General features: G+C 38.9%; 3 non-coding genes across 3 annotated transcripts; 2 read left to right on the top strand and 1 right to left on the bottom strand.

Moving 5' to 3' along the window:
• Positions 1-2,966: 2,966 nt before the first annotated feature.
• On the bottom strand, positions 2,967-3,070 carry LOC112793302 (small nucleolar RNA R71). The gene has a single exon (XR_003198000.1). It is a non-coding gene; the product is annotated as a small nucleolar RNA R71 (small nucleolar RNA).
• A 19,759-nt stretch (positions 3,071-22,829) lies between these two features.
• Positions 22,830-22,937, top strand: LOC112793138 (small nucleolar RNA R71). Its single transcript, XR_003197846.1, has one exon. It is a non-coding gene; the product is annotated as a small nucleolar RNA R71 (small nucleolar RNA).
• A 4,935-nt stretch (positions 22,938-27,872) lies between these two features.
• On the top strand, positions 27,873-27,976 carry LOC112793363 (small nucleolar RNA R71). The gene has a single exon (XR_003198059.1). It is a non-coding gene; the product is annotated as a small nucleolar RNA R71 (small nucleolar RNA).
• Positions 27,977-72,089: the final 44,113 nt, after the last annotated feature.

Genomic DNA, 72,089 nt, shown 5'->3' with positions numbered 1-72,089 from the left:
GTAAAAATACACTTACATCTTGATTCAAGAAAACATTGAGAACTTTACATGATTTCATGAGAATTATGCATGAATTGAATGATAAAATGGACGATGCATGATCTCATGACTTGGAACAGAGCTTTGATGCACCCTGTTTGTTTGATTTCAGGACAAAGGAAGCAAAGAAGAGCCACGTTAGCCGCCACGTTAGTCTCACTAACGTGACCACTAACGTGGAATGGGAGCAAGCTTGCAGCGTTAGTGGAAACGTTATCATCAATAACGCCTTCAAAAGCCATCATAACCCACGTTAGTTGCCACGTTAGTTACATTAACGTGGGAAGTAACATGGAAGGAAAGGGAAGCTCCAACGTTAGTGGTAAAAGTAAACACCACTAACGTTCCAAAAGGCCACACAAAGCCACGTTAAGAGTCACGTTAATTCAATTAACGTGAACTCTAACTTGGAATAAAGAAGAGATCGCCAACGTTAGTGACACTCACCTTTGTCACTAACACTAGATCAGGCCAAGATTGCCTACGTTAGTCGTCATGTTAAGACCACTAACGTTAATGGTAACGTGGAGCAATGAATGATGGGCCAACGTTAGTGACACTAACCTTTGTCACTAACATTGGAGATGGCAAGCACAACCACGTTAGTGGTCACATTAATGCCATTAACATGAGGCACTAACGTGTAAAGAAGGGGCGTTTTGAAGCGTTAGTGACAAAGGTGAGTGTCACTAACGCCCTCGAGCTTGGGCATGCCCACGTTAAGGGCCATGTTAGTTACACTAACGTGGATCATTAACGTGAGTGCCAATAACGCTTGCGAAGGGCTAAGAGGCTACGTTCGTGGTCACATTAGTACCACTAACGTTGAATGTTAACATGGATCAACTGGTTTGGAACATTAGTGACAAAGTTATCGTCCTTAACGCTTTCGAACCCAAGTTTACACCTAACGTTAACGCCACTAACGTCCTAACTAACGTCCTACCATGCCTGACTCACATTCTTTCTACAAGCAAAGTTAAGCCCACTGAAGACTGTAACTGCTTCAACTAAAGATCAAGGGTCCATATCCAAGACTTGAAGAGCTAATTAGAAGATCAGAATAGTAGTATATATAGGAAGTAGTTTTGAACTAGAGAGAAGGCTGGGCATTATTGGGAACTACATTCTATATATTTACTTTTCCTGTAAATTCTAGTTTACTTTTGAGAATGCACTCTTCTCTATCATCTTCCATTTTCAGAGCAATGAACAACTAAACCCCTTTTCATTGGGTTAGGGAGCTCTGTTGTAATTTGATGGATCAATTATATTTTTCATTCTTCTTCCGCTTTCTTTTCTCTCGATTTACTAGAAAGCTTTCGATCTTAAATCAATTGGTTAGTTGTCTTGGAAAAGAAACTCTCCATAATTGGATCTCCTCTGAGCCTTGGAAAAGGGATGAGGAGATCATGCTAGAATTGCTTTCTCATGTTGGACCAAATTGGGGTTTTGATGGATATAGTGACATATAATCCTATCAACGCTTTGATTTGGAAATACATGTGGTATAATCAGTGACCATACTTCATCTCTTCCCATGAGCAATTAAATCAAGAAATTGGGCAATTGTTCAAGCTTAGAGAGATTAGGTTGCCAAGAAATTGGGATATAATCACTTAAGATTGCCAAGGAGATCAATGAATGCATTAATTGAAGAAGAGATGAGAATGAACTTGATCCGGAGAATGCAACATTGCCTATGCCCAATGAATCCCCCATTTCTGATCTTTCCCTTTTGCCATTTACTTTTATGTTCATCTCCCCAAATCCCCATTTAAGATTCTGCAATTTACTTTCTACAATTTATATTCCGCCATTTATTTCCAGCATTTACATTTTCTATCATTTGCTTTCCCGCCATTTAATTTTCTGCGATTATCAACTCAACTTCTGCTTAGCTCAACTAGAACATTCCTCTAATTAAAGTTGCTTGACAAATCAATCCCTGTGGGATTCGACCTCACTCTGTTGTGAGTTTTTACTTGACGACAATTCGGTATACTTGCTGAAGGGAAATTTGTTGAGAGACAAATTTCCGTGCATCAAGTTTATGGCGCTGTTGCCGGGGATTGATTTTGTATCGTCAATGATTAAGTTGGAGGATAACTAAATTGAGCAATTTTCTTTGTTTTGATTATTTCATCTTAGTCATTTACTTCCAGTTTAGCTATTTTGTTTCCTTTTTCTATCTTCTTCATCTGTTTTCCTTGTTATCTACAATTTATTTCACTAACCCACTAACTGTTTGATACATTGCACCACTCACACTAACAGCCATTCTAACAAGAGTAATTTCTTCATTTATTTTCTTTCTTGCTTTTTGCTTTGTTGGTTGTATGACAGGTAGAAGAAGCGGAGCTTCAACTTCCTTTGATTCTAAACTTGAGAGGACCTTCCTTAGATTAAGGAGGCAAGCAAGAGGGAAGAGAGTCGTTGGTGCTGAGGAAGAGGAGGAGTATTTTGAAACAGACATGGAGGAGAATATGGAGAACCACCATGAAGAAGAAGCTCACAACCATGCCAGAGAAGGCCCAGTGAATCATGCTGGACAAGAGAGAAGAGTTCTAGGCTCTTACATCAACCCAAACCCAGGAAATTGTGGAAGTAGCATTCAAAAGCCAACCATACAGGCCAATAACTTTGAACTAAAGCCCCAGCTCATCATCCTCGTTCAGAACAACTGTGCATTCGGAGGAAGCGCCCAAGAAGACCCCAATCAACATTTAACCACCTTCCTAAGGATATGTGATACTGTGACGTCTAATGGTGTTCATCCTGACACCTATAGACTGCTTTTGTTTCCTTTTTCACTCAGGGATAAAGCATCTAAATGGCTAGAATCTTTTTCGAAAGAGAGTTTAACAACGCGGGAGGATGTGGTAAACAAATTCTTGGCGAGATTCTACCCTCCTCAAAGAATCAATAAGTTGAGAACTGAGGTACAAACCTTCAGGCAACAAGATGGTGAAACTCTCTATGAGGCATGAGAGAGGTTTAAGGACTTAACAAGAAGGTGCCCACCAGACATGTTCAATGAATGGGTGCAATTATACATTTTCTATGAGGGTCTTTCTTATGAATCAAAGAAAGCAGTAGACCACTCATCCGGGGGATCTCTAAATAAGGAAAGACCATTGAAGAAGCTATAAATGTCTTCGATACTGTAGCTGAGAATGACTACTTCTATGCTTCTGAAAGGAGCAACACTCGAGGAGTGATGGAGCTAAACCATATGGATGTACTGCTGGCTCAAAACAAGATGATCACCAAGTAGTTAGCTGACCTTAACAAGAAGATGGAAGAGAACCAAGTTGCAGCAGTCACCACTTCATCATCAGCTTAAGAAGGAGTAAATACAGAGGAAGAGAGTGACTGGGAACAAGCCAACTATGTTGGGAACTCACCTAGGCCGGCCCATGATCCATACTCCAAAATTTATAATCCTGGTTAGAAGAACCGCCCAAACTTTGGGTGGGAAAATCAACAAGATTAAGGCCAAGATTAGAGACGTCACAACCCCAACAACAATGTAACTCACCAACATTCCACATAGAGATCATATCAACACCCACCCAACAGTACCTCTCAACATCCATATCAAAACTAAAGTGGCCCTTCTCACCCCTCCTACCTCAATTCACCATCACCATTCGAAGATAGACTCTCCAAAATTGAGACTCTACTTGAAGATATATGCAAGGAAGTCCAAGACAACAGAGTATTCAAGGATGAAGTGCGAGCTAATATCAAAAACTAGGGAGACACCATCAAGAGGCTGGAGTCTCAAGTGGGATATCTCTCTCAGCAGATTCCCAAGCCTACTGATAGTTTCCCAAGTGACAGAGAAAAACCCGAGAGGTGAAGCAAAGAAGGTAAGATGGGAAGAATGCAAAATGGTCACTATAAGTGATGAGGGAAGTGTGGAAGAACTGAACAAACCATTAGAACACTCTCAAGATATTCCAGTAGAGAAGCAAGAAAAGAGTGACCAAGAAACCAACCCCACACAAAAGAAGGAGCTAAGGGAGAAGGAGATTCTGAACCCATATGCACCTTTTCCCCAAAGACTCAAGGGGGGTGTAAAAAGGAGAGTGTACTCAAAGTTCCTTGACATGTTTGCATCTCTCCATGTAAACATACCATTCATCAAGGCTCTCCAAGAAATTCCCTCATACATTAAGTGTATGAAAGAGCTGCTGACCAAGAAAAATTCACTAAAGGGAAGGCAAACAATAGTGATGAATAAGGAGTGCAGTTCTCTCATTCAAATAGAGTTGCCTACAAAAAGGAAGGACCCAGGGAGTTTTCATATCCCTTGTGCTATAGGAGAAACAAGGATTGATAAGGGACTCTGTGACCTGGGAGCAAGCATCAACTTAATGCCTTTATCCCTTATGAAGAAGCTTCAAATTAATGAGCTAACGCCCATGAATGTGATCATCAAGTTGGCTGACAAAACTCAAAAACAAGCAATAGGAGTGGTTGAAAACGTGTTGGTGAAGGTTAGGAACTACTTCCTTCCCACAGACTTTGTTATCTTGGAGATGGAAGAGAGTCACCTCCATCCAATCATATTGGGAAGACCATTCCTAGCCACAGCTAGAGCACTTATAGATGTGGAGCGAGGAGAGCTAATACTGAAGATACATGATGAACAACTTACCTTCAATGTCTTCAAACCCTCACAAGAAGTAGATCAAGAAAACAAGAAATCAAGGGAGGATCACAATAAGGCATTGGTGGAAGAAACAAGAACAGAAGCACAAACAATACACCTGAGAATCCCTTTGGTTGACAAACAATACAATCAGAAGGCACAACAGCTAAGGGAAACCCAAGAGGAGCTAAACTCACCGGAGTCACATGAGACCAGCAACAAAATTTCCATGGAAAAAAGAGGCCACAAGGAGCAGGGTAGCATTAAAAGAAATAAGGAAGAAGGCACCAAGGGGATGGAGGAACAAGAAGATCTCTACAGAGGATTTCTCTCCAGGAGATGAAGTAATCTCTACTTATTTCCTATCTATCCCACCTCATCTCCCCACCATTCCATCTCAGCTACCTCAAGTGTACACCATCAACAGATTTCTCTCCTTGGAACATGTGAAGATTCTTAATAAACCCAACTGAGATAGATTCACTGCGAGAGGGGAAGATTTGAGACATTACCAACCACCCTGACAAAGGCCAAACGTGAAGCTAATGACGCTAAAGAAGTGCTTCATGGGAGGCAACCCATGTTTTATATCCTTTCCTTTAGACCTTTAATAGTAGTTAATAAAGCAAGGTTCATGAATTCCAAATCAACCTTGACAAACACTTAGATGAACCCTTGTATGCAACATATAGTGAACAAGTTTGGTGTTCAAGGCATATTAAGAGGGCATGAACACAATTGATATCATGTCAATCTTAGAGCCTTAATCCACTCTTTCTACACTACATGCTCACAAACTAAGTTTGATGTCACCAATGTTGCATACATGAACACTCCATCAGTAGGTTGGGTTACATTCATGAATAGCATTTAGTTATTTAAAAACAAAAAAATTTAAAAAGTAGTTATTCCACTCTCTAACTTTTTCCGCCACCATTCAAACTCATTTTTTTCCTTTTATCTTGTAGGAGAAATGAAGGGAAGATTGGATGAAATTGATGGGACAAATGAAGAAGGGGGTTCGGCCACTTCATAAAGGGGGACTATACACACGTCTTCAAAGGGAGTACCTTGGGAAGTGTTGCCATGCAATATTGGGAGAAGGATATCCTTGGAAACTGAACCAATCACTTCATAAAAGTGGTGATCCTTGTGCTCATTTCATGCCAAACCCCAACCGTCCATCCTTAACCCATAAAGATTGATCCATACCTTCCACTTAGTCATTACCCTTCCATAAAAGTGGCCCTCTCATTCCGTACCTCCCCACATTCTAGAACCCTCCCCTCACATTTCTTTCTTTCGGAACACACACTCAAAACTTCTTCCTCCATCAAAAGCTTTCTCACACACTTTCACAGCTACATCTTTTAAGCTGCAATCATCCATACTTCTACATATTCGAAATCAAAGGTCACTCATGGCATCGTCGAGCTCTAAAAGAAGAAAAGGGAAGGAGCCTATGGAACAACGCCCTTTTGATGAGAAGAAATTTAGAACCTTTCACCATGCATTACAATTTGGGTGGATGGCTGATAAAGAGATCATATATGAGCTAGGCTTTCAAGTCAAGAAAAATAAGTGCCCCGAAATCACAGAGAAGGTGGAAAAGAGAATATGGGAGCTCCTCACTGATCCGGTCACAAAAGTAAACGTAACTCTTATAAGAGAGTTTTATGCAAACACAGTCAGGTATGATAGGGCAGATGAATCCTATATAAGCTTCCTAAGAGGGGTAATGGTGGATCCTAGTCCCGTGAACATCATGAGAGTGTTAAAGCTACGAACCATACCATTCGCAGAAGAGAGCTATCAATCCAAAATAGATAGCAGTCCCAATTATGACTAAATTATGGAAGATATATGCATATCAGGAGCGGATTGGGTAAGAGATTCCCATAAGAAGCCCAAATTCATTAAGAGAGGGGATCTCACCCCTGAAGCAAAGGGGTGGTTCGAAATTGTAAGGAGATCCATCCTTCCCACCGGAAACAACTCAGAGGTAAACCTTAAGAGAGCAACAATGGTATAATGTATACTCAAAGGGGGGAGAGATCAAGGTTCACAAACTCATAGCTTAAGGCACTCGGAAGTTAGCTGAGAAAAGTGATTCTAGAGGAAGGTTAGGCTACCCCAGCACCATTTTCCGTCTGTGCGCGAGGGCTGGGGTAGTGTTCGAAGATGGAGACCCTGGTGGACGAAATTGTGATCATCAACAATGGCTCCAAAGACTTGGTGCTCTTAGACATGAATCACACTTTGTCACAACTCTGCACAACTAACCAGCAAGTGTACTGGGTCGTCCAAGTAATACCTTACGTGAGTAAGGGTCGATCCCACAGAGATTATTGGTATGAAGCAAGCTATGGTCATCTTGTAAATCCCAGTCAGGCGGATTCAACTGTATTAAGAAATTATAGTATACGCGAAGGAATAAAATAGGATAGAGTTACTCATGTAAGTCAATGGCGGGAATTTCAGACAAGTGTATGGAGGTGATGTATTCCTTCTGAATCTCTGCTTTCCTACTGCTTTTATCCAATCTTTGTCACTCCTTTCTATGGCAAGCTGTATGTAGGGCATCACTATTGTCAATGGCTATATCCCATCCTCTCAGTGAAAATGGTCCAAATGCTCTGTCACAGCACGGCTAATCATTTGTCGGTTCTCGATCATGTTGGAATAGAATCCCTTTATTCTTTTGCGTTTGTCATCACGCCCAGCAATCGCGAGTTTGAAGCTCGTCACAGTCATTCAATCCCGGAATCCTACTTGGAATACCACAGACAAGGTTAGACTTTTCGGATTCCCATGAATGCCGCCATCAATTCTAGCTTATACCACGAAGATTCTAATTAAGGAATCTAAGAGACATGTGTCCGGTCTAAGGTAGAACGGAAGTGGTTATCAGTCATACGTTCATAGGTGAAAATGATGATGAGTGTCACGGATCATCACATTCATCATGTTGAAGTGCAACGAATATCTTAGAATAAGAATAATTTGAATTGAATAGAAAATAGTAGTACTTGCATTGAAACTCTAGGTACAGCAGAGCTCCACAACCGTAATCTATGATGTGTAGAAACTCCACCGTTGAAAATACATAAGTGATGAAGGTCCAGGCATGGCCAAATGGACAGCCCCCAAAACGTGGTCACAGGATCAAAAATACAATCCAGGATGAAAATACAATAGTAAAATGTCCTATTTATAATAAACTAGCTACTTAGGGTTTACAGAAGTAAGTAATTGATGCAGAAATCCACGTTCGGGCCCACTTGGTGTGTGCTTTGGCTGAGCTTGAATGTTACACGTGCAGAGGCTTTTATTGGAGTTGAACGCCAAGTTGTAACGTGTTTCTGGCATTCAACTCTGGTTCGTGACGTGTTTCTGGCGTTTGACTCCAGAATGCAGCATAGAACTGGCGTTGAGCGCCAATTTACGTCGTCAAATCACGAATAAAGTATGGACTATTATATATTGCTGGAAAGATCTGGATGTCTACTTTCCAACGCCGTTGAGAGCACACCATTTGGAGTTCTTTAGCTCCAAAAAATCATTTTCGAGTGCAGGGAGGTCAGAATCCAACAGCATCAATAGTCCTATGTGAGCCTTTTATCAGAGTTTTGCTCAGGCCCCTCAATTTCAGCCAGAAATTACCTGAAATCATAGAAAAATACGCAAACTCATAGTAAAGTCCAGAAATGTGAATTTAGCATAAAAACTAATGAAAGCATCCCTAAAAACAAAGCCAAAAAGCGTATAAATTATCCGCTCATCACAACACCAAACTTAAATTATTGCTTGTCCCCAAGCAATTGAAAATCAAATAGGATAAAAAGAAGAGAATATACTATAAATTCCAAAAAATCAATGAATATTAATTCTAATTAGATGAGCGGGACTTGTAGCTTTTTGCTTCTGAACAGTTTTGGCATCTCACTTCATCCGTTGAAGTTTATAATGATTGGCTTCTCTTGGAACTCAGAGTTCAGATAGTGTTAATTGATTCTCCTAGTTAAGTATGTTGAGTCTTGAACACAGCTACTTATGAGTCTTGGCCGTGGCCCTAAGCACTTTGTTTTACAGTATTACCACCGGATACATAAATGCCACAGACACAAAACTGGTGAACCTTTTCAGATTGTGACTCAGCTTTATTAGAGTCCCCAGTTAGAGGTGTCCAGAGCTCTTAAGCACACTCTTTTTACTTTGAATCACGACTTTAACCACTCAGTCTCAAGCTTTTCACTTGGACCTTCATGACACAAGCACATGGTTAAGGACAGCTTGATTTAGCCGCTTAGGCCTGGATTTATTTCCTTGGGCCCTCTTATCCATTAATGCTCAAAGCCTTGGATCCTTTTTATCCTTACCTTTTGGTTTTAAGGGCTATTGGCTTTTTCTACTTGCTTTTTCTTTTTCTTTCTATTTTTTTTTGCCACCTTTTTTTTTTCAAGACTTTTGCTTTTTCAATGCTTTTTCTTGCTTCAAGAATCAATTTTATGATTTTTCAAATCATCAATAACATTTCTCTTATTCATCATTCTTTCAAGAGCTAATAATTTTAACATTCATAAACAACAAGATCAAAAATATGCACTGTTCAAGCATTCATTCAGAAAACAAAAAAGTATTGTCACCACATCAATATAATTAAACTAAATTCAAGGATAAATTTGAAATTCATGTACTTCTTGTTCTTTTGAATTAGAAACATTTTTCATTTAAGAGAGGTGAAGAGTTAATGGAATTATTCATAGCTTTAAGACATAGTTACTAACTACTAATGATCATGAAGTAGAGACACAAAACATAGATAAACATATAACATAAAAACCGAAAAGCAGAGTGATAAACCACTATTTTATGGTTTATCTTATGCTCAATTGAGTAGTTTTTATCAACTCTTTACTCACTTATTCATACAATTCGCATGTTTTACATTTTCCTTCCTAATTTTGTGCTATGATTGAAAACATGCTTCTTTGATCTTATATTTGCTTATTATTAATCCTCTCTTATGACCATTAGATGCCTTGATATGTGTGTTAAGTGTTTTCAGATATTATAGGGCAGGAATGGCTTGGAGGATGGAAAGGAAGCATGCAAAAGTGGAAGGAATACAAGAAGTTGGAGAAACTGCAAAACTGTCAGCCTGACCCTCTCGCACTAAAACGATCATAACTTGAGCTACAGAGGTCCAAATGACGCGGTTCCAGTTGCGTTGGAAAGCTAACGTCTGGGGCTTTGATTTGATATATAATATACAATAGTGGCCCTGACGCTAGGTGACGCGACCGCGTGCTCCATGCGGCTGCATCGCAGTGACGAAAAACCAGCGTGGCAGATTTCTTCTCCAACGATTTATGGGTTGTTTTCGACTCAGTTTTCGGCCCAGAAAACTCAGATCAGAGGCTATAAAGTAGAGGGATTGCATCCATTCAAAAGGAGACTTCAGATGCTCTCATAATTCACTTTTCATATTTTTAGATGTAGTTTTTAGTGAGAGAGGTTCTCTCATCTCTCTTTTAGGATTAGGATTTAGGACTTCTCTTAGTTTTAGGAGTGACTCTCAATCCCAGGTTTTTTATTTTTATTTATCCCAATTTAATTTATGAACTCTTCCATATTACAGATTACTCTTTTAAATTAAAGTTATTTGAGATATTTCAGATCTATGATTGCTTTGTTTAATTTATGTTGTTGGTACTTATTCAAATTATTTTCATTCGAGTAGATAGTTTTCCTTTTGGCTTTGGTTAAATAACTGGTGACTCTTGAGTTATCAAACTCATTGTTAATTGAAAATTTGAATTCATCCACTTAACTTACCTTCATAGTTAGAGGTTAAAAAAGTGGGAGAAAAATCTAATTCTCATTACAATTGATAAGGATAACCAGGATAGGACTTCCAGTTCCCATACCTTGCCAAAAGTTTATTTTATAGTTATTTATTTATTTTTCTTATTATTTTTTGTGTAACATACTGCCCCCTTACTTCTAAAACCCCAATTTACAAACTCATAACCAATAATAAGAACATACTTTCCTGCAATTCCTTGAGAAGACGACCCGAGGTTTAAATACTTCGGTTATCAATTTATTTAGGGGTTTTTACTTGTGACAACCAAAACGTTTGTACGAAGGGATTTCTGTCGGTTTAGAGACTATATCTACAACGCGACTGTTTTTATGAAATTCTTTACTGGCAAAAATCCCAACGCCAAAATGGCGCCGTTGCTGGTGGATAGTGAGCAGCACGATTTGATATTGGAACAAGTGGAGGAAGCCGGAATTATTGAAAAAGAAGAAGAGGCAGTGGTTGAACCTCCATGGGAAAGTCAAGTTATAGAGAATCCTTCAAAGACGTTTGAAGCTGATGTTGAGGAGGGTGTACAACCTCCGAAGCATATCATAGTTGAAGACTTTGAAGGAGACGATCAAGAGATGGATTCAATCATTGATGACTTCTTATCTACATTTGAATCCTCTTCCATTGGACTTGACATGGAGTTTAAAGAAGATGAAACACAACATCCCACGCTCTTGGTGAACAATGAAGAAGAGATTAAATTGGAAGAAATTCACCAAAAGGAAGAGGTTGATATTGAAGATTACAAAGAGGTGGAAGATGTCGAAGAAGAGCACAAGGGAGTGGAGCTTGCACGTTCATTAGAAACACCTCCCCCTAAGTTGCCATCATCCTTCACAACATTCAAGTGGGTAAAATTCATATCCCCTAGCTTTCTAATTCCACTTGAATATAGGCTACTGGAGACGGATGGTCAATTTAGAGCTCTCTGTGGCATTAAGAGTAAGAAGAAGATGGTCAGAGATAAGATTTATCCTGCAAGGTTCAACATGGTTGTGTGCTCAACATTTAAACGCAACGGTTGGTGTAGAGCTCACCTGAATGGGTCTAGGAAGTTGTCTGGCTGCTTCAGTGAGAATTCAGACTGTTTACCACCCGGCTGGAATAGTATTGCTCAACAAAAAGACGGGTGCAAAGGCAAGGTCTGGGACCCCGGAATCCATTCTACCAATCACCACTCTTGGGGTCTTGTCACTTGCTTTAACTTGCTTGAAGGCTTTCTGCGCCTAGTTTGGGATCCCGGAGGCTATTGGAAGTACAAACATTGGTGGGGATTCCTGGATCAATACAAGCACAAGTCACCCTAGCAGGTTGCTCATCAAATGTCCAACTTAAGGACTATAACTAAAAGTGCTAGGTGGGAGACAACCCACCATGGTATGATCGTTCATTTTTCATTTTTATTTAGTTTTATTTGCTTGAGTTTTATTTTATTTTATTATATTGAACCTAGAGTTTTGCATAACATCCATATTAGCATTGCATACTGCATACTTGCATATATATATATATATATATATATATATATATATATATATATATATATATATATATATATATATAAAGGGGCCACGCGACTCGACCGCATCAGCGATGCGTCCGCATCGCAAAAAGAGGGGAGAAAATAAAAACGAACAGAGAGTCACGCTGGAGCGTGGCAGGAGGCGTGCCAATGGCATAAATCACCCCACGCAACCGCGTCGCTGATGCGACCTCGTCATATGGGAATAATGGCCTCCCACGCGACCGCGTGACACACGCGGCTGCGTGACCAAGATTTCAACGTAAAAGGGTGAACAACCAATTATTGTGCTAGAGTGGTGCCGGATTGGTGCTGAACGCACAATTCTATCCACGCGGCCGCGTGACCCACGCGACCACGTCACATTCTTCTAGAGCCCACTCACGCGATCGCATGGGTCACTTAAAATTTGGCACTAATAATAATTTGAATAGAGAGTTGTGCGAGCGCGAGGCTGCCCTCGCGCCAGTAGCATGAATTGTGTCACGCGACCGCGTGATCGACGCGATCGCGTCAATCAGTATCAGCGCAAGTCGCGCAACTGCGTGTTCCACGCGTCCGCGTCGCTTGCGCCGCACAGCTTATCCTAATTTGCCAAATATCTTCTCTTTTCTTCCCCAATCCTAATTTCTTCTATCTTTTCTTCTTTCTTCTTTCTTTCTTACTTTACTTCTTTCCCTTCTCATTCTTCTTATCTTCTATTTTATTTTACTTAATTTATTTGCATATCTCATTCATCGCATCTTAATTTTGTGCATATTGTTTTTATTTTTTTTTCTGAATTTTTTTATTTTTCCATTGGTGTTAAAAAAAAACTTTCTTATTCTACTGTTGCATCTTTTCTTAAATTTATTTTGGTAACTTGTTTTACACTGTGGGATGATATTAATTATCTGCCAATGCCAATCTTTTATGATATTTGCACTCCATTTGCATTGGCATGAACTTGTATTGATACTTCCATTACCCACTCTCCTCCCCTATGTTACAAATTTTAGACCACTGGTATGCCATGACTTCTATTGTTTTCTCATGTACATGTTGAAGCTTCCATGTAAATGAGACCCTTATCATTTGGCATTAACCCACCCATACTTTATTTATTTTCTTATCTTTATTTCTGGGTTACTTTTCTTCCCTTTTTCTTTCAGGATGGCCACCAAGAAAGGTAAAGAGAAAGCTACTCCCATACCACTGGCAAGGAAAGGAACATAAAGAGCACGAGCTGCGGAGCCACCCATCCACCTGTACATCTTAGCATGCACCGAGGACGGTGCAACCTTTAAGTGTGGGGAGGTCAATACCGATCTTCATGGGTTAGTACTTCCTTGTCTCAACACCAATGTTTAAATTTTCTTTGTAGATTAGTTGTTGCATTTGCATGTGTTGATTGCATGTTTGTTTTTTTTTTTGTGCATATTTTACCACTTGGTTAAAGTAATGTTTTCTTTTTCAAGAAATTTCTATAGTATTTCACTAATTTGAATAAACTTTTTGAAAAACTTGTTTGAAGAAATATTATTTTGGAACATAGTTTAGAGCCCGAACACACAAAACCAGTGAGATTTTGAGCCTATTTGATTGGTTGCATTTTATCAACCAATATTTTATTTTTTGGTGTTTTTTTTCTCTCTCTAAAATTGTGATCTTTGTCTTGCTTAATTCTATATTTCCATTGTTTAATGTATGCATGCACTGATATGATTGAGGCCTTTGTTTCACTAAGCTTACATACCCATATGGCCTTACCCTTTCATTATCCTTTGCAAACCAATTTGAGCCTAATATACCTATTTGTTCTTTACTTTAGCTCATTACTAACACTAAGCGGAAAATAATAATGTCCGTAATTTGAATCCTTGGTTAGCTTAGACTAGTAAAAGTGCTCATGATTTAAGTGTGGGGAAGTTGGGTTTGAAATTATTTGGTTTGAATAATTGGGTGTTGTATATTTTAGTGAAAATGTGCAAAATAATAGTAGAGCACATATTATTGCATTCAATACTTTAATCATATGCATTGAGAAAAATAAAAAAAAAAGAAAAAAGAAAAGAGCAATTAATAAAAGGGGACAAAATGCCCCAAAGTAAGTGTTGGTATTAATGCATATGTACTAAACTCAATGTTAGGATGCATGAACATGTGGAAAGCACAGCTAATGGGAAGTTAGATTTTGCATTTTAATTAAATGGATTGTCTTAAGTTAGGTGGAAAGTTTATGTTAATTAAGGATTCAAATTTTAGTCCACTTGGCCAAATACGATCCTACCTTGACCCTAACCCCATTACAACCCTTAAAAGACCTCTTGATTTGTGTATTGGTGCATTAAATTTTTGTTGATTGATAGATGAAAAACAAGCCTTAGAAAGCAAGGTTAGTAGAGAATTGAGAGAATCAAACCTTAAACACTTGAGTGATTAGAGTGTATACACTACCAGTGAGGGTTCGATGCTCAATCCCTTGTTCTCGGCTTTCATGAGCTATTTTCTCCTTGCAAGTCTATTTGTACTTCATTTTTATGATTTGAATTAGTGAAATCCAGTTCATATATGTTCTTAAAAGAATTGTTTACTTTTAACCAAGTAGGTAGAAGCATGTTGCATTTAGTTGCATTCATAGGTTGCATCTCATATATTCTATCATTCCTCTTCATCTCTTTATAGTTTCTCTTGAGCTTAGCACATAGAAAATAAGAACAAGGAATGAGTCCACCTTAGTGAGGGTGGCGCCTTCTTGAAGGACCAATGGTGCTCTTTGAGCTCCTTTATGTTTCTTCCTTGCTTCTGTTGCATGATCCCTATTGATTTTGGTGCTCTTATCCTTAGTTGCTTCCAATAATTGTGTGGAGGAAAATTTATCCCCTGAGGTATCTCAGGGATCTATTGATTTTCAGTCAAATGTTCTACCACTGAGCTATAGACCCTTTAGATGAATCTCTCCATCTCCTATGACTTAGAGGTGAAAGCTTTTGTCTTTCCTTTTCTCTTTCTTGAGGTTTCTCTAGCCTTAGGTGCCATCAATGGTTATGGAAAAACAAAAAGCTATGCTTTTACCACACCAAACTTAAAATGTTGCTCGCCCTCGAGCAAAAGAAGAAAGAATGGAAAAAGATATGGAGGAGAGGGAGAGATGTGTATGTTTCGGCCATATGGGTGGGATTGGGTGGGGAAGAGATGGATGGATGTGAGTGGTGAAGGGGTGATGGGGAAGAGAGATTGAGGTGATTGGTGAAGAAGAGAGAAGGTGAGTTGAGGTTGGTGGAGATCTTGTGGGATCCACAAATCCTGAGGTGATCCTGTGGGGTCCACAGATCCTGGGGTGTCAAGGATTTACATCCCTGCACCCATTAGGCATGTATAATGCCTTAGCATACAATTCTGGCGTTTAAACGCTGAAGTTATGCTCATTTTGGGCGTTCAACGCCCAATTGCAGCATGTTTCTGGCGTTGAATGCCAGTTCCATGCTTCTTCCTGGCGTTTAGCGCCAGCTTTCCTCAGGGCATATTCCTAGCGTTCAAACGCCAGGATGTTGCTTGTTTCTGGCGTTCAATGCCAGATCCATGCTCTGTTCTGGCGTTGAACGCCAGCCAGATGCTCCTTACTGGCGTTTAAATGCCAGTAAGTCTTTCCTCCAGGGTGTGATTTTTCTTCTGCTATTTTTGATTCTATTTTTAATTTTTGTATTTTTTTCGTGACTCCACATGATCATGAACCTAATAAAACATAAATAACAGTAAAATAAAAAAATAAAATTAGATAAATAAAAATTGGGTTGCCTCCCAACAAGCGCTTCTTTAATGTCACTAGCTTGACAATGGCTCTCATGGTGCCTCAGATGTTTAGAGCATGATGAGGGCCTCCCAACACTAAACTTAGAGTTTGAATGTGGGGGCTTCTCAACACCAAACTTAGAGTTTGGTTGTGGCCTCCCAACACCAAACTTAGAGTTTGATTGTGGGGCTTTGTTTGACTCTGTATTGAGAGAAGCTTACTGTGCCTCTTTTCCATATTTACAGAAGAACACCCTTGGGTCTTAAACACAAGGTAGTCCCCATTCAATTGAAGGACTAGCTCTCCTCTCTCAACATCAATCACAGCTCCTGCTGTGGCTAGGAAAAGTCTTCCAAGGATGATGCATTCATCCTCCTCCTTCCTAATGTCTAATATTATGAAATCAGCAGGGATGTAAAGGCCTTCAACCTACACTAACACGTCCTCTACCAATCCATAAGCTTGTCTTACTGACTTGTCTGCCATTTTTAATGAGAATATGGCAGGCTGTACCTCAATGATCCCTAGTTTCTCCATTACAGAGAGTGGCATAAGATTTATGCTTGACCCTAGGTCACATAGAGCCTTGTTAAAGGTCGTGGTGCCTATGGTACAAGGTATTAAGAATTTGCCAGGATCTTGTCTCTTTTGAGGTAATGTTTGTGGTGGACGAAATTGTGATCAATACTTTTCACAACTCAAATAATCCCCGGTGATGAACCCAAAGAATTGGTGTTCAATACCATGGCATAAACAGAACTTCGCACAACTAACCAGCAAGTGTACTGGGTCGTCCAAGTAATAAACCTTACGCGAGTAAGGGTCGATCCCACAGAGATTGTTGGTATGAAGCAAGCTATGGTCACCTTGTAAATCTTAGTCAGGCAAACTCAAATGGTTATGGATGATGAATAAAACATAAAGATAAAGATAGAGATACTTATGCAATTCATTGGTGGGAATTTCAGATAAGCGTATGGAGATGCTGTGTTCTTTCCGTCTCTCTGCTTTCCTACTGTCTTCATCCAATCCTTCTTACTCCTTTCCATGGCAAGCTATATGCAAGGGTTTCACCGTTGTCAGTGGCTACCTCCCATCCTCTCAGTGAAAATGTTCAACGCACCCTGTCATGGCACGGCTATTCATCTGTCGGTTCTCAATCAGGTCGGAATAGAATCCAGTGATTCTTTTGCGTCTGTCACTAACGCCCAGCCTTCAGGAGTTTGAAGCTCGTCACAGTCATTCAATCATTGAATCCTACTCAGAATACCACAGACAAGGTTTAGACCTTTTGGATTCTCTTGAATGCCGCCATCAGTTCTAGCTTATACCACGAAGATTCCGGTTAAAGAATCCAAGAGATATCCACCCAATCTAAGGTAGAACGGAGGTGGTTGTCAGGCACACGTTCATAGGTGAGAATGATGATGAGTGTCACGGATCATCACATTCATCAAGTTGAAGGACAAGTGATATCTTAGAACAAGAACAAGCGGAATTGAATAGAAGAACAATAGTAATTGCATTAATACTCGAGGTACAGCAGAGCTCCACACCTTAATCTATAGTGTGTAGAAACTCCACCGTTGAAAATACATAAGAACAAGGTCTAGGCATGGCCGTGAGGCCAGCCTCCCAATGATCTAAGATAGCATAAGAACAAAGGTAGCTACCAAGATGATCTAAGAACTAGATGTCCAAAGATGAAAATACAATAGTAAAAGGTCCTACTTATAGAGAACTAGTAGCCTAGGGTTTACAGAAATGAGTAAATGACATAAAAATCCACTTCCGGGCCCACTTGGTGTGTGCTTGGACTGAGCATTGAAGCATTTTCGTGTAGAGACTTTTCTTGGAGTTAAACGCCAGCTTTTGTGCTAGTTTGGGCGTTTAACTCCCATCCTTGTGCCAGTTCCGGCGTTTAACGCTGGGAATTCTGATGGTGATTTTGAACGCCGGTTTGGGCCATCAAATCTTGGGCAAAGTATGGACTATCATATATTGCTGGAAAGCCCAGGATTTCTACTTTCCAATGCCGTTGAGAGCGCGCCAATTGGGCTTTTGTAGCTCATAAAATCCACTTCGAGTGCAGGGATGTCAGAATCCAACAGCAACTGCAGTCCTTTTTAGTCTCTGAATCAGATTTTTGCTCAAGTCCCTCAATTTCAGCCAGAAAATACCTGAAATCACAGAAAAACACACAAACTCATAGTAAAGTCCATAAAAGTGAATTTTAACTAAAAACTAATAAAAATATACTAAAAACTAACTAGATCATACTAAAAACATACTAAAAACAATGCCAAAAAGCGTACAAATTATCCGCTCATCACAACACCAAACTTAAATTGTTGCTTGTCCCCAAGCAACTGAAAATCAAATAAGATAAAAAAGAAGAGAATATGCAATGAATTCCAAAAACATCTATGAAGATCAGTATTAATTAGATGAGCGGGGCTTTTAGCTTTTTGCCTCTGAACAGTTTTGGCATCTCACTCTATCCTTTGAAATTCAGAATGATTGGCTTCTTTAGGAACTCAGAATCTAGATAGTGTCATTGATTCTCCTAGTTAAGTATGATGATTCTTGAACACTGCTACTTATTGAGTCTTGGCCGTGGCCCAAAGCACTCTGTCTTCCAGTATTACCACCGGATACATACATGCCACAGACACATAATTGGGGGAACCTTTTCAGATTGTGACTCAGCTTTGCTAGAGTCCCCAACTAGAGGTGTCCAGGGTTCTTAAGCACACTCTTTTTGCCTTGGATCTCTCTTTTATTTCTTTCTTTTTCTTTCTTTTTTTTCTTTTTCTCTTTCTTTTTCTTTCTTTTTTTTTGAATTTTTTTTCTTTTGTATTCACTGCTTTTTTCTTGCTTCAAGAATCATTTTTATGATTTTTCAGATCCTCAGTAACATGTCTCCTTTTTCATCATTCTTTCAAGAGCCAACATTCATGAACAACAAATTCAAAAGACATATGCACTGTTTAAGCATACATTCAGAAAACAAAAGTATTGCCACCACATCAAAATAATTAATCTGTTATAAAATTCAAAATTCATGCAATTCTTCTCTTTTTCAATTAAGAACCTTTTTCATTCAAGAAAGGTGATGGATTCATAGGACATTCATAACTTTAAGGCATAGACACTAAGACACTAATGATCATAAGACACAAACATAGATAAACATAATTTTCGAAAAACAGGAAAATAAGGAACAAGGAGATTAAAGAATGGGTCCACCTTAGTGATGGCGGCTTGTTCTTCCTCTTGAAGATCTTATGGAGTGCTTGAGCTCCTCAATGTCTCTTCCTTGCCTTTGTTGCTCCTCTCTCATGATTCTTTGATCTTCTCTTATTTCATGGAGGAGAATGGAATGTTCTTGGTGCTCCACCCTTAGTTGTCCCATGTTGGAACTCAATTCTCCTAGGGAGGTGTTTAGTTGCTCCCAATAGTTTTGTGGAGGAAAGTGCATCCCTTGAGGCATCTCAGGGATTTGATGATGAGAGGGGTCTCTTGTTTGCTCCATCCTCTTCTTAGTAATGGGCTTGTCCTCATCAATGGGGATGTCTCCCTCTATGTCAACTCCAACTGAATAACAGAGGTGACAAATGAGATGAGGAAAGGCTAACCTTGCCAAGGTAGAGGACTTGTCCGCCACCTTATAGAGTTCTTGGGATATCACCTCATGAACTTCTATTTCTTCTCCAATCATGATGCTATGGATCATGATAGCTCGGTCTATAGTAACTTCGGACCGGTTGCTAATGGGAATGATTGAGCGTTGGATAAACTCCAACCATCCCCTAGCCACAGGCTTGAGGTCGTGCCTTCTCAGTTGAACCGGCTTTCCTCTTGAATCTCTCTTCCATTGGGCGCCCTCTTCACAAATAACTGTGAGGACTTGGTCCAACCTTTGATCAAAGTTGACCCTTCTAGTGTAAGGATGTTCGTCTCCTTGCATCATGGGCAAGTTGAATGCCAACCTTACATTTTCCAGACTAAAATCCAAGTATTTCCCCCGAACCATTGTAAGCCAATTCTTTGGGTCCGGGTTCACACTTTGATCATGGTTCTTGGTGATCCATGCATTGGCATAGAACTCTTGAACCATTAAGATTTCGACTTGTTGAATGGGGTTGGTAAGAACTTCCCAACCTCTTCTTCGGATCTCATGTCGGATCTCCGGATATTCACTCTTTTTGAGTTTAAAAGGGACCTCGGGGATCACCTTCTTCAAGGCCACAACTTCATAGAAGTGGTCTTGATGCACTCTTGAGATGAATCTCTCCATCTCCCATGACTCGGAGATGAAAGCTCTTGCCTTCCCTTTCCTCTTTCTAGAGGTTTCTCCGGCCTTGGATGCCATAAACGGTTATGGAAAAACAAAAAGCAATGCTTTTACCACACCAAACTTAAAAGGTTTGCTCGTCCTCGAGCAAAAGAGAAAAGAAGAGAGTAGAAGAAGAAGAAATGAAGGAGATGGAAATGGCTTTGTGGTTCGGCCAAAGGGGGAGAAGTAGTGTTTAGGTTGTGTGAAAATGAAGGAGTGAAGATGGGTTTATATAGGGGTGGGGAGAGGGGTAGGTTTCGGTTATGGGAGGGAAAGTGGTTTGAATTTGAATGGTGAGGTAGGTGGGGTTTTATGAAGGATGGATGTGAGTGGGAAGAGAAAGATGGGATTTGATAGGTGAGGGGTTTTTGGGGAAGAGGTGTTGAGGTGATTGGTGAATGGGTGAAGAAGAGAGAGAGTGGTGGGGTAGGTGGGGATCCTGTAGGGTCCACAGATCCTGAGGTGTCAAGGAAAAGTCATCCCTGCACCAAGTGGCGAGCAAAATTGCTCTTCATGCCAATTCTGGCGTTAAACGCCGGGTTGGTGCCCAATTCTGGCGTTAAACGCCGGGTTGGTGCCCATTTCTGGCGTTTAACGCCAAGTTCTTGCCCTTTTTTGGCGTTTAACGCCAGTCTGGTGCCCCTTTCTGGCGTTAAACGCCCAAAATGGTGCCAGACTGGGCGTTAAACGCCCATCTGCTAGCCTTACTGGTGTTTAAACGCCAGCAAGATCTTCCTCAAGGGTGTGCTATTTTTCTTTCTGTTTTTCTTTCTGTTTTTGCTTTTTCAATTGATTTTGTGACTTCTCATGATCATCAACCTACAGAAAACATAAAATAACAAAGGAAAATAGATAAAATATAACATTGGGTTGCCTCCCAACAAGCGCTTCTTTAATGTCAGTAGCTTGACAGAGGGCTCTCATGGAGCCTCACAGATGCTCAGAGCAATGTTGGAACCTCCCAACACCAAACTTAGAGTTTGAACGTGGGGGTTCAACACCAAACTTAGAAGTTGGTTGTGGCCTCCCAACACCAAACTTAGAGTTTGACTGTGGGGGCTCTGTTTGACTCTATTTTGAGAGAAACTTATCATGCTTGCTCTCCATGGTGACAGAGGGATATCCTTGAGCCTTAAACAAAAAGGATTCTTCATTCACTTGAATGATCAATTCTCCTCTATCAACATCAATCACAGCCTTTGCTGTGGCTAGGAAGGGTCTGCCAAGGATGATGGATTCATCCATGCACTTCCCAGTCTCTAGGACTATGAAATCAGCAGGGATGTAATGGTCTTCAACTTTTACCAGAACATCCTCTACAAGTCCATAAGCTTGTTTTCTTGAGTTGTCTGCCATCTCTAGTGAGATTTTTGTAGCTTGCACCTCAAAGATCCCTAGCTTCTCCATTACAGAGAGAGGCATGAGGTTTACACTTGACCCTAGGTCACACAGAGCCTTCTTGAAGGTCATGGTGCCTATGGTACAAGGTATTGAAAACTTTCCAGGATCCTGTCTCTTTTGAGGTAATTTCTGCCTAGACAAGTCATCCAATTCTTTGGTGAGCAAAGGGGATTCATCCTCCCAAGTCTCATTACCAAATAACTTGTCATTTAGCTTCATGATTGCTCTAAGGTATTTAGCAACTTGCTCTTCAGTGAGATACTCATCCTCTTCAGAGGAAGAATACTCATCAGAGCTCATGAATGGCAGGAGTAAATCCAATGGAATCTCTATGGTCTCAGTAGGAGCCTCAGATTCCCATGGTTCCTCATTGGGGAACTCATTAGAGGCCAGTGGACGTCCATTGAGTTCTTCCTCAGTGGCGTTCACTGCCTCTCCCTCCTCTCCAAATTCGGCCATGTTAATGGCCTTGCACTCTCCTTTAGGATTTTCTTCTGTATTGCTTGGAAGATTGCTAGGAGGGAGTTCAGTAATTTTCTTGCTCAGCTGACCCACTTGTGCGTCCAAGTTTCTAATGGAGGACCTTGTTTTAGTCATGAAACTTTGAGTGGTTTTGATTAGATCAGAGACCATGGTTGCTAAGTTAGAAGTGTTCTGCTTAGAACTCTCTGTCTGTTGCTGAGAAGATGATGGAAAAGGCTTGCTATTGCTAAACCTGTTTCTTCCACCATTATTGTTGTTGAAACCTTGTTGAGGTTTCTGTTGATCCTTCCATGAAAGATTTGGATGATTTCTCCATGAAGGATTATAGATGTTTCCATAGGGTTCTCCCATGTAATTCACCTCTTCCATTGAAGGGTTCTCAGGATCATAAGCTTCTTCTTCAGATGGAGCTTCCTTAGTACTACTTGGTGCATTTTGCATTCCAGACAGACTTTGAGAAATCATATTGACTTGCTGAGTCAATATCTTGTTCTGAGCCAATATGGCATTCAGAGTATCAATCTCAAGAACTCCTTTCTTCTGATTAGTCCCATTGTTCACAGGATTCCTTTCAGAAGTGTACATGAATTGGTTATTTGCAACCATTTCAATTAGCTCTTGAGCTTCTGTAGGCTTCTTCTTCAGATGAAGAGATCCTCCAGCAGAGCTATCCAAAGACATCTTGGACAGTTCAGATAGACCATCATAGAAAATACCTATGATGCTCCATTCAGAAAGCATATCAGAGGGACACTTTCTGATTAATTGTTTGTATCTTTCCCAAGCTTCATAGAGGGATTCTCCTTCCTTCTGTCTGAAGGTTTGGACTTCCACTCTAAGCTTACTCAATTTTTGAGGTGGAAAGAACTTCGCCAAGAAGGCATTGACTAGCTTTTCCCAAGAGTTCAGACTTTCTTTAGGTTGTGAGTCCAACCATATTCTAGCTCTGTCTCTTACAGCAAAAGGGAATAGCATAAGTCTGTAGGCCTCAGGGTCAACCCCATTAGTCTTGACAGTGTCACAGATTTGCAAGAATTCAGCTAAAAACTGATGAGGATCTTCCAATGGAAGTCCATGGAATTTGCAATTCTGTTGCATTAGAGAAACTAATTGAGGCTTAAGCTCAAAGTTGTTTGCTCCAATGGCAGGGATAGAGATGCTTCTCCCATAGAAGTCGGGAGTAGGTGCAGTGAAGTCACCCAGCACCTTCCTTGCATTGTTGGCATTGTTGTTGTTTTCGGCTGCCATGGGGTCTTCTTCTTTGAAGATTTCTGTTAGGTCCTCTACAGAGAATTGTGCCTTAGCTTCTCTTAGCTTTCGCTTTAAGGTCCTTTCAGGTTCAGGATCAGCCTCAACAAGAATGCTCTTATCTTTGCTCCTGCTCATATGAAAGAGAAGAGAACAAGAAAATATGGAATCCTCTATGTCACAGTATAGAGATTCCTTGAGGTGTCAGAGGAAAAGAAAAATAGAAGGCAGAAGTAGAAAATTTGAACTTATCAAAGAAGATGGAGTTCGAATTGTGCATTAAGGAATAGTGTTAGTCCATAAATAGAAGGATGTGAGAAGAGGGGAAGAAATTTTCGAAAATAATTTAAAAAAGATTTTAAAAACATTTTGAAAAACTTTAATTGATTTTCGAAAACCATGATTGAGAAAGAAGTAAAGTGATTTTTGAAAAAGATTTTGAAATTTGAAATCAAAAAGATTTGATTGAAAACTATTTTGAAAAATATGTGGTTAAGAAGATATGATTGGTTTTAAAAAAATGTGATTGAGAATATATGATTTGAAAAATATTTTTAAAAAGATTTGATTTTAAAAATTAATAACTTGGCTAACAAGAAAAGATATGATTCAAAAATTAAACCTTTCTCAACAAAAAAGGCAACATACTTGAAATGTTGAATCAAATCATTAATTGATAGCAAGTATTTTTGAAAATAGAAAGAAATTGATTTTGAAAAAGATTTGATTGAAAAGATTTTGAAAACTTAAAAAAATTTGATTTGAAAACAAAATCTTCTCTCTTGTGCCATCCTGGCGTTAAACGCCAGAATGGTGCACATTCTGGCGTTTAACACCCAAACTACTACCCTTTTGGGCGTTAAACGCCCAGCCAGGCACCCTGGCTGGCGTTTAAACGCCAGTTTGCCCTTCTTCACTGGGCGTTTTGAACGCCCAGCTTTTTCTGTATAATTCTTCTGCTGTATGTTCTGAATCTTCAATTCTCTGTATTATTGACTTGAAAAGACACAAATTAAAAATATTTTTGGATTTTTAATAATGAGGAAAAATCAAACTACAACTAGAATCAAATAACAATGCATGCAAGACACCAAACTTAGTAGTTTGTATACTACTGACACTAACAAAATGAGAATGCATATGAGACACATAAACACTCAAGTCAATAGAATTCAAAGATCAGAGCAATGAAATTATCAAGAACAACTTGAAGATTAATGAAGACACATGCATGAGTGCAAGAAGAACAGAAACATGCAATTGACACTAAACTTAAAATGAGACTCTAGACCCAAACAAGAAATTTTTTGGATTTTATGATTTTGTAATTTTTTTGTGCTTTTTCGAAAATTAAGTGGAAAAGAAAATAAAGGTATCAAAATTCTTAGTGAGAATTCCAGGAATCATGCAATGTTTAGTCTAAGACTCCGGTCCAGGAATTAGACATGGCTTCATAGCCAGCCAAGCTTTCAAAGAAAGCTTCGGTCCAAAACACTAGACATGGCCAATGGACAGCCAAGCCTTAGCAGATCACTGCTCCAACAGCAAGATTGATAGAAATCAACATGCTCTTGTGATGATAAGTTGAAACTTCGGTCCAATAAAATTAGACATGGCTTCACAGCCAGCCAGACTTCAACAGATCATCATGAAACTCTAGAATTCATTCTTAAGAACTCTGAAGAAAAATACCTAATCTAAGCAACAAGATGAACCGTCAGTTGTCCATACTCGAACAATCCCCGGCAACGGCGCCAAAAACTTGATGAACGAAATTGTGATCAATACTTTTCACAACTCAAATAATCCCTGGTGATGAACCCAAAGACTTGGTGTTCAATACCATGGCATAAACACAACTTCGCACAACTAACCAGCAAGTGTACTGGGTCGTCCAAGTAATAAACCTTACGCGAGTAAGGGTCGATCCCATAGAGATTGTTGGTATGAAGCAAGCTATGGTCACCTTGTAAATCTTAGTCAGGCAAACTCAAATGGTTATGGATGATGAATAAAACATAAAGATAAAGATAGAGATACTTATGCAATTCATTGGTGGGAATTTCAGATAAGCGTATGGAGATGATGTGTTCCTTCCGTCTCTATGCTTTCCTACTGTCTTCATCCAATCCTTCTTACTCCTATCCATGGCAAGCTGTATGCAAGGGTTTCATCGTTGTCAGTGGCTACCTCCCATCCTCTCAGTGAAAATGTTCAACGCACCCTGTCACAGCACGGCTATTCATCTGTCGGTTCTCAATCAGGTCGGAATAGAATCCAGTGATTCTTTTGCGTCTGTCACTAACGCCCAGCCTTCAGGAGTTTGAAGCTCGTCACAGTCATTCAATCATTGAATCCTACTCAGAATACCACAGACAAGGTTTAGACCTTCTGGATTCTCTTGAATGCCGCCATCAGTTCTAGCTTATACCACGAAGATTCCGGTTAAAGAATCCAAGAGATATCCACCCAATCTAAGGTAGAACGGAGGTGGTTGTCAGGCACACGTTCATAGGTGAGAATGATGATGAGTGTCACGGATCATCACATTCATCAAGTTGAAGGACAAGTGATATCTTATAACAAGAACAAGCGGAATTGAATAGAAGAACAATAGTAATTGCATTAATACTCGAGGTACAGCAGAGCTCCACACCTTAATCTATGGTGTGTAAAAACTCCACCGGTGAAAATACATAAGAACAAGGTCTAGGCATGGCCGTGAGGCCAGCCTCCCAATGATCTAAGATAGCATAAGAACAAAGGTAGCTACCAAGATGATCTAAGAACTAGATGTCCAAAGATGAAAATACAATAGTAAAAGGTCCTACTTATAGAGAACTAGTAGCCTAGGGTTTACAGAAATGAGTAAATGACATAAAAATCCACTTCCGGGCCCACTTGGTGTGTGCTTGGGCTGAGAATTGAAGCATTTTCGTGTAGAGACTTTTCTTGGAGTTAAACGCCAGCTTTTGTGCCAGTTTGGGCGTTTAACTCCCATCCTTGTGCCAGTTCCGGCGTTTAACGCTGGGAATTCTGATGGTGACTTTGAACGCCTGTTTGGGCCATCAAATCTTGGGCAAAGTATGGACTATCATATATTGCTGGAAAGCCCAGGATGTCTACTTTCCAACGCCGTTGAGAGCGCGCCAATTGGGCTTCTGTAGCTCCGGAAAATCTACTTCGAGTGCAGGGAGGTCAGAATCCAACAGCATCTGCAGTCCTTTTTAGTCTCTGAATCAGATTTTTGCTCAAGTCCCTCAATTTCAGCCAGAAAATACATGAAATCACAAAAAAACACACAAACTCATAGTAAAGTCCAGAAAAGTGAATTTTAACTAAAAACTAATAAAAATATACTAAAACTAACTAGATCATACTAAAAACATACTAAAAATAATGCCAAAAAGCGTACAAATTATCCGCTCATCAGTTTGCTGAACCCATGTATCTAGTTCACTAATGAGCAAGGGAGGTTCACCTTCCTAAGCCTCATTACCAAACAACTTGGCATTCAGCTTCATGATAGCTCCTAAATATTGAGCAACTTGCTCTCCAGTTACATCTTCATCCTCTTCAGAGGAAGAATAGTCTTCAGAGCTCATGAATGGCAGAAGGAGGTTTAATGGAATCTCTATGGTCTCTATATGAGCCTCAGATTCCTTTAGGTCCTCAATAGGGGACTCCTTCTTGCTCAGGGGACGTCCCAGGAGGTCTTCCTCACTAGGATTTTCATCCTTTCCTCCCTCTCTGCATTCGGCCATATTGACTATATCAATGGCCTTGCACTCTCTCTTTGGATTCTCTTCTGTATTGCTTGGGAGAGTACTAGGAGGAGTTTTAGTTACTTTCTTACTCAGCTGGCCCACTTGTGCCTCCAAATTTCTGATGGAGGACCTTGTTTCACTCATGAAACTTAAAATGGCCTTAGACAGATCAGAGACCATATTTGCTAAATTAGAGGAGCTCTGCTCAGAATTCTCTATCTGTTGCTGAGAAGATGATGGAAAAGGCTTGCGATTGCTAAACCTGTTTCTTCCACCATTATTAAAGCCTTGTTGAGGCTTTTGTTGATCCTTCCATGAGAAATTTGGATGATTTCTCCATGATGAATTATAGGTGTTTCCATAAGGTTCACCCATGTAATTTACCTCTGCCATTGCAGGGTTCTCAGGATCATAAGCTTCTTCTTCAGAAGATGCCTCTTTAGTACTGTTGGATGCATTTTGCCATCCATTCAGACTTTGAGAAATCATGTTGACTTGCTGAGTCAACACTTTGTTCTGAGCCAATATGGCATTCAGAGCATCAATTTCAAGAACTCCCTTCCTCTGAGGCGTCCCATTATTCACGGAATTCCTCTCAGAAGTGTACATGAATTGGTTATTTGCAACCATGTCAATAAGTTCTTGAGCTTCTATAGGCGTTTTCTTTAGGTGAATGGATCCACCTGCAGAATGGTCCAATGACATTTTGGAAAACTCAGATAGACCATAATAAAATATATCTAATATGGTCCATTCTGAAAATATGTCAGAAGGACACTTTTTGGTCATCTGCTTGTATCTTTCCCAAGCTTCATAGAGGGATTCACCATCTTTTTGCTTGAAGGTCTGAACATCCACTCTAAGCTTGCTCAGCTTTTGAGGAGGAAAGAATTTAACCAAGAAGGCCATGACCAGCTTATCCCAGGAGTCCAGGCTATCTTTAGGTTGTGAGTCCAACCATGTTCTAGCTCTGTCTCTTACAATAAAAGGGAAAAGCATGAGCCTGTAGACTTCAGGATCTACTCCATTCGTCTTAACAATGTCACAAATCTACAAGAACTCGATTAAAAACTGGTAAGGATCTTCAGATGAAAGTACATGAAACTTGCAGTTCTGTTGCATTAAAGCAACTAATTGAGGTTTCAGCTCAAAATTGTTTGCTCCAATGGCAGGAATTGAGATGCTTCTTCCATCAAACTTGGACGTGGGTTTAGTAAAATCACCAAGCATCCTTCTTGCATTATTGTTGTTGGGTTTGGCTGCCATCTCCTTCTCTTGTTCGAAAATTTCAGAAATGTTACCTCTGGATTGTTGTAATTTAGCTTCTCTTAGTTTCCTCTTCAGAGTCCTTTCAGGTTCAGGATCAGCTTCAACAAGAGTGTTTTTTTTCTTGTTCCTCCTCATATGAAAGAGAAGAGAACAAGAAAAGAAGAGGAATTCTCTATGTCACAGTAAAGAGGATCCTTATTATTAGTAGAAGAAGAAAAGAATAAAGAAAGGAAGATCCAAATACAAGGGTAAGGATAGAGGCAGTGATTGGAGATGAAGAGAGGTGAAGAGAAGTGTTAGTAAATGAATAAATAAATAGAAGAAGATGAGAGAGAGAATTCAAAAATTAACTTTGAAAAGGAGTTAATGATTTTCGAAAATTAAAGATGAGATAGAATTAAAATTAAAATTTAAAACAATTAGTTAATTAAAAAGAATTTTGAAAAAGGGATGAGATATTTTCGAAAAGTAGAGAGGGAATAGTAGTTAGGTGATTTTGAAAAAGATAAAAAACAAACAAAAAGTCAAATAATTAGTTGGAAGAGATATTAAAATCAAATTTGAAAAGATAAGAAGATAAGAAGTTAGATAAGATATTTTAAAATCAAATTTTTGAAAAAGATAAAATTTTGAAAAAGATATGATATAAAAGATAAGATAAGATAGATTTAATTTTAAAAATTAAAATTAATTACTTGACTAACAAGAAACTAAAAGATATGATTCTAGGATTTAAAGATTGAACCCTTCTTAACAAGAAAGTAACAAACTTCAAAATTTTGAATCAATCACATTAATTGTTAGTGTAATTTTCGAAAATCATGAAATAATATTAAGAAAAAGATTTTTGAAAAATATTTTTTTAAATTTTCAATAATAAATAAAAAAAATGAAAAAGATTTGATATTTGAAAAAGTTTTGAAAAGATAAGATTTTTTAAAATTTGAAATTTTGACTTGACTAATAAGAAAACAACTTATTTTAAAAATTTTTGACCAAGTCAACCCAAAATTTCGAATTTTTGTGAGAAAAAAGGAAAAGATATTTTTTTATTTTTGAATTTTTTAAATGATGAGAGAGAAAAACATAAAAATTGACTCACAACATGAAAATTATGAATCAAAACACATTATGCATGCAAGAACACTATGAATGTCAAGATGAACACCAAGAACACTTTGAAGATCATGATGAACATCAAGAACATATTTTTGAAAAAAATTTTATGCAAAGAAAACATGCAAGACACCAAACTTAGAAATCTTTGATGCTTGGACAATATGAATGCAAAAATGCACATGAAAAACGACAAAAGATACAAAACAAGAAAACATCAAGATCAAACAAGAACGCTTACCAAGAACAACTTGAAGATCATGAAGAACACCATGAATGCATGAATTTTCGAAAAATGCAAGAAAAATTTTTTAAAGCATGCAATTGACACCAAACTTAAAAATTGACTCAAAACTCAAACAAGAAACACAATATTTTTGGTTTTTATGGTTTTATGAATTTTTTTGGATTTTTATTATTTTTTTGAAAATATTCTTTAGAAAAACGAAAATAAAGACAAATTTTTGAAAGATTTTTGAAAACTTTTTTGAAAAGAAAATAAAAAGAAAATTACCTAATCTGAGCAACAAGATGAACCGTTAGTTGTCCATACTCGAACAATCCCCGGCAACGGCGCCAAAAACTTGGTGGACGAAATTGTGATCATCAACAATGGCTCCAAAGACTTGGTGCTCTTAGACATGAATCACACTTTGTCACAACTCCGCACAACTAACCAGCAAGTGTACTGGGTCGTCCAAGTAATACCTTACTTGAGTAAGGGTCGATCCCACAGAGATTGTTGGTATGAAGCAAGCTATGGTCATCTTGTAAATCCCAGTCAGGCAGATTCAACTATATTAAGAAATTATAGTATACGCGAAGGAATAAAATAGGATAGAGTTACCCATGTAATTCAATGGCGGGAATTTCAGACAAGTGTTTGGAGGTGCTGTGTTCCTTCTGAATCTCTGCTTTCCTACTGCTTTTATCCAATCTTTGTCACTCCTTTCTATGGCAAGCTGTATGTAGGGCATCACTGTTGTCAATGGCTACATCCCATCCTCTCAGTGAAAATGGTCCAAATGCTCTGTCACAGCACGGCTAATCATCTGTCGGTTCTCGATCATGTTGGAATAGAATCCCTTTATTCTTTTGCGTTTGTCATCACGCCCAGCAATCGCGAGTTTGAAGCTCGTCACAGTCATTCAATCCCGGAATCCTACTTGGAATACCACAGACAAGGTTAGACTTTCCGGATTCCCATGAATGCCGCCATCAATTCTAGCTTATACCACGAAGATTCTGATTAAGGAATCCAAGAGATTTGTGTCCGGTCTAAGGTAGAACAGAAGTGGTTGTCAGTCACGTGTTCATAGGTGAAAATGATGATGAGTGTCAAGAATCATCACATTCATCATGTTGAAGTGCAACGAATATCTTAGAATAAGAATAAGTCGAATTGAATAGAAAATAGTAGTACTTGCATTGAAACTCGAGGTACAGCAGAGCTCCACACCCTTAATCTATGGTGTATAGAAACTCCATCATTGAAAATACATAAGTGATGAAGGTCCAGGCATGGCCGAATGGCCAGCCCCCAAAACGTGATCACAGGATCAAAAATACAATTCAGGATGAAAATACAATAGTAAAATGTCCTATTTATAATAAACTAGCTACTTAGGGTTTACAGAAGTAAGTAATTGATGCAGAAATCCACTTTCGGGCCCACTTGGTGTGTGCTTGGACTGAGCTTGAATGTTACACGTGCAGAGGCTTTTATTGGAGTTGAACGCCAAGTTGTAACGTGTTTCTGGCGTTCAACTCTGGTTCGTGACGTGTTTCTGGCGTTTGACTCCAGAATGCAGCATAGAGCTGGTGTTGAGTGCCAATTTACGTCATCAAATCTCGAATAAAGTATGGACTATTATATATTGTTGGAAATCTCTGGATGTCTACTTTCCAATGCCATTGAGAGTGCGCTATTTGGAGTTTTGTAGCTCCAAAAAATCCATTTCGAGTAGTCCTTTGTCAGCCTTTTATCAGAGTTTTGCTCAGGTCCCTCAATTTCAGCCAGAAATTACCTGAAATCACAGAAAAACATGCAAACTCATAGTAAAGTCCAGAAATGTGAATTTAGCATAAAAACTAATGAAAACATCCCTAAAAGTAGTTAGATCATACTAAAACCACCTAAAAACAAAGCCAAAAAGCGTATAAATTATCCGCTCATCAGACCCCGAGTGGATAAAAGTTGGCATCCCACTTACCTTTCGACGAATGCATTCTGTTGCACCTCCCCTACCTCAACGAAGACTAAGAAAGAGGGCAGCCCATCAAGTTGTAGAAGGACAAAACCCAGAGGAGCAAGCCCCAGCCACTTTGGACATGCACCAATTACAAGAAGCCATTGATGGCTTGTCTAGGCAATACATGGAGAATCAAGGGGCACAGAAGGAGCTTCAACTGCAAATGATGGGTCGCCATGAAGAATCATTCTCTAGATGGATGAATCAACAAGGGGAGTGGCAAAAGTAATTGATGGAGTAGCAACTGGAACAAGGGAGACAGTGGGGTGAATCTGATGAGCGAATTTTAGTATATTTTTATTTGTTTTTAAGAAAAATTCACATTTCTGGACTTTACTATGAGTTTGTATTTTTCTATGATTTCAGGTATTTTCTGGCTGAAATTGAGGGACTTGAGCAAAAATCTGATTCAGAGGCTGAAAAAGGACTGCAGATGCTGTTGGATTCTGACTTCTCTGAACTCAAAATAAAATTTTTGGAGCTACAGAAATCCAAAAGGCACGCTCTCAACTGTGTTGGAAAGTAGACATCTAGGGCTTTCCAGCAATATATAATGGTCCATACTTTGCCCAAGTTTAGATTACACAAACTGGCATTAAACGCCAGAAACAAGTTGCAAAGCAAAGTTAAACGCCAGAAACAAGTTACAAAGTAGCATTTAACTCCAAAGAAGACCTCTACATGTGAAAGCTTCAATGCTCAGCCCAAGCACACACCAAGTGGGCCCGAAAGTGGATTTCTGCATCATTTACTTATTTCTGTAAACCCTAGTAACTAGTTTAGTATAAATAGAACTTTTTACTATTGTACTCACATCTTTTTTATCATCCTTCATCTTGGGATCGGTCTTTTTCCCAAATTTTGAATTCATATGCCATTTGGGAAAGGCTGGCCATTCGGCCAATCCTAGACCTTGTTCTTATGTATTTTCAACGGTGGAGTTTCTACACACTATAGATTAAGTTGTGGAGCTCTGCTGTTCCTCGAGTATTAATGCAAAGTACTACTGTTTTCTATTCAATTCATGCTCATTCTTATTCTAAGATACTCATTTGCACACAAGAACATGACGAATGTGATGATTATGTGACACTCATCACCATTCTCACTCATGAACGCGTGATTAACAACCACTTCCGTTCTACATGAAAACAAGCTTGAATGCATATCTCTTGGATTCCTGGTCAATACGTTTGATTTCCTCTCTTGACAACAGACCCTTCAATTCCTTGAGATCAGAGTCTTCGTAGTATAAGCTAGAATCAATTGGCAGCATTTTTGAGATCCGGAAAGTCTAAACTTTGTCTGTGGTATTCCGAGTAGGATCTGGGATAGGATGACTGTGACGAGCTTCAAACTCGCGACTGTAGGGTGTGGTGATAGACTCAAAAGGATAGTAAATCCTATTCCTATACAATCGAGAACCAACAGCTGATTAGCCATGCGGGCAACCGTAGAGGACGTTTTTCATTGAGAGGACGGGAAGTAGCCATTGACAACGGTGACACCCAACATACAGCTTGCCATAGAAAGGAGTTAGAAGGATTGGATGAAGGAAGTAGGAAAGAAGAGATTCAGAAGGAACAACACATTTCCATACGCTTATCTAAAATTCTCACCAATGAATTACATAAGTATCTCTATCTTTATTTTACGTTTCATTTATCTTTTTATTATTAAAACTTCATAACCATTTGAATCCGCCTGACTGAGATTTACAAGGTGACCATAGCTTGCTTCAAGCTGACAATCTCCGTGGGATCGACCCTTACTCACGTAAGGTTTATTACTTGGACAACCCAGTGCACTTGCTGGTTAGTTGTGCGAAAATGTGAAAAAGAGTGATATTACAATTTTGCGTACCAAGTTTTTGGCGCCATTGAGATCACAATTTCGTGCACCATGTTTTTGGCGCCGTTGCCGGGGATTGTTCGAGTTTGGACAACTGACGATTCATCTTGTTGCTCAGATTAGGTAATTTTTATTTTCTTTTCAAAAAGTTTTCAAAAATCTTTCAAAAGTTTTTTTTATTTGTTTTCGTTATTTCCAAAATTATTTTCGAGAAATCCAAAAAATATTAATAAAATCATAAAAACTCAAAAATATTTCATGGTTCTTGTTTGAATCTAGGGCCAAATTTTAAGTTTGGTGTCAATTGCATGATTTTAATTGTCTTGCAATTTTCGAAACACATGCATTGTGTTCTTGATGATCTTCAAGTCGTTCTTGATGAATTGCCTTGTTTGATCTTCATGGTTTATTGATTTGCACTGCATGATGTTCTACATATGCATTCTTGCATTCATATGGCCCAAACATGAGAAAGTCCTAAGTTTGGTGTCCTCTATGTTTTCTTTCATTAAGAAAACTGAATTCTTGATGTTCATCTTGATCTTCAAGATTGTTCTTGGTGTTCATCTTGACATTCATAATGTTCTTGCATATATCTTGTGTTTTAATCCAAGAATTATATGTTTCGACTCATTTTGTTGTTTTTCAAAATTGAAAACATATCTTATTGAATAAAGGATTTAGCAAAATGAAGATCCAAGAACATAAAGCAGAGGAATTACAGAGAAAAAGCTGGGCGTTCAAAACGCCCAGTGAAGAAGGAAAACTGGCGTGTAAACACCAGTCAGGGTACCTGGCTGGGCGTTTAAACGCCCAAAGCATGCAGCAATTGGGTGTTAAACGCCAAAACATGCAGCTCCTGGGCGTTTAACGCCAGGATGACACCAGGAGAGGAATTTTGTTTTCAAATCAAATCTTTTTCAAATCTTCATATTTTTTCAAAATCAAATCTTTTTCAAATCAAATATTTTCAATCATATCTTTTTCAAAGTCATATCTTTTCAAACATATATTTTCAAAAATCAAATCTTTTCCTCATATTTTCAAAAATCTTGATTCAAAAATTTCAAGGTTGTTACTTTCTTGTTAAGAGGATTCAATATTTGAAATTTAGAATCATATATTTTAGTTTCTTGTTAATCAAGTCATTAACTTTTTAAAAGTCAAATCTTGTTAATTTTATCTTTTCAACCATATCTTTTTAAATCATATCTTTTTCAAATCACATTTTTTTAAATTCTAATTTCAAAATCTTTTTATAACTTCTTATCTTTTCCAACTTTATTTCTTATCTTTTTCAAAACCACAACCAATTTTTCAAAAATTTATTTTAAATTTTATTCTTCTTATTTTCGAAAATTCTCCCCCTCTCTTATCTTTTTATATTTAAACACTAATATTCCTCCTCCATTGTCAACTCAAACTCCATTTCTCTTTGTGTGTTCGAATTCTTCCTTACCTACCTCATCCTTCAATTCTTGTTTTCCTCTGACAGCTCAAGGAATCTCTATACTGTGACATAGAGGATTCTATATTTTCTTTGTTTTCTTCTCTTTCATATCAGCAGGAACAAAGATAAATGCATACTTGTTGAAGCTGATCCTGAACCTGAAAGGACTCTGAAGAGGAAGCTAAGAGCAGCTAAAGCACAAAACTCTGAAGAGGACCTCATTGAAATTTTTGAAAAGGAAACAGCAAAAGAAACAATTATGGCCGAACCAAACAACAATGCAAGGAAGATACTTGGTGATTTTACTACACCAACTTCCAACTTCTATGGAAGAAACATCTCAATCCCTGCCATAGGAGCAAACAATTTTGAACTAAAGCCTCAATTAGTTTCTCTACTGCAACAGAACTGCAAGTTTCATAGACTTCCATTAGAAGACCCTTATCATTTTTTAACTGAGTTCTTGCAGATCTGTGATACTGTTAAGACCAATGGAGTTGATCCTGAGGTCTACAGGCTTATGCTTTTCCCTTTTGCTGTAAGGGACAGAGCTAGAACATGGTTGGACTCACAACCTAGAGATAGCCTGGACTCTTGGGATAAGCTGGTCACGGCTTTCTTATCCAAGTTCTTTCCTCCTCAAAAGCTGAGCAAGCTTAGAGTGGATGTTCAGACCTTCAGACAAAAAGATGGTGAGTCCCTCTATGAAGTTTGGGAAAGATACAAGCAACTGACCAAAAAGTGTCCTTCTGACATGCTTTCAGAATGGACCACATAAGATATATTCTATGATGGTCTGTCTGAATTTTCCAAGATGTCACTGGACCACTCTGTAGGTGGATCCATTCACCTAAAGAAAACGCCTGCAGAAGCTCAGGAACTTATTGAAATGGTTGCAAATAACCAGTTCATGTATACCTCTGAGAGGAATCCTGTGAGTAATGGGATGTCTCAAAAGAAAGGAGTTCTTGAAATTGATTCTCTGAATGCCATACTGGCTCAGAACAAAATATTGACCCAACAAGTCAATATGATCTCTCAGAGTTTGAATAGATTGCAAAATGCATCCAACAGTGCTAAAGAAGCATCTTCTGAAGAAGAAGCTTATGATCCTGAAAACCTGCAATGGCAGAGGTGAATTACATGGGTGAAGCCTTTGGCAACACCTATAATCCTTCATGGAAAAATCATCCAAATTTTTCATGGAAGGATCAACAGAAGCAAGGATTCAATAATAACAATGGTGGAAGAAACAAGTTTAGCAATAGCAAACCTTTCCCATCATCATCTCAGCAACAGACAGAGCATTCTGAGCAGAATTCTTCTAGCTTAGCAAACATAGTCGTCGATCTATCTAAGGCCACTCTTAGTTTCATGATTGAAACAAGATCCTCCATTAGAAATTTGGAGGCACAAGTGGGCCAGCTGAGTAAAAGGGTTACTGAAACTCCTCCTAGCACTCTCCCAAGCAATACAGAAGAGAATCCTAAAGGAGAGTGCAAGGCCATTGATATAATCAACATGGCCGAAACCTTAGAGGAGGAGGAGGACGTGAATCCCAATGAGGAAAACCTTTGGGAACGTCCAGTGGCCAGTAAGAAATACCCTAATGAGGAACCAAAGGAATCTGAGGCTCATACAGAGACCATAGAGATTCCCTTGGACCTTTTTTTACCATTCATGAGCACTAATAACTATTCATCTTCTAAAGAGGATGAAGACATTGTTGAAGGGCAAGTTGCCCAATATTTAGGAGCAATCATGAAGCAAAATGCCAAGCTATTTGGTAATGAGACTTGTGAGGAAGAGCTTCCCTTGCTCACCAATGAACTGAATACATTGGTTTAGCAAAATTTACCTCAAAAGAGACAGGATCCTGGTAAATTCTTAATACCCTGTACCATAGGCACCATGACCTTTGAAAAAGCTCTGTGTGACCTGGGGTCAGGGATAAACATGATGCCACTCTCTGTAATGGAAAAACTGGGAATCTCTGAGGTACAGGCTGCCAAATTCTCATTGGAGATGGCAGATAAATCTATGAAAAAGGCTCATGGACTAGTATAGGACGTGCTAGTGAAGGTTGAAGGCCTTTACTTCCCTGCTGATTTCATAATCCTAGACAGTAAGAGGGATGAGGATGAATCCATCATCCTTGGAAGACCCTTCCTAGCCATAGTAAGAGCTGTGATTGATGTTGATAGATGAGAGTTGATCCTTCATGTGAATGAAGAATGCCTTGTAGTAAAGACTCAAGGATCTACATCTGTAACCATGGAGAGTAAGCATGAAGAGCTTCTTCCAATACAGAGTCAAACAGAGCCCCCACATTCAAACTCTAAGTTTGGTGTTGGGAGGCCACAACCAAACTCTAAGTTTGGTGTTGAAAGATCTCAACCATACTCTGATCATCTGTGATACTCCATGAGAGTTACCTGTCAAGCTATTGACATTAAAGAAGCACTTATTGGGAGGCAACCCAATTTTATTTTAATCTATATTATTTTGTTTTCTTTTAGGTTGATGATCATGTGAAGTCAAAGACAATTACAAAAATAAAGAAAAAAAAATCAAAAACAGCATTGAAAATAGCACACCCTGGAGGAAGGACTTACTGGCATTTAAACGCCAGTAAGCGTAGCAAAATAGGCGTTTAAACGCCCAATCTGGCACCTTTCTGGGCGTTTAAATGCCAGAACAGCGCAATAAACTGGCGTTTAGACGCCAGAACAGGAAGGAAAATTGGCGTTTAAACACCAGAACAAAGCAGCAGACTGGCATTTAAACACCAGAATTGCACTCTAAGGCATTTTGAACGCCCAATTGAAGCAAGAATGAGAATTCCTTGACCCCTCAGGATCTGTGGACCCCAAAGGATCCCATCAACCTCAACTCACTCTCTTTCCTCTTCACACCTTTCTACAACACTCTTCCCCAAATACCATTCACCAATCACTTTCTTAACTCTTCCCCAAAAACCCCCCACCCATTTTCAAAATTCAAAACCATTTCCCTCCTAAACCCACCCAAACCTTTCGGCCACTCCCTTTTCCTTTTCCTATAAATACCCCTCTCCACTCCTTTATTTTCACACATCATACACACCTTCCCCTCCCCTTGGCTGAAACACATACACCTTCCATCTCCTCCATTTTCTTCTTCTTTTACATCTTTCTTTCATCTTTTGTTCGAGGATGAGCAAATATTTTAAGTTTGGTGTAGTAAAAGCATTGCTTTTTATTTTTCCATAACCAATTATGGCACCTAAGGCCAGAGAAACCTCTAGAAAGAGGAAAGGGAAAGCAACTGCATCCACCTCTGAGTCATGGAAGATGGAGATATTTATCTCAATGGGTTCTTCAAGAGGAGGACGCTACCCACACTAAGGTGGACTCATTCCTTAATCTCCTTGTCTATTTATTTTCTGTTTTCGGTTTTTGAGCTTCATGTTTATCTATGTTTGTGTCTTCATTACATGATCATTAGTGTCTAGTGTCTATGTCTTAAAGCTATGAATAATTCCATGAATCCCTCACCTCTCTTAAATGAAAAATGTGCTTAATTACAAAAGAACAAGAAGTACTTGGATTTCAAATTTTATCTTGAAATTATTTTAATTACTTTGATGTGGTGGCAATACTTTTTGTTTTCTGAATGAATGCTTGAACAGTGCATATTTTTTATCTTGTTGTTTATGAATGTTAAAATTGTTGGCTCTTGAAAGAATGATGAGCAAAGAGAAATGTTATTGATAATTTGAAAAAATCATGAAATTGATTCTTGAAGCAAGAAAAAGTAGTGAAAAAGAGAAAAAAGAGAGTAGCGAAAAAAATGGCGAAAAAAAGGGAGAAAAGTAAAAGAAAAAGCAAGCAGAAAAAGCCAATAGCCCTTTAAACCAAAAGGCAAGGGTAAAGAGGATCCAAGGCTTTGAGCATTAATGGATAGGAGGGCCTAAAGGAATAAAATCCAGGCCTAAGCGGCTAAATCAAGCTGTCCCTAACCATGTGCTTATGTCATCAAGGTCTAAGTGAAAAGCTTGAGACTGAGGGGTTAAAGTCATGATCCAAAGCAAAAAGAGTGTGCTTAAGAACTCTGGACACCTCTAATTGGGGACTTTAGCAAAGCTAAGTCACAATCTGAAAAGGTTCACCCAGTTATGTATCTGTGGCATTTATGTATCCGGTGACTGGAAAACAAAGTGCTTAGGGCCACGGCCAAGACTCATAAAGTAGCTGTGTTCAAGAATCAACATACTAAAATAGGAGAATCAATAATGCTATCTGAATTCTGAGTTCCTATAGATGCCAATCATTCTGAATTTCAAAGGATAAAGTGAGATGCCAAAACTGTTCAGAAGCAAAAAGCTACTAGCCCTGCTCATCTAATTCGGACTAAGTTTCATTGATATTGTGAGATTCATTGTATATTCTCTTCTTTTTATCCTATTTAATTTTCAGTTGCTTGGGGACAACCAACAATTTAAGTTTGGTGTTGTGATGAGCGGATAATTTATACGCTTTTTGGCAATGTTTTTACATAGTTCTTAGTATATTTTTATTAGTTTTTTAGCAAAATTCACATTTCTGGACTTTACTATGAGTTTGTGTATTTTTTTGTGATTTCAGATATTTTCTGGCTGAAATTGAGGGACCTAAGCAAAAATCTGATTCAGAGGCTGAAAAAGGACTGCAGATGCTGTTGGATTCTGACTTCTCTGCACTCGAAATTGGATTTTTGGAGCTACAAAAGTCAAAATGGTGCGCTCTCAATTAGACATCCGGGGCTTTCCAGCAATATATAATAGTCCATACTTTGCCCGAGTTTAGATGACGCAAACTGGCGTTTAACACCAGCTTTCTGCTATATTCTGTCGTTAAACGCCAAAAACAAGTTACAAACTGGCGTTTAACTCCAAGGAAGACCTCTACATGTGAAAGCTTCAATGCTCAGCCCAAGCACACACAAAGTAGGCCCGAAAGTAGATTTCTGCATCATTTATTTATTTCTGTAAACCCTAGTAACTAGTTTAGTATAAATAGAACTTTTTACTATTGTACTCACATCTTTCTGATCATCCTTGATCTTTGGATCAGTCTTTTTCCCTATTTTTGAATTCATATGCCATTTGGGGAGGCTAGCCATTCGGCCATGCATAGACCTTGTTCTTATGTATTTTCAACGGTGGAGTTTCTACATACCATAGATTAAGGTGTGGAGCTTTGCTATTCCTCGAGTATTAATGCAAAGTACTACTATTTTCTATTCAATTCATGCTCATTCTTATTCTAAGATATTCCTTCGCACACAAGAACATGACGAATGTGATGATTATGTGACACTCATCACCATTCTCACTCATGAACGCGTGATTGACAACCACTTCCGTTCTACATGAAAACAAGCTTTTATGCGTATCTCTTAGATTCCTGGTCCATGCGTTTGATTTCCTCTCCTGACAACAGACCTTTCAATTCCTTGAGATCAGAGTCTTCATAGTATAAGCAAGAATCAATTGGCAGCATTCTTGAGATCCGAAAAGTTTAAACCTTCTCTGTGGTATTCCGAGTAGGATCTGGGATAGGATGACTGTGACGAGCTTCAAACTCGCGACTGTAGGGCATGGTGACAGATGCAAAAAGATAGTAAATCCTATTCCTACACGATCGAGAACCAACAGTTGATTAGCCATGCGGGAAACCGTAGAGGACATTTTTCACTAAGAGGACGGGAAGTATCCATTGACAATGGTGACACCCAACATATAACTTGCCATAGAAAGTAGTCAGAAGGATTGGATGAAGGCAGTAGGAAAGCAGAGATTCAGAAGGAACAACGCATCTCCATACGCTTATCTGAAATTCTCACGAATGAATTATATAAGTATCTCTATCTTTATTTTACTTTTCATTTATCTTTTAATTATTAAAACTTCATAACCATTTGAATCCGCCTTACTGAGATTTACAAGGTGACCATATCTTGCTTCAAGCCGACAATCTCCGTGGGATCGACCATACCTTACTCACGTAAGGTTTATTACTTGGACAACCAAGTGCACTTGTTGGTTAGTTGTGCGAAGTTATGAAAAAGAGTGATATTACAATTGTGCGTACCAAGTTGTTGGCGCCATTGAGATCATAATTTCGTGCACGAGAATCCTTCCACAGGTTGAACCAAAAGCAAGATCAACAACAAGAAGCCATCCAAAAGCTAATCAACATCCAAGCACATGAAGGTGCACACATTCATGAGATGCATCGGAAACAAAGAGATAGGCAAATCTCTTCGATGAATACAGAGCGTTCTCAGAAGGAGTCTATATGAGTGAGACTGGATATCATATACACACTCAAGTCAGGCTCGGATACTTAGTCAGACAACTGCCTGTATTGCACCCTGGGATCACAAGATATGAGGAAGTAAAAGATGAATTAGCATGAGAGGAAAGAGAAAGAGCAGAAAAGAGTCATGAATCAGTAAGGAAGGCACTGGAAGATTGGAAAAGAGCCAGAATGACACGGATACAGGGAAGCGCAAGTGGACACAAAGAGGACAAACAAGAAAGAGAGCATGAGCATCCCCAGAAGTAAAAGGTGGTGGAGTTCCCTCTTCGTTCTATCTTTTTCAAGTTTAAATAAGGAAAATCATGTATGAAATAGAACATGCTTCCATAGTAGCTTAGGAATTTTCAATTCTGTCTTTAAGATTTCATTGCTTAGGTCTATGTGTGCTCGTCTAAGTTTCCGGTTTTTATTTTCATCCTGCTTAAATGTATGTTTGTCCGTTAAGCTAAATAAAAGAAAATGTTATGAAAAACCAGAGTGGAGTTCATCTTGTGAAATAAGTTCTCAATGGTTGTGGTGTGGTAATTGATTAGCTAAGTTAGTTCACCAACAAGGTATATAGGCAACTAGATGTTCTGAATTATATGCTGGAAGCACATTCTATGAGACTAGCTAAATAACAAGATCCTAATAAGAAAAAGGAAAAAAACAGTGAGAGTTTGAAAAAGAAAGAAAAAGAATAAGAAATAAGGCTAGGCACCAAGGGTTTGAATCTTGAGGCATGTGTCTGTGGTGTTCTTGTGTAAAGGATCTGCTTGGATGAATAAGTTCTCAAGAGTGCTTCATCACTTGGTAACTTGGGTTAACTAACCCGGGATTATCAGCTGAAAATCCACTATCAAGAGCAACCTTGCTACAAAACACTTAGTAACCTAAAGAGGTGTTGGACACCAAGGCCTCAAGAAAAGAAAATAACAAACCATATGCCTGTGGTGTGCATGTATGGGGGAGAGAGACTTGAGAGAGTAGGTCCTTAGGGGTGTCTCAACACCTAGCACCTTGAACCAACTGGTTCGGGAGTGTTGGCTGAAAGCTTATCTAAAAGAGTCGCCCCCTCACAAAGCACTTAACCTAAAAGAATGCAATAAACCCTGAAAAGAAAGGGGGGATCAATGAATAAGGATCTCATAGGATGCAATCGACCAAGTATTCAAGAGCATGATAAGGACCTGAAAACCAGTAAAGGAATGAACCTAAGTTGCTATGCATGAAACCCCATAAACCAAGAACTTGACTTCTATAATAAGGACTTATTTCTCTTGTTCTTTCATTCATCATTCTTATGCTTCAGTACTTGCTTAGGGACAAGCAAGCTTTAAGTCTGGTGTTGTGATGCCTGGGCATCTTGGCCAGTTTCACTGACCTTTTCTTTACTGTTTTAGGATAGTTCCATGCATTTTCTTAGTAAATAAGCAAGTTTTGGGTAAAAATACACTTACCTCTTGATTCAAGCAAACATTGTGAACTTTACATGATTTCATGAGAATTATGCATGAAGTGAATGATAAAATGGATGATGCATGATCTCATGACTTGGAACAGAGCTTTGATGCACCCTGTTTGTTTGATTTTAGGAAAAAGGAAGCAAAGAAGAGCCACGTTAGCCGCCACGTTAGTCTCACTAACGTGACCACTAACGTGGAATGGGAGCAAGCTTGCAGCGTTAGTGGAAACGTTATCATCAATAACACCTTCAAAAGCCATCATAACCCACGTTAGTTGCCACGTTAGTTACATTAACGTGGGAACTAACATGGAAGGAAAGGGAAGCTCCAACGTTAGTGGTAAAAGTAAATACCACTAACGTTCCAAAAGGCCACACATAGCCACATTAAGAGTCACGTTAATTCAATTAACGTGAACTTTAACGTGGAATAAAGAAGAGATCACCAACGTTAGTGACACTCACCTTTGTCACTAACGCTGGATCAGGCCAAGATTGCTAACGTTAGTGGTCACGTTAAGACCACTAACGTGAATGGTAACGTGGAGCAATGAATGATGGGCCAACGTTAGTGACACTAACCTTTGTCACTAACTTTGGAGATGGCAAGCACAACCACGTTAGTGGTCACGTTAATGCCATTAACGTGAGGCATTAACGTGGAAAGAAAGGGCGTTTTGAAGCGTTAGTGACAAAGGTGAGTGTCACTAACGCCCTCGAGCTTGGGCATGCCTACGTTAAGGGCCACGTTAGTTACACTAACGTGGATCATTAACGTGGGAAAGAGGGACAAGGAGTAGCATTATTGGTAAAAGTGAGTGCCAATAACGCTTGCGAAGGGCTAAGAGGCTACATTAGTGGTCACGTTAGTACCACTAACGTTGAATGTTAACGTGGATCAACTGGTTTGGAACATTAGTGACAAAGTTATCGTCACTAACACTTTCGAACCCAAGTTTACACCTAACGTTAACGCCACTAACGTCCTAACTAACATCCTACCATGCCTGACTCACATTCTTTCTACAAGTAAAGTTAAGCCCACTGAAGACTGTAACTGCTTCAACTAAAGATCAAGGGCCCATATCCAAGACTTGAAGAGATAACTAGAAGATCAGAAGAATAGTATATATAGGAAGTAGTTTTGAACTAGAGAGAAGGCTGGGCATTATTGGGAACTACATTCTGTATATTTACTTTTCCTGCAAATTCTAATTTACTTTTTAGAATGCACTCTTCTCTATCATCTTCCATTTTCAGAGCTATGAACAACTAAACCCCTTTTCATTGGGTTAGGGAGCTCTGTTGTAATTTGATGGATCAATTATAGTTTTCATTCTTCTTCCTCTTTCTTTTCTCTTGATTTACTAGAAAGGTTTTGATCTTAAATCAATTGGTTAGTTGTCTTGGAAAAGAAACTCTCCATAATTAGATATCCTCTGAGCCTTGGAAAAGGGATGAGGAGATCATGCTAGAATTGCTTTCTCATGTTGGACCAAATTGGGGTTTGGATGGATATAGTGACATATAATCCTACCAACAGTTTGATTTGGAAATACATGTGGTATAATCAATGACCATACTTCATCTCTTCCCATGAGCAATTAAATCAAGGAATTGGGCAATTATTCAAGCTTAGAGAGATTGGGTTGCCAAGGAATTAGGATCCAATCACTTAAGATTGCCAAGGAGATCAATGAATGCATTGATTGAGGAAGAGATGAGAATGAACTTGATCCGAAGAATGCAACATCTCCTAAGCCAAATGAATCCCCCATTTCTGATCTTACCCATTCTATTTACCTTCTGCCATTTACTTTTATGTTCATCTCCCCAAATCCCCATTTAAGATTCTACAATTTACTTTCTGCAATTTATATTCTACTATTTATTTCCAGCATTTACATTTTCTATCATTTGCTTTTCCACCATTTAATTTTCTGCGATTATCAACTCAACTTTTGCTTAGCTCAACTAGAACATTCCTCCAATTAAAGTTGCTTGACCAATCAATCCTTGTGGGATTTGACCTCACTCTATTGTGAGCTTTTACTTGACGACAATTCGGTATACTTGCCGAAGGGAAATTTGTTGAGAGACAAGTTTCCGTGCATCAGGAAGCTTGTTGAAATCAAATTTGGTGATTTTGTGCATATTTGGAGTCGGCCAAAGTATGGTTTTGGTTTTCTCTATGTAATATGTAATGTTTTGTGAAACTTAGGCTAGTGGACCTTAGGATAAGTTTGAATTGTTAATGATGTATGATGATTTTTTTATGATTGTGATAGTTTTGAAGAATTATGATGTTGCTGTTGATGAATGATGTTGATTATTGATGTTGAGGTTGCATAATGATAATTATGAGGATTGGTAGTGATAACTTGATGATTGATGAATTTGATGGTAGATAATGATGCAAGTGTAATGAATTGATGTTTGAGGTTGAGGATCTTGAGGATAATGATTTATAATTGGAAATTTTGGTAAAAGTGATGATTTGGAACAAAATGGTAAGTTTTGGTATGGGTTAGAGTGTGTTGTGGTTTTGTTTTGATTTGGTTTGATGTTTTTGGAAAACTAAGAAACTTTATCAAATTTTGTAAAACTTTGTTTTTGACAAACTTTGGTGAGGCATAACTTGGCCTCCAGACCCCTTTTTGGATGAAACTTATTTTAAATGAAAGTTGTATTCGAGAGCTTTAAGACGTTTGAAGAATGGACGGAAAATGTTTTAAAACGAAAAAATTATGCACGTTTAAAGTTTGGTGCAAATATTTGAAATTCTGTAGCTTTCAAAATTTTATAAGTCTGTCATGGCATGTGTACGCGGACATGTGCACGCGACACGAGTTTTGGCCACTGCCAAGTGCTCTCGTGTACGCATGCACTAGCATGCATATGCAAGAACGTATATTTAAGGTATGCGTATGTGAGTTTTTAACACGCGCGCGGGGATTCCCTTCGGTTTGGGACTCTTGCGTACGTGAGGGAGGTGTCGCATACGCGACTACCCATTTTTACACCCATATGTACGCGGGACAGAGGCATGCATACGTGTGACCTCTATTTTGCTGAAAACTTATTTTTCTTCACTTTTAAGGGTTCTCTAACTTTCTAAACTTCTTTAACTTCTAGTAGACTCCTAACTAGTAATTAGACCCTAATACTAGGAAAGATGAGTTAGTGATTTAAATTGCTGATTTTTTGTTATGAGTTTAGAAGATGGAGATTTAAGTTTCTGAAGTATTGAAGATGGACTACTTGGGTAAGTTGACGGAGTACTATATTGATGATGAACTTGTGAACTTAAGGAATTGAGGAGTTATTTAGGACTTGGAAATGAATGAGTATGGTTATGAGCTTGATGACTTGAGTATGAATGGACTTGGACTGAATGGACAATGATCACTGAGACATACTATATACTATACTGATATTGTTGAGTTGCTATGCACCTGCAAGGATGGTGGTTAATCCTGCTTGTCGAGGTTGTGATATCAGTGTAAGGATGGTGGTTAATCCCGCTTAGGTTGAGATGTGAGGTTTGTGGCAAAGTGTCTCGCTCGCATCCTTTCGAGTCACAAGAGTGAGTCGGGCACTATATCCCTGAGAGAGTGAGCCAGGTACTATATCCCTGGCGGTACCCATTTATATTCATGACCGAAAGGCAACATTCTCATGGAAATGTGTCAAGTTGGCAATTCAATCGATAATGTGATATCACAGCCAATAGGATAGGCATTTATTATGTGCATTTTTTATGTGGTTGCTTGCTTTGTTTACTTGCCTATAATGCCTAAGTGTATAACTTGCTTACTTGCTTCTTGATTTACTTGCTATATATGAATTTTTCTTGTGTTGTACTTGCTTGTATATACTTGTGTTTTCTACTGAAATTGGGGAGGCTCGGTGGTGCAGAATTTATAACCCACAAACTACCCGGCAAGTGCACTGGGTCGTACCAAGTAACACCTTAGGTGAGTGAGGGTCGATCCCATGAGGATTCATGGACTAAGAAACAATGGTTAAGTGATTTACTTAGTTCAAACAAAAAAGAGTATTGAGAGTTCAAACGCATCAACAGTAAATTCAGGAAATCAGAAAGTAAGCAGTAAACAAGTTGTGAAGTATATATGGAGAAAACAGTTAAGGTTTCATAGATATCTATCTTCCGGATTGACTTTTCTTATTAACTATTTTAATCATGCAAGATTCAATTCATGGCCAAATATATGTGACTAAACCTTAATTCCTTAGACTTTTTTAGTCTTCTATAACCTTCATCAACCGCCAATTCCTTGGTCACTTAATTCCAATTAGAGGGTGAAGTTCAATTCTAGTTATATGCCACAAAAACCCTAATTACCCAAATATAAGAGGATTATATGTCACGTATCCCGTTAAGTCCAGATAATTAGAAATTCAGGAGAAATTGTTTTCGAGCTGTTGTTCAAGTAAAGAGATTTTCCATGTTATACAAGAACTCAATTAGAACAAGGGTCATACTTCCGTTTCACCCAAATTCATAAGATAAAGAACGAACACAATTCTTGAAATTGAAATCAGTGCATGAATTAAAATAGAAAAATAATAGTATCAATTCATACAATAGAAAGAGCTCCGAACCTTAACAGTGGAGGTTTAGATGCTCATGATTAAGAGAGAAAACTAAGAATCAAAAATACTGTAAAGTTCGGAATGAGGTAGAAGAGAAGAGATTCCCCGAAGGGCTGATTCTTTTCCCTTTTATATCTATTCCTAATTAAATGTAAAATATATTTTCTAAAACTAAATGATATCTTTTCCTATTTATAAATAAAATAAAAGTTTAATCAAAATTAATAAAAGATTGCGTGCTGGATCGTTAGCGAGAATGTGACCACTATAGACTCCAAAGCTGGCGCCAAACTTGGAGTTTCTCAAGTTTAGCACCACTAAGGCAGCAAGCAAGGAAGGCGTTGTGATGATCTTGGCGCAAAACTTGGGATTTCTCAAGTTTGGCGCCACCAAGGCACAAAGCAAGGAAGGCGCTATGATGATTATGGCGCCAAACTTGGGATTTCCCAAGTTTGGCGGAACCAAGGCAGTAATTCCATATGAAAGGTGTAAACTATTATATATCATTAGAAAGCCCTAGAAGTTGGCTTTTCAATGCTGCTAAAATCACGTCAATTGGACCTCTATAGATCAAGGTATTTCTGTTTGAGTTCAAGGAGGTCAAGGTTGACAGCATCATCTACTTTCTTCTTCTTCTTCTACAAAAACTCCATCAAATCTATCCGAATGCTACCTGAAATAAATAGAATTTCACACAACTCAAAGTAGCATTCATAGTGGCTAAAAGATATTTAAATCTCGATTAAACTTAACAATTTGAATGCAAATTCACTAGGAAAAGATAGGAAAGATGCTCACGCATCACAACACCAAACTTGAATTGTTGCTTGTCTTCAAGCAACCAAAACTAACATAGGCTTAGGATGTGAATTTGCATGAGAAGTGAGTGTTCAGTTAAGCTCATGTCCTTTCTTAAAGTGGGGTTTACACACTGCAATCCTGAATAGTTTTGTCATCTTACTCTCCTTTGAATCAGAGGAATGTCATTGCTATTTGGAATTAGAATTGGGATAATATTATGAATTCTCTAATCTTCTACACTTCAGTTTAATCCTTGAACACAACAAATTTCCTTTAATTCTCTTTTCTTTGGTGCTTTGCACCCTGAGCCTAGCTGTGACTTTAAATGCTTTGTCTCAAACTTCACTTGACACAAAAACACCACAAGCACTTAACTGGGGAACTCTCTTTAGGTTTTGATTTTTCTTTCAGTTACTCCCAGATAGTGGTTCTCAAAGCCTTTGGCATACTCTGTTAAATGCACTTGATCTCGACTCTTAGTGCTCTGTCTCAAGGATTACTTGACACAATTACACCACAAGCATATGACTAGGGAAACAACTCTTTGAGTTTTTAATCATGTCTGACCTTCCTAGTCATTGATGCTCAGAGCATTGGACCTTGCTTTTATTTTTCTTTTGTTGTTTCTTTTTCTTCAAGGATTAAGCTTTTGTTTAATTTAGAGAATTCATAATAGTTCTCTTAATTCCTATTCCTTATGCACCAACATCCTTTGATTCAAATTCAACTATGCACTGTTCATATGATGCATTTAGAATCACAAATAATACTACCACATTTAAGTAAATAAGACTACTCTTAAATATAAACTCAATTTCTAATGCAATACATCACTTCTTTTCTTTTCTTTTTAGACTCAAGTTCAGTGAGCAGTGCATGAGACAATTTTTTTTTGAACTAAAAGCAAATAACATAATGAAACTAAATCTAAGAACTAAACGTACTAAAGTTCAAGCAGGCAATCAAAGCAATAGAAAATAGAAGACAATAAAATAAGAACGGCAGAGGAAATAGAATGAAAGGAACTCAACCATCTCAGTTATGCTGGTGGCCATCGATTTCCTCCGGCTGTGCTCCTCCATAAAGAACATTCATCTCCCCATGGTGCCACTGATGATAAGGTAAATAGAGAGCGCACTCTACAATACCAAACTTAAAAGTTTGCTTGTTCCCAAGCAAAGAAAAACTCGAGGGTGTCAAAAATTCCTTTTAATTCCTCCTGTTCCTGTTTTAATAACTCTGCATGACCAAAACACATGTAAAACATGAAAAATTCTAAAAAAAATTAAGATAAAGTAATTTAAAACCAGAACTAAAATAACTATAATGCTAAAATCAAAATAACTATAAAATTAAAACCAAAGTAACTACAAAACCAAGGATACTAGTAGATGGGTTGCCTCCCAACAAGTGCTTCTTTAATGTCACTAGCTTGACATTTGATTGTTGAATTTTCTTCGTCTTCTTCTAGTTGGTTAAAAGAAATGTCTCCAAGGGGGGAGAGGTGAAAATTAGTGCCCTTGGACTTGAATTTCTCCTAACAAGCTTTCTTTTATTGTTATTAGCTTGATTCACCTTACTTGTTGGGAAAGAGGTTGGATTACTTTTTGTTGACCTTCTCTTTTTCATGGATATTGTCTTTTGTTTCTTGGTCACAATCCCCTTTTTTGTGCTTTCCTTAATTGCCGTCACTTCTTTGATTTCAAAATTTAGGTGTTGTGTGATGGTTGGAGTGTAGCCTTCATCAAGAACTTCTTGAATTGGTGGTTCAATAAACTTACCCTCTATGCCACTCTCTACTTCATTGGAGTGTAGATTCCCATAATTGTTTTGATCTCTTACAACCTCCTTTGTTTGTGCATCTTTCTTCTTTGTTTGTGCATCTTCCTCTTCTTCCATGTGTAGGGGTGGAGAGTTCTCTAATTCACTAGAGTATGAACTCCTTTGATTGATTTCCTCACTTTCTTCCATAGGATCTTGCATTGTATCTCTTGGGAAGAAATTTGCTTATTCCTCTTCCTGGGGCTTGATAATCAATTCCACATATTTTTCTATATTTTTGACACTCATCCTTATATCATGTATGTATTCTTTCATGAGAAGTTCAAGAGCTGATGGTTCTTGATATGAATAAGGAGATGGTGGCTCTTGATATGAGTAAAAAGAAGATGATTCTTCATATGAATAAGGAGATGGTGACTCTTGATATGAATAAGAAGAGGAGGATGGTTCTTGGTATGTATATGGAGATGGTGGTTCTTGATATGAATTTGGAGATGGTGGTTCTTGATAGTTAGAACATGGAACACTGAAGTTTCTTTGGTTTTGATTTTGCCAACCAAAATTTGGGTAGTTCCTCCATCCATAATAATATGAATCACTCATTGGGTGTGAGTAGTAACCCATGTGATCTCTCTCCATTATTTTTCCTTAGCATAAAGAACCAAACAGAATTAAACACACCATGTAGTAAATAGGCATGCAAAGAAGAAAGAACATAAATGAAAACAAAATAAAGTATAAAAGAAAATGAAAATAAAAGAAAAATAAAATAAAGAAAATAAACTGAATAATTAAGAAAATAAGATAACTAATAAGCAAAAAGGAGTATAAAATTTAAACTCAATAAGTAAAATAACTAGGAAGAATAAAACAACTAAGGGGACACCAAACTTAATTTCAGAAATTAAGAGGAAAAAATTTTTAAATAAAATAAATCAAAATATTTTTTAACTTTAAAAAAATAATTAAATGAAATTAAAGCAAAAATGCCTAATCTGAGAAATCAAACAACCAGTAGTTGTCAATCACAGTCAATCCCCGGCAACGGGGCCAAAAACTTGGTGCGGAATTTATAACCCACAAACTAACCGGCAAGTGCACTGGGTCGTACCAAATAATACCTCAGGTAAGTAAGGGTTGATCCCACGAGGATCGATGGACTAAGCAACAATGATTGAGTGATTGGCTTAGTCAGACAAACAGAAAAGAGTGTTGAGAGTTCAAAGGCATCAAACAGTAAATTTAGGAAATCAGAAAGCAAGCAGTAAACAAGTTGTGAAGTATATATGGAGAAAATAGTTAAGGTTTCAGAGATATCTATCTTCCGGATTGACTTTTCTTACTAACTATTTTAATCATGCAAGATTTAATTCATGGCCAAATATATGTGACAAAACCCTAATTTCTTAGACCTTTTTAGTCTCCTCTAACCTTCATCAACCACCAATTCCTTGGTCACTTAATTCTAATTAGAGGGTGAAGTTCAATTATAGTTATATGCCACAAAAACCCTAATTATCCAAATATAAGAGGATTATATGTCACGTATCCCATTATGTCCAGATAATTAAAAATTTAGGAAAAATTGTTTTCCAACTGTTGTTCAAGTAAAGAGCTTTTCCAAGTTATACAAGAACTCAATTAGAACAAGGGTCTTACTTTCGTTTCACCCAAATTCATAAGAAAAAGAACGAAAACAATTCTTGAAATAGAAATCAGTGCATGAATTAAAATATAAAAATAATAGTATCAATCCATACAATAGACAGAGCTTCTAACGTTAATAGTGGAGGTTTAGTTGCTTATGATTTAGAGAGAAAACTAGGATTCAAAAAAACTGTAATGTGCGGAATGAGGTAGAAGAGAAGAGATTCCCCGAAGGGATGATTCTTTTTCCTTTTATATCTAATCCTAATTAAATGTAAAATATATTTTCTAAAACTAAATAATATCTTTTCCTGTTTATAAATAAAATAAAAGTTTAATCAAAATTAATAAAAGATTGCGTGATGGCTAGTTAGCGAGAAGGGGACAACAACAAACTCCAAAGCTGGCTCCAAACTTGGGGTTTTTCAAGTTTGGCACCACCAAGGTAGCAAGAAAGGAAGGTGTTGTGATGATCTTGGGGCCAAACTTGGGATTTCTCAAGTTTGGCGCCACCAAGGCAGCAAGCAAGGAAGGCGTTATGATGATAATCCTCCAGGGCAGTAATTCCATATAAAAGGGATATACTATTATATATTGTTGGAAAGCTCTGCAAGTTGGCTTTCTAATTCCGTTAGAATCACGTCAATTGGTCCTCTGTAGCTCAAGTTATTTTTGTTTGAGTGCAAGGAATTTAGGGTTGACAGCATCATCTACTTTCTTCTTCTTCTTCTACAGAAACTCCATCAAATCCATCCAAATGCTATCTGAAATAAACAGAATAACACACAATTCAAAGTAGCATTCATAGTGGCTAAAAGATATTTAAATCTTGATTAAACTTAACAGTTTGAATGCAAATTCACTAGGAAAAGATAGGAAAGATGCACACGCATCACTCGGTAGGCAGTTGATGCATGTGCATCATGATGTGTTTTTCTATGCTTTCTCATATCAAAATTTAATTAATCATGCTTAATTATTGATCGTTTTTGTTCTTAAGTCATATATTTCTTTGATCTCTTTGAATTGATTAATTTTATACAAAATGGTGGAAACAGAAGCAAAAAGTACAAAACAAGCAAAGGAAGCTGGCGTGGCACGCCAGGCCAGTTATCTAGAGAGGAGTATGAATGCAGCGTTGAAGGCGTGCCACTGGCGCTTGAAAAGACGTGGCATGCCAAGGACCCAAATATAGCCGTGTCTACTGGTGTGCCTGGGCATGCCACGCCAGGCCAACTTCCTAGAGAGTAAATTTTCATCCTAGAGTGCACTATGGGCATGTGCGAAAGCGTGGCATGCCTTGTCACATGCCAGCCTGACCTTCTCATATTTAAAAGAACATAACTTGAGCTAAAAAGCTCCAAATGAGATGATTCTAGTGCCATTAGAAAGTACAATTATAGAGCATTCAAACCATATATAACACTTCATATTGGACACTAGATTGGAGGAAGATATTCACCCCGAAAACACAAGAAGCACAACATGTCCCTGCAGAGATACCAGCCTAACCTCTTCATCTTCAAAGGAACATAACTTGAGATGTAGAGATCCAAATGATGTGATTTTAGCGTCGTTGAAAATCTGACATCTAGAGCATTTCAATGATATATAACACTTTATAGTGGACATTAAATCTGGAGGTGAAAAATACCATTTTTTTAGCGTCACAAAACTGGCGTGCGCTATGACGTGCCAGTGGGCGTGGAACGCTAACCTTGCAAGACTGGGTGTGTGATTTGGCGTGTTCAAAGGTGTGGCACGCCAACCATGCAAGCTGGGTGTATGCGCGCACAGGGGGGGGGGCGTGTCAGTGGGCATGGCACTCCAACCTTTCATCTGGGCGTGTGAACTGGCATGCGCGAAGGCGTGGCACACCGAGGTATTTGACAAACTGAACTCTTCAATATCAAATGAGCATAACTTAAGCTACCGAAGTCCAAATGAGGTGATTTTAGTGGTGTTAAAAAGCTAACATCCAGGGCTCTCTAGTAATATATAATACTTTATGGTTGACATTTAGTTTTGGTCCCAAACTAATCCATCATTTTAGCATTGCAAAGTGGGTGACACTCCTGGGAGAAATTTTTATTGGGCGTGCCAATCAAAGTGGCACTTGAACCACACGCCAACTCCTCCCTATATCCTCCAACCTTCAACCAAGCCCACTTTAACTCTCATTCAAGCTACAATTGCCAACCAATCAAGGCCACAAGAAGTATCTAGAAAAGTTAATTTTCATTTGATTGTAATTTCCTTTCAATATTATTTGAGTTTGTAATTTAGGATAGCTATAAATAGAACCATCACACACACATTGGGGGAATAAATTCTAGTAGGGGATACACACTCCACTGGGAATGGGTCTTCGGCCCTTCCCTTTCCACACTTCTCTTCTCTTCCATGTTCTTCTATATCACTTTGTAAATATTTTAGTTATGAATTACTAACTCTTTCCATTGGTAAAGGGAGCTCGATTGCTATTTGATGGATTAAATAGGAAATGTAAATGACAGAAAAGTAAAAGTGATGAGTGGATATTTTATACGCTTTTTGATATCATTTTCATATAGTTTTTAGTATGTTTTGTTTAGTTTTAATTAAGTTTTTATAGGTTTTAGTGTTAAATTCACATTTATGGATTCTACTATAAGTTTTGTGTTTTTGTACAATTTTAATTATTTTCTGGCTGAAATTGAGGAGCTGGAGCAGAAGTCTGATTCAGAGACAGAGAAAGCACTGCAGATGCTATCCGGATCTGACCTACCTGCACTCCGTAGAGATTTTCTGGAGCTACAGAAGTCCAAATGGAGCGTTCTCAATAGGTATGAAAATCTGACTTCCAGAGATTTCCAGCCATATATAATAGTCCATACTTTACTTTGGATTAGAAGACCCAAAACTGGCATCCAACGCCAGCTTCTTGCCCCCTTCCTGGCATCCAGCGCCCAAGAGCAGAACCCGGCATCCAAATGCCCAGAGAGGACCCCCTAGCCAGCGTTTTACGCTCTAGGAGCCTCAAAGCACGTGGATCTCATCAAAACTCAGTCCAAACACTCACCAAGTGGGCCCCAGAAGTGGATTTTAGCACTAAATAAACTGTTTTACTCTTACTAGTCACCTGTTTAGTATTTAAAGTGTATTTTACATAATCGGTGAACATGATGCATATCATTCAGCCCTATTTTCGTTTTACATTGCTTTTTACTTCAGTATGAGTTTCTAAACCTCCTAGGTTGAGGGGAGGAGCCCTGTTGAATCCTATGAATTAATAAAAGTATTATTGTTTCTTCTTCGATCCGTGTTTGATTTATGGTGCACGAAATTGTGATCTCAATGGCGCCAACAAATTGGTACACACAATTGTAATCTCAACTCTTTTTCACAACTTCTCACAACTAACCAGCAAGTACACTGGGTCGTCCAAGTAATAAACCTTACGTGAGTAAGGATCGATCCCACTGAGATTGTCGGCTTGAAGCAAGCTATGGTCACCTTGTAAATCTCAGTCAGGCGGATTCAAATGGTTATGGAGTTTTAATAATTAAAAGATAAATAAACATAAAATAAAGACAGAGATACTTATGTAATTCATTGGTTGGAATTTCAGATAAGCATATGGAGATGCGTTGTTCCTTCTGAATCTCTGCTTTCCTACTGCCTTCATCCAATTCTTTATACTCCTTTCTATGGCAAGCTGTATGCTGGGTGTCACTATTGTCAATGGCTACTTCCCATCCTCTTAGTGAAAATGGTCCTCTACGGTTTCTGTACGGCTAATCAACTGTCGGATTGCTCGTCTCGGATGAAAAATACCATGCACAGATATCGTATGGCTAATCAGCTGTTGGTTCTCGATCATGTAGGAATAGGATTTACTATCCTTTTGCGTCTATCACTACGCCCTACAGTCGTGAGTTTGAAGCTCGTCACAGTCATCCCATCTCGGATCCTACTCGGAATACCACAGACAAGGTTTAGACTTTCCGAATCTCAAGAATGCTGCCAATTGATTCTAGGCTATACCACGAAGGTTCTAATCTCATATTCAGATGCTCCATTGTCAGAGGGAAGTTGATGTGAATCGTTGATCAGAAACCCAAGAGATATACATTCAAGCTTGTTTTCATGTAGAACGGAAGTGGTTGTCAATCACGCATTCATGAGTAAGAATGGTGATGAGTGTCACATAATCATCACATTCATCATGTTCTTGTGTGTGAATGAATATCTTAGAATAAGAATAAGCATGAATTGAATAGAAGAACAATAGTACTTTGCATTAATACACGAGGAACAGCAGAGCTCCACACCTTAATCTATGGTGTGTAGAAACTCCACCGTTGAAAATACCTAAGTGAAAATAGGTTAGGCATGGCCGAATAGCCAGCCTCCCAAAAAGTGAACAATGGTCCAAAGATGTTCCAAAGATGTATAATACAATAGTAAAAGGTCCTATTTATACTAGACTAGTTACTAGGGTTTACAGAAGTAAATAATGCAGAAATCCACTTCTGGGGCCCCCACTTGGTGTGTGCTTGGGCTGAGTATTGAAGCTTCCACGTGTAGAGGCCTTCCTTGGAGTTAAACTCCAGTTTGTAACTTGTTTCTGGCGTTTGACTCTAGCTTGCAACTTGTTTCTGGCGTTTAACGCCAAAATAAGGCAGAAAGCTGGCGTCGAACACCAGTTTGCGTCATCTAAACTTGAGAAAAGTATTGACTATTATATATTGCGGGAAAGCCCTGGATATCTACTTTCCAACGCAATTGAGAGCGCACCATTCGGGTTTCTGTAGCTCCAAAAATTCTATTTCGAGTGCAGGGAGGTCAGAATCCAACAGCATCAGCAGTCCTTTTTCAGCCTCTAAATAAGATTTTTGCTCAGATCCCTCAATTTTGGACAAAAAATACCTGAAATCACTGAAAAACACACAAACTTATAGTAAAGTCCAGAAATGTGAATTTTGCTTAAAAACTAATAAAAAATATACTAAAAAGTGAATAAAACATACTAAAAACTATATGAAAACAATGCCAAAAAGCGTATAAATTATCCGCTCATCACAACACCAAACTTAAATTGTTGCTTGTCCCCAAGCAACTGAAAACAAAATAGGATAAAAAGAAGAGGATATACAATGAATCTCACAATATCAATGAAACTTAGTCCTAATTAGACGAGCGGGGCTAGTAGCTTTTTGCTTCTGAACAATTTTGGCATCTCACTTTATCCTTTGAAATTTAGAATGATTGCCATCTATAGGAACTCAGAATTTTAGATAGTGTTATTGATTCTCCTAGTTTAGTATGTTGATTCTTGAACACAGCTACTTTATGAGTCTTGGCTGTGGCCCTAAGCACTTTGTTTTCCAGTATTACCACCGGATACATAAATGCCACAGACACATAACTGGGTGAACCTTTTCAGATTGTGACTCAGCTTTGCTAAAGTTCCCAGTTAGAGGTGTCCAGAGTTCTTAAGCACACTCTTTTTGCTTTGAATCACAACTTTAACCACTCAGTCTCAAGCTTTTCACTTGGACCTTCATGCGACAAGCACATGGTTCGGGACAGCTTGATATAGCCGCTTAGGCCTGGATTTTATTTCCTCGGGCCCTCCTATCCATCAATGCTCAAAGCATTGGATCCTTTTTACCCTTGCCTTTTGGTTTTAAGTGCTATTGGATTTTTCTGCTTGCTTTTTCTTTTTCTTTCTTCCTCTTTTAATTTTCGCCACTTTTTTTTCACTGCATTTTCTTGCTTCAAGAATCCATTTCATGATTTTTCAGATCATCAATAACATTTCTCTTTGTTCATCATTCTTTCAAGAGCCAACAATTTTAACATTCATAAACTTCACTATAAAAAAATGCACTGTTCGAACATTCATTCAGAAAACAAAAAAGTATTGCCACCACATCAAAATAATTAAAATAATTTCAAGATAAAATTTTAAATCCAAGTACTTCTTGTTCTTTTGTAACTAGGCACATTTTTCATTTAAGAGAGGGGAAGGATTCATGGAATTATTCATAGCTTTATGGCATAGACACTAGACACTAATGATCATGTAATGAAGACACAAACATAGACATCACATAAAGCATAAAATTGAAAAACAGAAAAAATAAGAACAAAGAAATTAAAGAACGGGTCCACCTTAGTGATGGCGGCTAGTTCTTCCTCTTGAAGATCCAATGGAATGCTTGAGCTCCTCTATGTCTCTTCCTTGCCTTTGTTGCTCCATCCTTAGTGCTTTTGGTGCTCCTATCCTTAGTTGCTCCCAACAGTTGTGTGGAGAAAAATGTATCCCTTGAGGTATCTCAGGGATTTCTTGATGAAAGACTTCTTCATGCTTTTGTTGAGGTCCATGAGTGGGTTCTCTTATTTGCTCCATCCTCTTTTTAGTGATGGGCTTGTCCTCTTCAATGAGGGTGTTTTCCTCTATGACAATTCCAGCTGAATTACATAGGGATCACCTTTTTCTTGGCCCCAACTTCATAGAAGTGGTCTTAATGGACCTTTGAGATGAATCTCTCCATCTTCCATGACTCTGAGGTGGAAGCTTTTTGGTGCACGAAATTGCAATCACACTCTTGCAATCCCGCACAACTAACCAGCAAGTGCACTGGGTCGTCCAAGTAATACCTTACGTGAGTAAGGGTCGATCCCACGGAGATTGTTGGCTTGAAGCAAGCTATGGTTATCTTGTAAATCTTAGTCAGATATCAATAATTATCATGATTGATTGTGAAAAGTAAAAGAACATGAAATAAGTACTTGTTTTGCAGTAATGGGGAATAGGTTGAGGTTTTGGAGATGCTCCATCTTCTGAATCTCTGCTTTCCTACTGTCTTCTTCTTCAAGCACGCAAGGCTCCTTCCATGGCAAGCTGTATGCAAGGGTTTCACCGTTGTCAGTGGCTACCTCCCATCCTCTCAGTGAAATGTTCAACGCACCCTGTCACGGCACGACTATCCATCTGTCGGTTCTCAATCAGGCCGGAATAGAATCCAGTGATTCTTTTGCGTCTGTCACTAATGCCCCGGCTTCAGGAGTTTGAAGCTCGTCACAGTTATTCAATCATTGAATCCTACTCAGAATACCACAGACAAGGCTTAGACCTTCCGGATTCTCTTGAATGCCGCCATCAATTCTAGCTTATACCACGAAGATCCCGATTAAAGAATCCAAGAGATATCTACTCAATCTAAGATAGAACGGAGGTGGTTGTCAGGCACACGTTCATAGTTGAGAATATGATGAGTGTCACGGATCATCACATTCATCCGGGTTAAGAACAAGTGATATCTTAGAATGGAAGCAAGCATGATTGAATGAAAAACAGTAGTAATTGCATTAATCCATCAAGACACAGCAGAGCTCCTCACCCCCAACCATGGGGTTTAGAGACTCATGCTGTAGAAGATACAATGAGAAACGTGTAAAGTGTCATGAGGTACAGATACAATGTCAAAAGATCCTATTAATAGTAAGCTAGTAACCTAGGGTATACAGAAATGAGTAAATGACGTAAAAATCCACTTCTGGGTCCACTTAGTGTGTGCTTGGGCTGAGCATTGAAGCTTTCATGTGTAGAGACTTTTTCTGGAGTTAAACGCCAGCTTTCATGCCAGTTTGGGCGTTTAACTCCAGTTTTTATGCCAGTACCAATGTTAAACGCTGGAAATTCTGAGGCAGATTTGCAATGCCGGTTTGGGCCATCAAATCTCGGGCAAAGTATGGACTATTATACATTGATGGAAAGCCCAGGATGTCTACTTTCCAATGCCGTTGAGAACGCGCCAATTGGGCTTCTGTAGCTCCAGAAAATCCACTTCGAGTGCAGGGAGGTCAAAATCCAACAGCATCTGCAGTCCTTTTCAGTCTCTGAATCAGATTTTTGCTCAGGACCCTCAATTTCAGCCAGAAAATACCTGAAATCACAGAAAAACACACAAACTCATAGTAAAGTCCAGAAAAGTGAATTTTAACTAAAAACTAATAAAAATATATTAAAAACTAACTAGATCATACTAAAAACATACTAAAAACAATGCCAAAAAGCGTATAAATTATCCGCTCATCACAACACCAAACTTAAATTGTTGCTTGTCCCCAAGCAACTGAAAATCAAAATAGGATAAAAAGAAGAGAATATACTATAGACTCCAAAATATCAAGGAAACTTAGCTCCAATTAGATGAGCGGGACTAGTAGCTTTTTGCTTCCGAACAGTTTTGGCATCTCACTTTATCCTTTGAAGTTCAGAATGATTGGCATCTATAGGAACTCAGAACTCAGATAGTGTTATTGATTCTCCTAGTTAAGTATAATGATTCTTGAACATAGCTAGTGTATGAGTCTTGGCTGTGGCCCAAAGCACTCTGTCTTCCAGTATTACCACCGGATACATACATGCCACAGACACATACTTGGGTGAACCTTTTCAGATTATGACCCAGCTTTGCTAGAGTCCCTAATTAGAGGTGTCCAGGGTTCTTAAGCACACTCCTTTTGCCTTGGATCACAACTTTATTTTTCTTTTTCTTCTCTCTCTTTTTTTCGTTTTTTTTTATTCACTGCTTTTTCTTGCTTCAAGAATCAATTTGATGATTTTTCAGATCCTCAATAACAGTTCTCTTTTTCCTCATTCTTTCAAGAGCCAACAATTTTAACATTCTCAAAACAACAAATTCAAAAGACATATGCACTGTTCAAGCATTCATTCGAAAAACAAAAAGCATTGTCACCACATCAAACTAATTCAACTAGTTTCAAGGATAAATTCGAAATCCTGTACTTCTTGTTCTTTTGTGATTAAAGCATTTTTCATTTAAGAGAGGTGATGGATTTATAGGACATTCATAGCTTTAAGAAATGAATTTTAAATTTTATTAATTATGAATTAAGAACAAGACTCAAAAATAGATATAAAATGAGACTAAACAAAATAGAAAACAAAAAAAATAAAAATTTAAATAGGCTCCTAATGATAGAGGTTTTCACAGAGTTAGGACTCAACAACCTTGATTTTGAGAAGTGGATGCTCCTTCAAATTGAGGGGAGAATTTCTGGCGTTTCAGCTCTTGGAGTTCACGCCCCTGCTTCTCTTGTTCCTTCAGCAATTTGCAGAGCATGCAGTTCTGATTCTGCTATTCTTCCTTAAGTTGCTCCATAGTTTCTTGCAACTTGGTGATAGATGCTTCTAGGCTGGTCCAGTAGTCAATTTTTGGGAATTCAGAGAGGAATTCCTGCGCCCTCCTCTTAATAGAGTTGTCTTGCATTTGTCCTTCCATTGACTTCTTGGTGATTGGATGTTCAATGGGTATGAACTCATCTACTCCCATCTTTACCCCAGCCTCTTTACAGAGCAAGGAGATCAAGCTTGGGTAAGCCAGTTTGGCTTCAGTGGAATTCTTGTTTGCAATTGTGTAGATCTCACAAGCAATCACATGATGAACCTCCACTTCTTTTCCAAGCATAATGCAATGAATCATCACTGCTCTCTTGATAGTGACCTCAGAACGGATGCTAGTGGGCAGTATGGAACGCCCAATAAAGTCTAGCCAACCTCTTGCAATTGGTTTGAGGTCTCCCCTCTTGAGTTAGTTTGGGACACCCTTTGAGTTGGTTATCCACTTAGTTCCAGGGAGGCATATGTCCTCTAGAACTTGATCCAACCCCTTATCTGCTCTCACCATTCTCCTATTAAAGGATTCAGGATCATCCTGCAGTTGAGGCAATTTGAAGATTTCTCTTATTTTGTCCAGATGGAAGTACATAACTTTCCCTCTGACCATTGTTCTGTAAGTATGGTAAGCAGTTCCAGTCATTCTCTGCTTATCTGTTAGCCACAGATTTGAGTAGAATTCTTGAACCATATTCCTTCCAACCTTTATTTCAGGATTGGTTAGAACTTCCCATCCTCTGTTTCGAATTTGCTCTTGGATCCCCGGATATTCATCTTCTTTCAGATCAAATTTAACTTCCGGGATCACTGACCTCAGACCCATTATTTTGTGATAATGGTCTTCATGTTCTTTGGTTAAGAACTTCTCTTGATTCCAAAGATTCTTTGGATTATTCTCTTTCTTTCCTCTTAAATTGGTTTATTTTCCCTTAGGAGCCATGATTTTGATGAATCTTAGCTTAGTGATCATGGAAAAGCACACCAAACTTAGAGGTTTGCTTGTCCTCAAGCAAAAGAAAGGAAAGAAGAGAGAGAGGAGAAGAGCAAATTCGAATGGTGTGGGGGAATGAGGAGGCCAAACGTGTTTTTTTAAGGGGGGAGAAGATTTCGAAAAAATTGAAAGGAGATTTGAGAAGATATGGAGAGAATTTGAGAGAAGGGTGAGTTTTTGAACAAGATTTGGGATTGATTTGAGAGGGATTTGAAGAATGATTTTGATTTTTGAAGATTTGAAGGTGAATAATGAAAGGTTGAAATGTGTTTATGTAGAAAAGTATGGGTAAGAAAAGGAAAGTTTGAAAAAAAATTTGATTGGAAAGCAAAATCTTGGTCCCCCACCTTTCTGGCGTTAAACGCCCAGAATGGCACCCATTCTGGCGTTTAACGCCCATTTGTTGCCCATTGTGGGCGTTTAACGCCCAGCCAGGTGCCCTGGCTGGCGTTAAACGCCAGAATTCCCTTTATCACTGGGCGTTTTGCTAAACGCCTAGGATACTGCACACCTGGCGTTAAACGCCCAGAATGGTGCCCATTCTGGCGTTTAACGCCCAAAATGGCACCTTTATTGGTGTTAAACGCCCAGAATGGTGCCCATTCTGGCGTTTAACGCCCAAAATGCCCCTTACTGGCGTTTTTTCGCCAGTAAGATTTTTTTTCTCTGCTTTTTGAGCTGAATCCTTCTGTAACTCTGTGAATTCCTTCATTTTTGATACTTGCCTTTGTAAAAACAAAACATATAACCTGCTAATGACTGGGTTGCCTCCCAGCAAGCGCTTCTTTACTGTCTTTAGCTGGACTTTTACTGAGAATCACTCAAGTCTCAGTTTTGAGCATTCCTGCTCAAAATTGCCTTCAAGATAATGCTTGATTCTCTGTCCATTAACAATGAACTTTTTGTCAGAATCAATATCCAGAAGCTCAACATATCCATATGGTGACACTCCTGTAATCACATACGGACCCCTCCACCAGGATTTAAGTTTTCCTGGAAACAATCTGAGCCTAGAGTTGAAGAGTAGAACTTTTTGTCCTGGCTCAAAGACTCTGGTTGACAACTTCTTGTCATGCCACTTCTTTGCCTTTTCCTTATAAATTTTTGCATTTTCAAAGGCATTGAGTCTGAACTCCTCTAGCTCATTTAGCTGGAGCAATCTTTTTTCACCAGCTAACTGAGCATCCATGTTTAGGAATCTGGTTGCCCAGTAGGCTTTATGTTCCAGTTCCACGGGCAGATGACAGGCCTTCCCATACACCAGTTGGTATGGAGAGGTTCCTATAGGAGTCTTGAATGCTGTTCTGTATGCCCACAGAGCATCATCCAAACTCTTTGCCCAATCCTTTCTTCGGGCTATCACAGTCCGTTCTAGGATTCTTTTTAGCTCTCTGTTAGAGACTTCAGCTTGCCCATTTGTCTGTGGATGATATGGAGTTGCCACTTTGTGGCTAATTCCATATCTAACCATAGCAGAGTATAGCTGTCTATTGCAGAAATGAGTGCCCCCGTCACTGATTAGTACTCTGGGAACACCAAACCTGCTGAAGATGTATTTCTGGAGGAATTTCAGCACGGTCTTGGTATCATTAGTGGGTGTAGCAATTGCTTCTACCCACTTAGATACATAGTCCACTGCCACCAGAATGTAAGTGTTTGAGTATGATGGTGGGAATGGACCCATGAAGTCAATCCCCCATACATCAAACAATTCTATCTCTAATATCCCTTGTTGAGGCATGGCATATCCGTGAGGTAAGTTACCAGCTCTTTGGCAACTGTCACAGTTATGCACAAACTCTCGGGCATCTTTATAGAGAGTAGGCCAGTAGAAGCCACATTGGAGGACTTTAGTGGCTGTTCGCTCACTTCCAAAATGTCCTCCATACTGTGATCCATGGCAGTGCCATAGGATCCTTTGTGCTTCTTCTCTGGGTACACATCTGCGGATCATTCCGTCTGCACATCTCTTAAAGAGATATGGCTCATCCCATAGGTAGTACTTGGCATCTGAAATTAATTTTTTTCTTTGCACTCTGCTGTACTCCTTGGGTATGAACCTCACAGCTTTATAGTTTGCAATATCTGCAAACCATGGAGCTTCCTGAATGGCAAAGAGTTGCTCATCTGGGAAAGTCTCAGAAATCTCAGTAGAAGGGAGGGACGCCCCAGCTACTGGTTCTATTCGGGACAGATGATCAGCTACCTGGTTCTCTGTCCCTTTTCTGTCTCTTATTTCTATATCAAACTCTTGCAGAAGCAATACCCATCTTATTAGCCTAGGTTTTGAATCCTGCTTTGTGAGTAAGTATTTAAGAGCAGCATGGTCAGTGTACACAACCACTTTGGATCCCACTAGATAGGATCTAAACTTGTCAATGGCATAGACCACTGCAAGTAACTCTTTTTCTGTGGTTGTGTAATTCTTCTGTGCGTCATTTAGAACACGGCTGGCATAATAAATGACGTGCAGAAGCTTGTTATGCCTCTGTCCCAACACTGCACCAATGGCATGGTCACTGGCATCACACATTAGTTCAAATGGCAATGTCCAATCTGGTGCAGAGATGACTGGTGCTGTGACCAGCTTAGCTTTCAGGGTCTCAAATGCTTGCAGACACTGTGTGTCAAACACAAATGGTGTGTCAGCAGCTAGCAGGTTACTCAAGGGCTTTGCAATTTTTGAAAAATCCTTTATAAACCTTCTGTAGAATCCTGCATGCCCCAGAAAGCTTCTGATTGCCTTAACATTGGCAGGTGGTGGTAATTTCTCAATTACCTCTACCTTTGCCTTATCCACCTCTATTCCCCTGCTTGAAATTTTGTGTCCAAGGACAATTCCTTCAGTCACCATAAAGTGACATTTCTCCCAGTTTAAAACCAGGTTAGTCTCTTGGCACCTTTTTAGGACAAGTGCTAGGTGGTTAAGACAGGAGCTGAATGAGTCTCCATATACTGAGAAGTCATCCATGAAGACTTCCAGGAATTTCTCCACCATATCAGAGAAGATGGATAACATGCATCTCTGAAAGGTTGCAGGAGCATTACACAGACCAAAAGGCATCCTCCTGTAGGCAAACACGCCAGAGGGGCAAGTAAATGCCGTTTTCTCTTGGTCCTGAGGATCTACTGCAATTTGGTTGTAACCTGAATAGCCATCCAAAAAGCAATAATAATCATGACCAGCTAGTCTTTCTAGCATTTGGTCTATGAATGGTAAAGGAAAATGATCCTTTCTGGTGGCTGTATTGAGCCTTCTGTAGTCAATACACATACGCCACCCTGTGACTGTTTATAGGAACCAGTTCATTTTTTTCATTATGAACCACTGTCATGCCTCCCTTTTTGGGGACAACTTGGACAGGGCTCACCCAGGGGCTATCAGAAATAGGATAAATAATCCCAGCCTCTAGTAATTTAGTGACTTCTTTCTGCACCACCTCCTTCATGGCTGGATTTAGCCTCCTCTGTGGTTGGACCACTGGTTTGGCATTATCCTCCAACAGGATCTTGTGCATGCATCTAGCTGGGCTAATGCCTTTAAGATCACTTATGGACCACCCAAGAGCTGTCTTGTGTGTCCTTAGCACTTGAATCAGTGCTTCCTCTTCCTGTGGATTTAAAGCAGAGCTTATAATCACTGGAAAAGTGTCACCCTCTCCCAGAAATACATACTTCAGGGATGGTGGTAGTGGTTTGAGTTCAGGTTTGGGAGGCTTATCCTCCTCCTGAGGAATTTTCGAAAATTCCTTTGTTTCCTCTGGTTCTTCTTGATCAGGTTGAGCATCCTTGAAGATGTCCTCAAGCTCTGATTCTAGGCTTTCAGTCATATTGATCTCTTCTACCAGAGAGTCAATAATGTCAGCGCCCATGCAGTCATTTGGTGTGTCTGGATGCTGCATAGCCTTTACAGCATTCAACTTGAACTCATCCTCATTGACTCTCAGGGTTACTTCCCCTTTTTGTACATCAATAAGAGTTCGTCCAGTTGCTAGGAAAGGTCTTCCTAGAATGAGAGTTGCACTCTTGTGCTCCTCCATTTCCAGCACCATAAAGTCAGTTGGAAAGGCGAATGGCCCAACCTTGACAATCATGTCCTCTATTATGCCTGATGGATGTTTAATGGAGCCATCAGCAAGTTGGAGGCATATCCGGGTTGGTTTGACTTCTTCAGTCAACCTAAGCTTTCTGATAGTGGATGCAGGTATTAGATTAATACTTGCTCCAAGGTCACACAGGGTTGTCTTGGTGCAAGCACCTTCTAATGTGCATGGTATCATAAAGCTTCCTGGATCTTGAAGCTTTTCTGGTAAGCTTTTTAGAATGACTGCACTACATTCTTCAGTGAGAAACACTTTTTCAGTTTTTCTCCAATCCTTCTTATGACTTAAGATTTCTTTCATGAACTTAGCATAAGAAGGTATTTGCTCAAGTGCCTCTGCAAACGGAATCTTTATTTCAAGAGTCCTTAGATAGTCTGCAAAGCGGGCAAATTGCTTATCCTGTTCCGCTTGGCGGAGTTTTTGAGGATAAGGCATCTTGGCTTTATATTCTTCAACCTTAGATGCTGCAGGTTTATTCCTTACAGAAGTGGTTGAAGAAGCCTTGTTAGATGGATTACTGTCAGCACTCTCAGGTGTCTGATCCTTCCTTGGCGTCTGAACGCCAGGATTGGGTGGAAAATGGGCGTTTAACGCCAACTTTTCCCCCTTTTCTAGCGTTTGAACGCCAGAACTGGGTAGGGAATGGGCGTTTAACGCCAGCTTTCCCCCCTTTTCTGGCGTTTGAACGCCAAAAGTGTTCCTCTCTGGGCTCTTATTGTCCTCAGAGGGATTTTGAACAGTGATTTGGTTATCCTCTGTCAATTGTTCCTTATTTGGCTTTTTGCTCTTTTGAGCAGTGTTATTCAGTGTCTTCCCACTCCTCAGTTGAACTGCTTGACATTCCTCTGTTATCTGTTTAGATATTTGCTGTTTTGCTTGATTCAACTGCAGTTCTATGTTCTTGTTAGCAACTTTAGTTTCATGGAGCATCTCTTTAAATTCTGCTAACTGTTCTGTCATCAGGAGCAATTGTTGATTAAGCTCAATCATCTGTTCTTGAGGATTAGGATCAGTGGCTACTGCCCTGACTTCCTCTTTTGGAGAAAACTCATTGCTAGAGTACAAATATTGGTTTCTAGCAACAGTGTCTATAAGCTCTTGAGCTTCTTCAATTGTCTTCCTCATGTGTATAGATCCACCAGCCGAGTGGTCTAAAGACATCTGAGCCTTTTCTGTAAGCCCATAGTAGAAGATGTCTAACTGTACCCACTCTGAAAACATTTTAGAGGGGCATTTTCTTAGCATACCTCTATACCTCTCCCAGGCATTATAAAGGGATTCATTATCCTCTTGTTTAAAGCCTTGGATGTCCAGCCTTAGCTGTGTCATCCTCTTTGGAGGGTAAAAGTGATTCAGGAATTTGTCTGATAACTGTTTCCATGTCTTTATGCTTGCTGTAGGTTGGTTATTCAACCACCTCTTAGCTTGATCTTTTACAGCAAATGGAAACAATAACAGTCTGTAGACATCCTGATCTACCTCTTTATCATGTACTGTGTCAGCAATTTGTAAGAATTGTGCCAGAAACTCAGTAGGCTCTTCCTGAGGAAGACCGGAATACTGGCAATTTTGCTGCACTATGATAATGAGTTGAGGGTTTAGCTCAAAGCTGCTTGCTTTGATGGGAGGTGTATAGATGCTACTCCCATATGCAGCTGTAATGGGGTTAGTATATGACCCCAGAGTCCTTCTGGACTGATCAATCCCACTTAGGTCCATAATGGATAAAGGGAAATGATATGGATTGCAAATAGATAAATTTTGTTTTTTTTTTCTTTTTGAATTAGCCGAAAAATAAAATAAAAACAAAAGGAAAATAAAATAATAAAAAAAATAAAAATTCGAAAATTAAAAGAAAATAAGATCAAAACAAATTGAAAACTAAATCAATTAGTTAATTAAAAAGATTTTGAGATTAGCAATTAGAAAGATATGATTGAAAAATTTTTATGAAAAAGATTTGATTTTTGAAATGAGGCAAGAGAAAAACAACAAAATGACACCAAACTTAAAATTTTTAGAAAATCAAACACTAATTTTTCGAAAATTTTAAGGGAAAAACACAAAGAGGACACCAAACTTAGAATTTTTACGGATCAAAAAGGGACTAAAGACATGCAAAATCGAAAATTAAAAGAAAAACAGCAGCATGCAATTGACACCAAACTTAAAATATGAAACTAGACTCAACTAAAAGACTCTAAACCAACAAAAATAAAACAGTCCTAATCTAAGCAACAAGATAAACCGTCAGTTGTCCAAACTCGAACAATCCCCGGCAACGGCGCCAAAAACTTGGTGCACGAAATTGCAATCACACTCTTGCAATCCCGCACAACTAACCAGCAAGTGCACTGGGTCGTCCAAGTAATACCTTACGTGAGTAAGGGTCGATCCCACGGAGATTGTTGGCTTGAAGCAAGCTATGGTTATGTTGTAAATCTTAGTCAGGATATCAATAATTATCAGGATTGATTGTGAAAAGTAAAAGAACATGAAATAAGTACTTGTTTTGCAGTAATGGGGAATAGGTTGAGGTTTTGGAGATGCTCCATCTTCTGAATCTTTGCTTTCCTACTGTCTTCTTCTTCAAGCACGCAAGGCTCCTTCCATGGCAAGCTGTATGCAAGGGTTTCACCGTTGTCAGTGGCTACCTCTCATCCTCTCAGTGGAAATATTCAACGCACCCTGTCACGGCACGGCTATCCATCTGTCGGTTCTCAATCAGGCCGGAATAGAATCCAGTGATTCTTTTGCGTCTGTCACTAACGCCCCGCCTTCAGGAGTTTGAAGCTCATCACAGTCATTCAATCATTGAATCCTACTTAAAATACCACAGACAAGGCTTAGACCTTCCGGATTCTCTTGAATGCCGCCATCAATTCTAGCTTATACCACGAAGATCCCGATTAAAGAATCCAAGAGATATCTACTCAATCTAAGATAGAACGGAGGTGGTTGTCAGGCACACATTCATAGTTGAGAATATGACGAGTGTCACGGATCATCACATTCATCCGGGTTAAGAACAAGTGATATCTTAGAATGGAAGCAAGCATGATTGAATGAAAAACAGTAGTAATTGCATTAATCCATCAAGACACAGCAGAGCTCCTCACCCCCAACCATGGGGTTTAGAGACTCATGCTGTAGAAGATACAATGAGAAACGTGTAAAGTGTCATGAGGTACAGATACAATGTCAAAAGATCCTATTAATAGTAAGCTAGTAACCTAGGGTATACAGAAATGAGTAAATGACGTAAAAATCCACTTCTGGGTCCACTTAGTGTGTGCTTGGGCTGAGCATTGAAGCTTTAATGTGTAGAGACTTTTTCTGGAGTTAAACGCCAGCTTTCATGCCAGTTTGGGCGTTTAACTCCAGTTTTTATGCCAGTTCCAGCGTTAAACGCTGGAAATTCTAAGGCAGATTTGCAACGCCGGTTTGGGTCATCAAATCTCGGGCAAAGTATGGACTATTATACATTGCTGGAAAGCCCAGGATGTCTACTTTCCAATGCCGTTGAGAGCGCGCCAATCGGGCTTCTATAGCTCCAGAAAATCCACTTCGAGTGCAGGGAGGTCAGAATCCAACAGCATCTGCAGTCCTTTTCAGTCTCTGAATCAGATTTTTGCTCAGGACCCTCAATTTCAGCCAGAAAATACCTGAAATCACAGAAAAACACACAAACTCATAGTAAAGTCCAGAAAAGTGAATTTTAACTAAAAACTAATAAAAATATACTAAAAACTAACTAGATCATACTAAAAACATACTAAAAACAATGCCAAAGAGCGTATAAATTATCCGCTCATCACTTTTGCCTTCCTTTTCCTCTTTCTAGAGGTTTCTCTGGCCTTAGGTGCCATAAATGGTTATGGAAAAACAAAAAGCAATGCTTTTACCACACCAAACTTAAAATGTTTGCTCGTCTTCGAGCAAAAGAATAAAGAAAGAAGGGGAAGAAGAAGCGAATGGAAGAGATAGAGGGAGAGAGTGAATTCGGCCAAGGGGGTATAAGGTTATTGTGATGTCTGAAAAGAATATAGGGAAGAGGATAGGATTTGATAGGTGAGTGGTATTTTGGGTAGAATGTTATAGAGATGTGTGAGGGGGGAGAGAGAGAGGTGGGGTAGGTGGGGATCCTGTGGGGTCCACAGATCCTGAGGAGTCAAGAATTTCTCATCCCTGCTCCTTTTAGGCATGCAAAATGCCCTTATTGTGCAATCCTGGCGTTTAACGCCAGACTGCTACTTGTTTTTGGCGTTAAACGCCAGCTTTTATTCCTTTCCTACCGTTAAACACCAAGCTGCAACCTGTTTCTGGCATTTAACGCCATTTTGTTGCTTCTTTCTGGTGTCTAACGCTAGTCTGGTGCTTCTTTCTGGCATTTAACGCCCATGCTGCTTTTTAATGCTGTTTTGGATTTTTCTATAATTTTGCAGTAGTTTTTGTGACTCCACATGATCATCAACCTAAAGAAAACATGAAATAACATGGATAAATAAAAATTGGGTTACCTCCCAATAAGTGCTTCTTTAATGTCAATAGCTTGACAGTGAGCTCTCATGGAGCTTCATAGATGTTTAGAGCATTGTTGGGGCCTCCCAACACCAAACTTAGAGTTTGAATGTGGGGGTTCAACATCAAACTTAGAGTTTGGTTGTGGCCTCCCAACACCAAATTTAGAGTTTGATTGTGGGGGCTTTGTTTGACTCTGCATTGAGAGAAGCTTTCTTTGCTTCCTCTCCATGGTTACAGAAGGAGATCCTTGAGTTTTAGACACAAGGTAGTCCTCATTTAATTGAAGGATCAACTCTCCTCTGTCCACATCAATCACAGCTTTTGCTGTGGCTAGGAAGGGACTTCCAAGGATGATGGATTCATCCTCATCCTTCCCAGTGTCTAGGATTATGAAATCAGCAGGGATGTAAAGGCCTTTGACCTTTACTAGGACGTCCTCTACCTGTCCATAAGCCTTTTTCATGGATTTGTCTGCCATCTCTAATGAGAATTTGGCAGCCTGTACCTCAAATATTCCCAGTTTTTCCATTACAGAGAGTGGCATTAAGTTTATGCCTGACCCCAGGTCACACAGAGCCTTCTCAAAGGTCATGGTGCCTATGGTACATGGAATTAAGAATTTACTAGAATCCTGTTTCTTTTGAGGTAATGTCTGCCTAACCAAGTCATTCAGTTCATTAGTGAGCAAGGGGGTTCATCCACCCAAGTCTCATTACCAAATAACTTGGAATTCAGCTTCATGATTGCTCCAAGGTACTTGGCAACTTGCTCTTCAGTAATATCTTCATCCTCTTCAGAAAAGGAATATTTATCAGAGCTCATGAATGGCAGAAGTAAGTTCAATGGAATCTCTATGGTCTCTAGATGAGCCTCAAATTCCTTAGGTTCCTCAACTGGGAACTCCTTTTTGTTCAGAGGATGTCCCATGAGGTATTCCTTACTGGGATTTACGTCCTCTTCCTCCTCTCTAAGTTCGGCCACACCAAGGAAGGTTATGGCCTTGCACTCTCTTTTTGGATTCTCTTTTGTATTGCTTGGGAGAGTACTAGGGGGAGTTTCTGTGACTTTTTTACTCAGCTGGCCCACTTGTGCCTCCAAATTTCTAATGAAGGACCTTGTTTCATTCATGAAACTGAGAGTGGCCTTAGATAGATCAGAGACTATGTTTGCTAAGCTAGAGGAATTCTGCTCAGAATTCTCTGTCTGTTGCTGAGAGGATGATGGAAAAGGTTTGCTATTGCTAAACCTGCTTCTTTCACCATTATTAAAGCCTTGTTGAGGCTTTTGCTGATCCTTCTATTTGAAATTTGGATGATTTCTCCATGACGGACTATAGGTGTTTCCATAGGCTTCACCCATGTAATTCACCTCTGCCATTGCAGAGATCTCAGGATCATAAGCTTCTTCTTCAGAAGATGCTTCTTTAGTACTGTTGGATGCATTTTGCAATCCATTCAGACTTTGAGAAATCATATTCACTTGCTAAGTCAACATTTTGTTATGAGCCAATATGGCATTCAGAGCATCAATTTCAAGAACTCCCTTCCTTTGAGGCGTCCATTATTCACAGGATTTCTTTCAGAGGTGTACCTGAAC

Source organism: Arachis hypogaea, chromosome 3 (assembly GCF_003086295.3).
Source record: "Arachis hypogaea cultivar Tifrunner chromosome 3, arahy.Tifrunner.gnm2.J5K5, whole genome shotgun sequence".
NCBI classification, from domain to species: Eukaryota; Viridiplantae; Streptophyta; class Magnoliopsida; order Fabales; family Fabaceae; genus Arachis; species Arachis hypogaea.
This window is presented reverse-complemented; position numbering and strand designations above follow the sequence as displayed.